Source organism: Pinus tabuliformis, chromosome 7 (genome assembly GCF_031772625.1).
Source record: "Pinus tabuliformis cultivar Carrire ecotype Pingquan chromosome 7, CPIR1, whole genome shotgun sequence".
NCBI classification, from domain to species: domain Eukaryota; kingdom Viridiplantae; phylum Streptophyta; class Pinopsida; order Pinales; family Pinaceae; genus Pinus; species Pinus tabuliformis.
In genome coordinates this window covers 1,864,948,148-1,865,020,236 of record NC_142293.1, presented here as the reverse complement: position 1 = coordinate 1,865,020,236, position 72,089 = coordinate 1,864,948,148, and positions in this window count along the sequence as shown.

Genomic DNA, 72,089 nt, shown 5'->3' with positions numbered 1-72,089 from the left:
ATCAGGTGAGTTTCCCCTCTGGTGGTAAGAGGGCGAAACAAATATTAGAGTTTGTGCACAGTGATGTGTTTGGACCTATGAAGGTTCCATCACTTGGTAAGTCTGTGTACTTTGTATCATTTATAGATGACTTCTCAAGGAATACATGGATATATTTCCTTAAGAAGAAATCTGAAGTCTTTGACAGGTTTAAAGAGTTTAAGGCTCTCGTGGAAAATCAGACAGAGAAGAAGATAAAGGTGCTGAGGACAGATAATATTAGAGAGTTTTGCAGCAAGGAATTTGAAGAATTCTGTAAGAAGTGTGGTATAGCACGGCAGAAGACTACTCCATATACACCTCAGCAAAATGGAGTTGTAGAAAGAATGAACAAGACATTGATGGAAAGGGTAAGAAGCATGATCAATGGTGCCGGGTTAGGACAGGAATTCTGGGCAGAGGTGGTGGATACTGCATGTTACCTGATCAATAGGTCACCTTCATCAGCGTTGGAGGATAAGACTCCACAAGAGGTATGGACTGGTAAGAAACCCTCTCTTTCACGTCTGAGGGTATTTGGATGTGATGCATATGTACATGTTCCAAAGGAGAAACGAACCAAGTTGGATAGTAAATCTGAAAAGTGCATCTTTATTGGGTATAAGGATGGTTTAAATGGTTATAAGCTTTGGAACCCAGTAACAAGGAAGGTTGTGTATAGCCGAGATGTGGTGTTCAGAGAGGTGAAAGATGTTATTAAACATGAAGTCCAACCAAATGAACCTGAGAAGATAGAGTTTGAGCTAAAGGAGGAAGAATCAGACTCTACAATAGAGGAGGAATCAGAAGACGAAGAGCCACAAACTCCAGTTGTGAGAAGATCAGTTCGAGAAAGAAGGCAGCCAGAAAGGTATAGTCCATCTACTTTCTGTTCAAATTTTGATTTATCTATTACAGATGATGATCCCAGAACTGTGAAGGAAGCAGTGGATTCAGAGGATGGAAAACTCTAGAAAGAGGCCATGGTTGATGAAATGGCATCTTTGCACAAAAATGAGGTTTGGGATTTGGTGGAGTTGTCGGTTGGAAGGAAACCCATTGGTAGCAAATGGGTGTTCAAAAAGAAGACAAATGCAGAAGGAAAAGTGGAGAAATACAAAGCTCGGTTGGTAGCAAAAGGCTATTCTAGGTGTCGGGAATTGATTTTGGTGATATTTTTTCTCCTGTTGCCAAGGTAACTTCTATTAGATTACTTTTATCTGTTGTTGCTACTTTTGATTTTGAGGTAGAAGAGATGGATGTGAAGACAACATTTCTTCACGGGGATTTGGAAGATGAAATCTACATGAAGCAACCTGAAGGCTTTGCGGTGAAGGGTAAAAAAGAACTGATATGCAAGTTAAAGAAGTCTCTGTATGGGTTAAAATAGTCACCAAGGATGTGGTATTAGAAATTTGATACATTTATATGGGGACTTGGCTTCACCAGAAGAAAAGCAAATCACTGTGTGTATTTTAAATTAATTGGTGACCCTGTTATTTATCTGGTCTTGTATGTGGATGATATGTTGCTGGTTGGAAATGACAAAGAAATTATCCAGGATTTGAAGACCCAATTGTCCTCCAAATTCGACATGAAAGATCTTGGTGTTGCAAACTATATTTTGGGCATGGAAATTAAAAGAGATTAGGCAAAGAGGAAGCTCTGGTTAAACCAGAGGAAGTATTTCAAGACAATACTTCAGAGGTTTAATATGCAGGATAGTGAACCGATGAAGGTTCCTATTCCTGTAGGTGTGAGGTTATCTGTTGAACAGTGTCCCAAGACACAAGAAGAGGAAGAGGACATGTCCTGTGTTCCATATGCAAGTGCAGTCGGTAGCCTGATGTATGAAATGGTCTGTACTATACCAGACATTGCACATGCAATGGGAGTATTGAGCAGGTTTATGTCAAAACCAGGGAAGGAGCACTGGATAGAAGTGAAGCGGGTTTTCAGGTATTTGCGTGGCACTAGTGATTATGGTTTGTGCTACCAAGGAAGACCAGGATTGGTTAAAGTGTTGGATATCCGTGGCTTTGTTGATGTAGACTGGGCTGGAGATCTGGATCAGAGAAGATCTACAAGTGGGTATGTGTTTAACCTATTTGGAGGTGCAGTCAGTTGGATGAGTAAGAAACAATCTGAAGTGGAACTATCAACTACAGAGGCATAATACATGGCAGCCACTCATGGAAGCAAGGAAGCAGTTTGGTTGCAGAGATTGTGTTCAAGTATGGGGTTAGTACAGGGAGCTATAAGGATAGACTGTGACAGCCAAAGTGCAGTTTTCTTGGGAAAGAACCCCACATATCATTCAAAGACAGAGCACATTGACGTTCAATATCACTTTTTGAGGGATGTGATAGAAGAAAAAAAGGTGTTGTTGGTAAAGGTGGACACTTTGAAGAATACTGCAGATGCATTGACAAAATTTGTGAGCTCTGAGAAGTTCTCTTGGTGTAGACAAACAATGGGCATTGCAGGGCTGGATAAATGACTAAGCTCTCTTGTGGCCCCCTGTGGAAAGAAAACAACAAGTGGGAGAATGTTGGGTTGTGTTATGTTCTTTCCACAACTAGCCCACGTAGTTAACCGGGGGTTGGGGGGAGGGGGGGGGTCACAGGGGGTTTGAGGCATACCCGTAACCCCACTTTATGGGTTTCGGGGCAGCGCCCCGGAAAATTTTGGTTTTGGACCCTATGTTAGGTTGGGCATACCCACCTATGGTTTTGTGCATGATTTTCCCACATGTTTTTTGGACGCGATGGTTTTTGGTCCATGGTTTTGGACGCAATGGTTTTCGGTCCATGGTATTGGATGCTTCGGCATGTATAAATATGTATTGTAACATTGAAAGGAACATAATGAAAAATCAAGCTGGCAGTCCCGGTTTTGGGATCCAGGGGAAAATCTCTGTGTATATGTGCTTTAGAATTCGAATGCAGGTACTTTCTGTACGGGGTTAAAACCTACAATGTGGCTATAAATAATCAACAATTTATTTTCTGTACGCAGATCTTATGAAAGACAACTGCATGTATATGAGGTTCATGATCTAGATAGTCACATATTCTTCTCTATAATGAAAAATAAGTGGCACAGGTTTAGGGGGAGCATCTACTATGATTATAATAGTTCATTGTTTTCATTATGGTTTCTTGAGAACTATTGTTGACAATGATGAGTACATATCATTGCTGGTAATATCGACGTATGACTGGGTTGAAGCCTTAAAAATTGCTGCAACAACATGGGGGAAAACCACCTGGTCAGGGACTTGAATATCGTCCCTTTTCTGTTTGGATTAGTGGCTCTGACTGGATATAATGGGACCAGTTTCCCAATCAAAATGTGATAGGATGGTTATGGTGTTTTCTTGTTAAAACTAAGCGATAGATGGGGTGGTTTTTCAACTAAAACACACACACACACGCACACACACATATATGTAACTTATCTATATGTATTACCTGAGAATTTTTACTTATATTTATGTGATCTAAAATGATGATCCTTAGTACTTGATAATGAAGATTAACGAAAAACTAATAGAAATGAAAAACCTTTGAAATAATGGTTTTGATTAAATAATTAATCAAAATAATTTATAAAACATATATCGCATCAAATATCGTTTGACCAATTTCTCATCAATGTATTAAAGAAATAATAGTCCTAGTATGTTCAAAAGTGAATGGATACAACAATATATGTAAAAATATACATGTGATAAACCGTATAATAAAAAAGGTTGTTAATTCATTAACAAATAAATACACAAATATAGAAGTACCCGATGCATATCAGTCTGCTCATAAAATAAGTAGCTCTAGTCCAACTTGTCTTATTAAGATGGTTTGTAAAAGTACAAAAGTGAAAGCTTTTGTAAGCCTTCTCCAACAAAGGTTCAGGACTCCGATCCAAGGATTCTAACAAGAGAAACTTTAAATTACAAGAGTAAAAGCAAATAAGGAGTTTCTTTATAAAATTCTGGACCCTTCCTTAAAAGACATGAAAGGGCTTAAATAATAAATCATAAGTACAAAAATAGGCATTGCATGAAGTTCTTAGGAGGGTTAAACAACTCTCCTTAAAATAAGTGACAGAATTACATAAAAGACAAATTATTAAAATTGCTAATTCCAGCATGCAACGATATCTACTCTTTCATTTGTTCTTTGAGCTGATATATATACATCATTGACTTGAGTTCAGGAGGTTGTTTCATCCTTGTGCACATTTGGCTGGTGTAAACTACATCTGAAAAGGAAGGCAACATGTGCATGGCTGAGTCAACTAGGCAGCGTAGTGCTAGCCACTGACTGTGTGGCTTTACCATATACCTCCAATACGCTCTTGTGACTTCCCTTTCTACCTATTTTAGCTGAATATCCCAATCAGTGAAGAGGATATCTTTGTGAGATTCTTCTATCCTGGGGAGATCTACTACCCTTCCTTCTGGGGTGTCTTGCCATGAAATGTATCTTGAAAATTTCTCATCAATCTTGTTGAAATTGACCCTCATATCGGATACTCAATTCATCGGTGAATCACTTTCCTTGCACATCGGATTTATGATTGATATCCTCTAACAATTTATTTATTTATTTATTTATTTTATTTTATTTATTTATTTATTTATTTATTTTTATTTTTTATTTTTTTTGCTTGTTTCTTTGACAACAAGGAGTTTAGTTGTAGTGTTTATTTGTCAAAATCCTCGATTTTGGGATTATCTTTCAGTTGTCCCACAAAGAATTGCAGTTGTTGTATCTGAGCATATTGGACACTTATCTTTGCTTGATATTGGAGCTTTAACGGATCAAAGCTCTGTTGTAGTTGTGTCATTTGTGCTTCCATTTGATGATTCACATCCTGCTTTTCTTTAGCCAATTGTTGTTCTAATTGTTGTATCCTCTCATCTTTCTCCCTTATTAGTTGTTTGACCTCCACTACTTTATCAATAGTGGCAGATGAATAAGCACCTAAAACTGTGACAGTTTGCTTAAGTTCTCTGAAATATCCATAGGAGTGTCCTTCCAAACGATGTTCGTTGGCTCATTATTAGGACTTAGCACTGAGGACTTTTCTATTTTCCTTTTCTTCCTCTGTCGTTTTACCAAAGCCCGTTGCATTGGATTGTAAAATACATCAAGAGGAGGAATTTCGTCTACTCAGAGAACAGTTTCTGTTGAGGGGAAGGCCAGGATGATTTCAATCTCTTCAGTGGCAACAACTTTGTCAGTAGCTCTATCAGTGTGTGATCTTTGTTCAGTATTCTGGGGTGTGTTGAGTATTTTCTCTCTCTCAATACTTTCCTCCCCTTGTTGTCCTCTAAGTTGTCTATCAAACTGTTGCCATGCCTCATCCGATTGGTTTCTCAAGGGGGTCTCCTCTGTGTGTATTTTAGTGGAAGCATCTTCCACTTATTTCTTTGTTGAGGCCTTTTCAGATTCCTTTTCAGTGTCCTTTTCAGGACCCTTTTTTGGTTTTTTTTGTGAAAAATTCTCTGAGTCATGCTCTAAGTCATGTTCTGAATCATGCTATGAGACTTGTTCTGAATTATGGGACGATCTCCGCTCTGAAGTCTATTCTTAATCCTATTCTGATTTCTCTTCTGAATCATGCTCAAAATCGTGTTCTGAGACCTTCTCTGAATCATGCTCAAAATCATGTTCTGAGCCTTTTTCCAAGCTATGGCTTGATGTTTGTTCCTTTTGAGTACCTGGATTAGGTATTTCTAATAGGTCCAAAGGCACCTTTAGTAACCTTTTCCTCCTGTACTGGTGGAAACAGGACAAATCTGGTGGATTGAGTCTTAGAGTAGCCAGATGTTGGACTTGTGAAAATAGCTTGACTGACTCAAATAGATAATCAAAATCATCCTCCTCATGGTTGAATTGCCTTATTTTGACTGAAGCAGTGAAGTCGTGTGTGACTTTGTTGGGGTCATACTACCTGCCAGGAATGGTAGCGAGCTTCAAACTTAAAATGTCTTCGATTTCAAGGGCAACATGCCTGAAATCGTACAACACATAGACACCACATTGAAGGGGAGAAGAAGGCCAAAGGGATTTTTTGGATTCTTTCAAGGTTTTGGTTATCCCATCCCCTACAGTCTTGTAAGAAATTTCCCTGGCAAGAAGCTTATCTGGTACATACCAAGGGAGGACATGAGGGGCTGCTATACTTCCAAAAACCCAGACATAAGTAAACAACTCTTCCCCAAACCACCTACCTATTGGAAAAATATCAATCTTGGCCTCATCAGATAACCTTGGGGCCTTCTGGTAAAAAACTGCTTAGTGGATGGGTAACATGATTCCTTGACAGCTTTTGTAGAAATGGGCTTGGTAATTGGACTTCCCACAGAGTTTTGTGATATATGTGAATGGGGGTAGGGTTTTGAATTGACCAGGTGCTCAAAATTATGCTCAAAAATCAAAAATGTCAAAATTTTGTTAAACTTAGCTTCAGATCGAAGAGCTCATCATCTGGAATCCAATGGTGTGAACATAACTCAAATCCGAGCTCATATGCAGAAGCTAGAGCAAGTCAAAGTTCAAGTTTGACTTGTCCACATGGCAGGATTGGATGATGTGGCAAGGACATTCATCAAATGAGGAGAAACCAAGTGGCAGGCTGCCATTGGCCCCCGCATATCGCAAATTAGAATCGCAGCCATAAAGGTGATACATAATCGGCCCCGAGCAGAGAAATGATGTAATGCGATAAATTGCAATCGCAGATTAGCTAGGGGAGGAAAGTTACAGTAATTGCCCCCCAGCGGGTTCGGGTTGCGATGCAATATTGCAATTGCATATCGCAACAGGTCAAGTCCCGCATATTTACGACCGTCGATACTCCGCCAATTGCAATAAACTTTCGAATGGGATATATTTATTGGTTCCATTTTATAGTGTTGTCATGTCTACTGATATCACAATCGCACATCACCCGCAATGTTTATAGACCTTAAGCATGCCAAACTTTGCTGATTTTAATTTGCGATTTTTCCGACAAAATATGGCCAGCCATGCGATGAAATATTCACCTAGTTAGCACGTTTTTGGGGCTAATTTGTAGGATCATACCGGATGTGGAGCAAATTGTGGAACGAATAGTGGGAAAACTTCTTCAGTTCTCATCCAAATTAAGTGCAAAAAATGTCTATTCTTTTTGGCTATTCTAAACTCATTGAGGCAGGTGTTAGAGGCATTTGAGCATTGTAAACACACTTTTGTTGTAATTTTGAGCATAATAGAGAGGCCCAAGCATTGGAAGTTGGACCAAGGAGACGTAGCCCAGGAGGGGTGAACTTCTCATCAAATATTTGTGTTGTGTGTTGTATTTTGATGTTCTTTGTTGTTATTTTGTTGTTGTTCAACATATGTTTTTATGTTAAGTAGTTTATAACATTTACATAAGAAACTCTCATGGGAATTAGTTAATTAAGCAAAAATGGTGAATCCTGAAGCACTTGATGAGAAAATTATAAGCATCTTGGGTTTTATTCTCAATTGGGAATTAGCACAACATTACTAATCTACTCCATTTCAGATCAAGTTGGTATCAGAGCACTAGTTTTTGCTTATTAGATTTGCTTGTGCAAAGAAGGAGTATTGTTTACTAGTTTGTGTCATGCTAACAATGTTAAAACTCAAAAGAGGTGAAGGAAAGCTGGTTGGAAGCCCTTAAGTTGGGTCAAGTGGAAGAAGAGCAAGGTTGCCAAAGTCTTCTACACCAGTTCAACCTCTAGTTGTAGTTTATACTCCAAAGATCATGTCTCATGAAGGAGAACCTACAAACATGACAGAAGATGAGAAAACCTTCATAAACGATTTCTTTGATATGAGCGAGATGGTGAAGGTCCTATATGAAGAGTGGAATAGCAGGTTGCAAGGAGAAAGTTCCAAACCTCCCAAAGGAGAAAGCTCTTTAGGGGGAGGTGTTGTCATTATGAGACAAGTGTTGTCCTTGATGGCAAATCACACAGATAACAGATCATAGTGCAGCAGGTCAGCAGCAAGGATTTGATGATCAAACTACAAGAATGAAGAGAAAATATATATACGCAGGTTCATCGTGACCGAGCCGCGTATACACGTGGGTTAGTCGTTGAAAAGACGCGTATGCATATACACGCACTTTCATGCAAGAGAAGGCGCATACATTGGGTTTTGGTCCATGGTAGTTAGTCCTTGGTATTTGAACCTATGGTTTTGGACCATAATATCTCGTCCGATGTGTTGATCCCAAGTATTTGGTCCATGGTATTGGTTTGTTATGGTTTTGGACCATGGTATTGAGAAAGGCCTAAGACTATAAAAGAAGAAGAAGATCATTAGGCAAGTGCATGGAAAAAGTCTTGAATATCTAATGAAGTATGAGATCCAGTATGCAGGTTATGGGTTGATGATGCATTGCTTGATCTGAGCTAAGGAGGGATCTCACCGGTTGATGGAGAACAAGATCTAAGGATAGATCGGGATCAAATGGTTTGAAATGAACTATCTCTATATGATTGATTATGTTTATTCTAGATCTGTATACTGACACATGTAATGATCTGAACTGGGTATAACGTAAGTTTGAAATCGCTGCAAGTCATGATTGAATATTTATATATCTGTACACGGGTTGGATTTGGTGTAAGCGCGTATGTACGCCAGTTTGGTTCATGGTAGTAGCGTATACCATTTGAGCTTTGATGTTTGAAGTTACAGGTGGTTCTGGTTGTTGATGAGTTCTGATGACAATTTAATGGTGTCAGTATTCTGCATATCCTGTTTGGTTGATTGTGTTTAGCTTCAGTATTGATGGATGAGAACTAATATTGGATCAGGATCATAATGACTCATATTTATGTGATCTGATGGACTAGATCTGGGTGCTAGCACACATATTATCCTTGTATATGTAATAATCTGGATATGTCTGAAGTCAGGAAGTGCATCAAGTTATAAGTAAGTAATTGATGACATATACGCTGGTTCACCTTGGTGAAGTTGCGTATACACGTTGGTTCAACACTTCCAAGTAGCGTATGCACTCTGATGCATGATTTTGATGATACAGTTGGTTCTGAATATTGTTGCAGAGTTCAGTGTTCTGCTCTGTGTTCTGGTGACTGTGTTGTTGACAGGGTTTCAGTGTTTCAGTGATTCAGAAATTGATGATGCTAGTATTGATTGTTTTGTGCTTCAATGTTATTTATGGGTCCAGTATGACAATTTGATGAAACGTGGCCTTCAGATTATAGTGTTGTGCTTCAGGAGTATCCAGTATGAAAATGTATGAAATGTGGTCCCTGGAGGATGAAAGGAGATTGTAGGCCGGTGCCTACATACTAGTACATCAGCTAGTACAAGAGCAAAGGGGGTGGTAGCTCCCTTCCAGTAGCAGCTAGAGAACAAGTGAAGATTGGAGCATTCAGTAGGTATGCACCTACGTACTAGTAAATGGATCAACTAGTACAAGAGCTAAGGGGGTTTTAGCTCCCATCCAGGAGAGTCTCGAGAATGAGAGAAGGTTGTAGCCTTCTGCAGGTAGAAGCCTGTGTACTGGTATAAGACTGTACCAGTACAGAAATATTGTAAAATGAAGTTTCTTATTAAAGGAAGATAGAGATTACTTGCAGCAGGTGGTTTTCACCCACATTGGGTTTCCACCTTATATCATGGTGTTCCTGTGTGATTCTTGTGTGTGATGATCTGTTCTGTTTTACTGCACCTGCTTACTGTTCATATGGTTAATGAAGTTCTGATGCACTAACTAAAGATCAACATTGAATGGATTAACTGAATCATAAGTATTCTGGATATATGCTAGTTGCATTAGACACAGTTGCATATACACGTGGGTTCAATTAACTGAAGTAGCGTATATGTATCTAAGTATGGAAATGAAAAAGTTTTATTGATTTGATAATATTGATTCACCCACCCCCCAGTATTATTTCCAACAATTGGTATCAGAGTAGGTCCTTTGGTAGAAGCTTGATCGCTTGAAGGAGATCCGTGGAACTATGGGAAAGAAGATTAAGAAGAAAGCACCTAAGAAGAAGAAGACATCTCAGAAGATCTATGATAGTGGGTGTATTGATTGGGGAATATGTGGAAGGAGCACATCAGATTCAGAATCACTTCAGAATGAAGATGAACAAGATCTATCAGGTATGAATTTGTTATCCTCTGGTGATACATCTATTTATCCTCTTAAAGATGATGAATGTGATAGCGAAACAACTGAATTTTCACTTATGGGTGAGCAAGAAAGATATCAAATAGAGGCAGAATTTAAAACGCTTACAGACAAAATTAGAGATCAACAATATCTATTGAAAACAAAGGAATGTGCTTTCAAAGAAGAAGCTACCAAACTAAAAGCTCAACTAGAGGAAGGAAACAAGGTAAGGAAGTTATTCAAGAACAAGGAAGATCAATGTCAAAAGTTGCAGGATGAAGTGACATCATTAAGAAATGAAGTCAATGAAAGGAGCACAATCATCAAGAAACTCAGAGATAGATCCAGTTATTATGAAAGACTTGAAGCTACGATCCGCTCGCTAAAGGAAGATCTTGAAGAATCAAAGAAGCAGAATGAAGATCTACTCCAAGCTCTTGAAAAACAAGACAACGAAGTTCTTGAATTAAGGCATTAGTTGGAAGAAGGAAGGAAAGCTAAAGAAGACATGAAGAAGCACTATCGTGAAAATGAAGAGCATATTCAGGTTGAGGTAAATATTCTAAATGATAAATTAGAAGAAAAGGATAAGCTCTTACGATTTCAAGATAGTACTAAAATCTTGGATGATATTCTTAGTAGTCAAAGGTCTCTTGCTATCAAAACTGGTCTTGGTTTTTATGAATCCACTGAAAGTGAATCTAGCTCACAAGGAGAGGCAAGAAACTCTAATGAGAAATCTGAAATGCACAACGAAGAGATGAGAAGAAAACCCCATCAACAGCCAAGGAAAGAAATTCTTCAAAGGAAATCTTTTACTCCTCCAATGCATAATGTTGAATGTTATGTATGTCATAATCTTGGACATGTTGCAGCTAGATGTAGAAGAAGAATGGTTCAAGATCATCACACAGAAATATCATCACATTCCAAGTACTTTCAGGGATATTTTTTTTCTTGCAATATGTTTGGTCACAAAGCTGTTGATTGCTACAAGAGGAATATGAAACATATGAGATGTTATGCATGTAACAAGCTTGGACATATAGCAAAGGAATGCAGGAAGAAGGTTTGGGCACCACACCAATAGGAGAAACATCATCACACTTGAAGATATGGAAGAAGAAGGAAGTACAATCAGAAAGATGTGGCACAGCACAATATACTCAGACATAGCACAGCACGGACATAACAGACTCAGAGGGAGCTGAAAGTGTAAAACTTCAGTGTCCTAAATCTCATACGCAAGTTTCATAAGGGGAATCACGTATATACGTGATTTAGACACTGCACAGTCGCGTATATGTCATTTTGAGGAAAAGCAGTAGGGACAGGCTCAGAAAAAGGGTCTGACATGATTCAGTCCATTATTTGCTCTATTGGTTAATAGTTACAGTCTGTTGAGGATGTGTGGAAATGTCTTGATACTTGTAAGATTTTTAGAAGTGTTTTGATCCTAACTTGATGATGATGATGTCTTGATGCTTATTGCTGATATATGCATGATCAAATCTAACAATAAACAGATGGCACAGGTTGAGGGGGAGCATATGCCTTTAATAATGCATTGTTGGCATTATGGTTAATAGTCCTTGGTGATGATGCTTATATGGCTAAATGATATATCTTGCTATGATGTGGTTATGAGTTGTCCATGATAAAATTTCATATGATTCTTGGGGTTACATAGTTGATGTTCAGATCATATTTGTGGATTGATTCTTAGATGGTGCATATATGATGCTTACATGGTGATCTTCATAAGGATAAGGAGAAGTAAAAAGCTTGAATACACAACTTCATTACTTGATGATAAGTCTCTCATATGATGTTGTCGTCATATGCATAAAGATCATATAATACAGTTATGATGCAGGATTCCTATAGTTCTTGGTGTTCATATAAAGCCTTGACAAAAGATCTTGAGCTCAAGATACATAGTGCTGGATACATGAATGGTTACTCAAAGTTGCATTGTTGGAGACATGATGATGATGAGTTCTTACTTATATAGGTTGATACTTACATATGTTGATTGATGCAGATATTCTCAAGTGATGATACATGGATGATATATAAGATCATCTTGTTGATGAGATGGCTATGGTGTCTTACACATATGATATAATGTGAATGATTTTATGATGATGTTCAAAAGGATGAGTTGATATCTACAAGTTGCCGATCTGGAAGTGGTTGTACGCGAGTTTCATGAGGAGGATCTGCATATATACGCCTATTTCTGTGGATACAGTCGCGTATATGTTTATTTGAAGGAAATCAGTGGGCCAAACTCAGGATGAGAAGAGTCTGATATGGGCCTAACAGAGACCATCTAGCACAGATGGAACAGGTACAGAGGGAAAACATGATTGTTGGTCTAGATGTTGTTGACAGATGCTTAAGGCGCAGATCATACATTATGATAGTTGCTGATGATTATCATGGTCTTATTTAGATGTTTGGTCTCATGCAAAGGTCATATCAAGACTCATGATGTAATAACGTGTCTCTATCTATTGTACTCACATGATGTAATTTATAACCCCTTTATGCATAAGAAGGATGATGAAATATTTCAGTCATATCAAGGTCATGTAACGACCTATATCGGTTTCCCCACTATGCCTGGGATGGATGATGTAATGTTCTTGTTTTATCATGTATCCCCACTTGGTTGGGTGGATGAATTAATATTGGTATATCCCCACTAGGATGGGAGATGGATGTATGTATGAGTCTTTGATGATAGGAAGGTCATTTATGATAGAGTCATGTTCTTTCCTGTAGAACATCTTTTTGCAGACCTTGCTTACAGTCAGGGGGAGCATGAACAACACACTTCAACAGAGCAGAGACTTCAGCATGTACTCAAAGGGAGCATGGACAGATTAGTACACCTTGGCATATACAAAGGGGGAGCTCATTCAGAAATTTCAGCAGGTACTCAGGGGGAATATGGTCAGCGGGATGTTTATCAAAGAAAGTGAATATCTTGGTCCGCCCTTTGCCCTTGATGTCAAAGGGGGAGAGTGATTTGGTGTTGTTGCCATCAAGTCCAAAGGGGGAGATTGTTGGCATTATGATGCATGTGTTGTACTTGATGGCAACCCACTCATAGAAGAACATCTCACTTAGTTATAACTAGATGAATCTTCAGAAGAGATATCAGATGTGACTGAATGCATGGGATGCAGGACAGCTCAAAGGAATCAGATGATAGTTCTAAGTGTGACAAGTTAGCTTTGCCATCAAGTCCAAAGGGGGAGATTGTTGGAATTATGAGACAAGTGTTGTCCTTGATGGCAAATCACACAGATGACAAATCATAGTGCAGCAGGTCAGCAGCAAGGATTTGATGATCAAACTACAAGAATGAAGAGAAAATATATATACGCAGGTTCATTGTGACCAAGCTGCGTATACATGCGGGTTAGTCGTTGAAAAGACGCGTATGCATATACACGCACTTTCATGCAAGAGAAGGCGTGTACATTGGGTTTTGGTCCATGGTAGTTAGTCCTTGGTATTTGAACCTATGGTTTTGGACCATAATATCTCATCCGATGTGTTGATCCCAAGTATTTGGTCCATGGTATTGGTTTGTTATGGTTTTGGACCATGGTATTGAGAAAGGCCTAAGACTATAAAAGGAGAAGAAGATCATTAGGCAAGTGCATGGAAAAAGTCTTGAATATCTGATGAAGTATGAGATCCAGTATGCAGGTTATGGGTTGATGATGCATTGCTTGATCTGAGCTAAGGAGGGATCTCACTGGTTGATGGAGAACAAGATCTAAGGATAGATCAGGATCAAATGGTTTGAAATGAACTATCTCTATATGATTGATTATGTTTATTCTAGATATGTATACTGACACATGTAATGATCTGAACTAGGTATAACGTAAGTTTGAAATTGCTGCAAGTCATGATTGAATATTTATAGATCTGTACGCGTGTTGGATTTGGTGTAAGAGCATATGTACGCAGGTTTGGTTCATGGTAGTAGTGTATACCATTTGAGCTTTGATGTTTGAAGTTACAGGTGGTTCTAGTTGTTGATGAGTTCTGATGACAATTTAATGGTGTCAGTATTCTGCATATCATATTTAGTTGATTGTGTTTAGCTTCAGTATTGATGGATGAGAACTAATATTGGATCAAGATCATAATGACTCATATTTATGTGATCTGATGGACTAGATCTGGGTGCTAGCACACATATTATCATTGTATATGTAACAATCTAGATATGTCTGAAGTCAAGAAGTGCATCAAGTTATAAGTAAGTAATTGATGACATATACGCTGGTTCAGCACTTCCAAGTAGCGTATGCACTCTGATGCATGATTTTGATAATACAGTTGGTTCTGAATATTGTTGCAGAGTTCAGTGTTCTGCTCTGTGTTCTGGTGACTGTGCTGTTGACAGGGTTTCAGTGTTTCAGCGATTCAGAAATTGATGATGCTAGTATTGATTGTTTTGTGCTTCAATGTTATTTATGGGTCCAGTATGAAAATTTGATGAAACGTGGCCTTCAGATTATAGTGTTGTGCTTCAGGAGTATCCAGTATGAAAATGTATGAAATGTGGTCCCTGGAGGATGAAAGGAGATTGTAGGTTGGTGCCTACATACTAGTACATCAGCTAGTACAAGAGCAAAGGGGGTGGTAGCTCCCTTCCAGTAGCAGCTAGAGAACAAGTGAAGATTGGAGCATTCAGTAGGCAGGCACCTACGTACTAGTAAATGGATCAACTAGTACAAGAGCTAAGGGGGTTGTAGCTCCCATCCAGGAGAGTCTCGAGAACGAGAGAAGGTTGTAGCCTTCTGCAGGTAGAAGCCTGTGTACTAGTATAAGACTGTACTAGTACAGAAATATTGTAAAATGAAGTTTCTTATTAAAGGAAGATAGAGATGACTTGCAACAGGTGGTTTTCACCCACATTGGGTTTCCACCTTATATCATGGTGTTCCTGTGTGCTTCTTGTGTGTGATGATCTGTTCTGTTTTACTGCACCTGCTTACTGTTCATATGGTTAATGAAGTTCTGATGCACTAACTAAAGATCAACATTGAATGGATTAACTGTATCATAAGTATTCTGGATATACGCTAGTTGCATTAGACACAGTTGCGTATACACGCGGGTTCCATTAACTGAAGTAGTGTATATGTATCTAAGTATGGAAATGAAAAAGTTTTATTGATTTGATAATACTGATTCACCCCCCCCCCCCCCCCCCCCCCCCCTTAGTATTATTTCCAACAGGAGGTAATGGAAAAGGAGTTAATGGGAATGGAGATAAACCTCCACTCTCTCCACCATCTTCTTCATCCTCTTCTTCACAAGCATCTTTACACTCTTCCACTAATACAACCCTTACTCATAATCATCATCATTCTTCAAAAGGAACAGGTAAATCACCTTTTCTAAAACTTGATGTTAAATTCGAGTTGCCAATGTATAATGGTGAAATTCAGAACCTTAAAGAGGATGCTATCAAAATTCAGTTGGCTTCATTGAGAATGGAGGGTGCAGCACTCATTTGGTGGGAAGCAAGGACTCAAGACGAGATCAAAAAACATGGTAAGATCTCTATTACTTGGTATGATTTAATTGTTTCTATAAAAAGAAAATTCTACCCTTTAGCTCATATGCAAAAAGCTATCATGAATTGACAAAATTTCAGACAGTTAAAAGGTAAAAATGTGCAAGAGTATACTCGAGAGTTTAGGAGAAGATAGCTTATGCTAGGAGTAGACTTACAATCACAAGATACTTTACTGAATTACATAGGAGGTTTCCATAGCTATCTTCGACACACCATTCTTATGTTTAATCCCACGAATATTGATGAGATCTGTGTTCAAGCTACATACCTCGAAGCAAGAGGGAAAAATGTTCAAGAAGAAGGTAATAAGAATCCATTCCAAAGTGGTGAAAAATGAAATAAATCTAAAGGAAAGTAGAAGAACAATGCCTCTGTTAAGAAATAAGGGGAGAAACCCATGTACAAGAATTGTTCCAAAGAGGGCCATGATGAAGCGCATTGCTAGAAGATTCATCCTGAATTAAGACTTAAGAAATTTAACAATAAAGGGAAACAGAAGACAAACACTGCTATACAACAAGACTTGGGTTTCAACTTAGGTAATGAAACAAAGATTGTAGCCACAGTCACTAAAGGGAAAGTCGTGGAAAAAAAACCAAAGAGGAAGCCATGGCAATCACCAGAGTAGGAAATAATTCCAACAACGCGTCAAATGAAGAAAATAGAATTGAGTTGTTCCATATCAAAGTTATTTCCAAACACACCAAGATTGATACGTTGTTTGATAGTGGATCCCAGGAAAATTTAATTTCTACAAACTTGGTCAAGAAGTTGAATCTGGAAATCATGCCTCATCATAAACTGTATCCGTTGGGTTGGATAACCAAGGATGCAAATCTTCCGGTCACAAGGAAATGCATTTCCAGGTTTCTTAATACTGCCAATTTCATTGATGAAGTCGAATTAGATGTAGTTCCGTTGGATACTTATGGAATTGTGTTGGGAAGCCCTTATCTGTATGACCGAAAAATCATTTTCCATAGATTTGAGAACAAATATCATTTGTTCAAAGATGGAGTGGAGTATATTGTGAGAGCCCATTGTAGAAAGCTTAATCTGTCTTTAGCAAGCGCATGGTAAATGAAGTGACTGGTCAATTCTAGCAAGAATATTGTGCTCCTTATGATCAAGCAAAAGAATGACACGGAGCATGAATCCTTTGCAAGCCGTGACGTGAAACTGAAAGCCGAATTGGTTGATGTTTTCAATCAATATGGAGATGTGTTTCAAGAACCAAATGGATTTCCACCAAAAAGGGGAATTCAACACAAAATTTAGCAACAACAAGACTATCCACCCAAATATCGGTATGTATCGAATGTCAATTCTGGAAAGTTTAGAAATTAAGAAACAAGTCTAGGAATTGTTAGATAAAGGTGTAATTCATCCCTCTACTTTGCCATGTGGTTCACCAATTGTTTTGGTACCCAGGAAAGATGGGACCTGGTGCATGTGTGTAGATTATTGAGCTTTGAATAAAATTACCATAAAGAACCGATACCCACTACCCATAATAGATGATTTGCTACATCAGTTGAAGAATGAAAAATATTTCACTAAATTAAACTTGAGAAGTGGATATCATCAATTTAGAATAGCTGAGGAGGATATTTGGAAGACCTCTTTTAAAACCAAACATGGATTGTTTGAGTGGTTGGTTATGCCTTTCAGTCTTTGCAACACTCCAGCTACATTTATGAGAGTTATGAATGATTGTTTAAGATCCTTTCTTGATGAGTTTGTAATTGTATATTTATACGATATTTTGATATTAAAGAAATCACGAGAAGAGCATGTCAATCATGTGAGGAAAGTGTTGGATTTCTTGAAAAAAGAACAGTTATTTCTAAAGATGTCTAAATGTGAATTCGAGAAAACTCCCTTAGTGTATTTGGGCCACATTTGAGGAGGTGAGATGAAGAATGACCCCTCTAAAGTTTCAGTCATTGTGAATTGGCCAATACCCAAATCAGTCACAGAAGTAAGGAGTTTTCTGGGAGCAACGCAGTACTGGAGGAAGTTCATTGCCAATTTCTCTTCCATAATAGCTCCACTACATGCTTTGACCAACTGAAGGTTGTCCTCCATTGGGAAGGCAAACAACAAAAATCATTCGATGCTTTAAAACAAAAGATCAGTTCAGTCCCGGTTTTAACATTTCCGGATTTGAAACAACCATTTGAAATATAAATGGCTGAAAGTGACTATGCCATGGGTGCAATTATTTTATAGCATGCAATTAAGGCACTTACATTGGATAGGATTCTTACAACAATTCCACTTGGTAATTAGGTACAAGAAAGGTATTTATAACAAAGTTGTTGATATGCTTTCTAGACCAGTTGTTAATGTAGCCATTTTACTCAAGAATCATTTTGTTTTTCCTGAAAGTTATGTTGAACAATACGCACATGATGCTGACTTTCAAGAGGTATATTCAAACTTGAGTCAAGGCCACCAAGTTGAGGAATTAGACTACCATGTACATGATAATATGTGTATCATTTGGGGAAAATTTGTGTTCCACATGGAGAGAGACTAAATGTCACAAGGGAAGCGTACACTTCTCTTATTGCTAGACGTTTTTGTGTAAGTAAAACAATGGAAAATATTCAGAGGTATTTTTACTGGCCTCATATGCTTGAAAGTGCGTCATGTTTTATCGGAGGTTGTTCATTGTGTGCAGTCAGTAAGCCTAGTAATAGGAAACTAGGATTGTACACACCACTTCCAGTGCCTTCACGTCCATGGGAGAGTGTTTCTATCGATTTTGTAGGAGGTCTTATTTTATCAAGAAAAGGTCATGATTATTTTTACGTAGTTGTGGATAGGTTTGGAAAGATGTGCATATTAATGCCTTGTAGAAAAAAATACAGCTGAACAAATAGCTCAACTTTTCTTTCAATATGTATGGGTTCATTTTGGATTACCTACTTCTATTGTAAGTGATCGTGATTCCCGATTTGTTGGGAAGTTTTGATCAAATTTATGGAACTTGATGGACACCAAGTTCAAGAAAAGTACAACCTTCCATCAACAAAAATATGGTCAAACTGAAGTGGTTAGAAAGACAGTTATTCATTTGCTAAGAGAATATTACAACAAACATCCTAATTTGTGGGATGAACAGTTGCATTATATTCAACATGCTTACAACCGAGCAAAACACTCTTCTACTCTAACTTCGCCTTTTCAGGCATGTATTGGTTATTTGCCTAAATCGCTTTTGGATTTCATCTTTGAGAAAGATGTAGCTGCAGATGGACATAGCGACGTAGATAGAGCAAAGAAATTCATTGAGAAAAGTCAGTTGATTCACCAAACAATTCAAGAATAACTAGAAAAGTGTCGAGGAAAGTATAAGGCAAGGCATGATAAGAATAATGTGGATCATCAGTTTCAAGTAGATGATGAAGTTTGGATTTACATTAGCAAGGAAAGGCTTCAAGGTGAAGGTAAAAAACTAAAACCAATCCGTTATGGTCCATTTAAAATTCTGGAAAAGATTGGTAATAATGCTTTCAAGCTTGATTTTACTTCATATATGAAAATTTATTCCATTGTTAATGTTGAAAATTTGAGATTGTATGAGCCTCCTTTGGTTGAATATCAAGGAGAAAGTGTACAGATTCCATCAATTGAATATTTTTCGCTAGAATTTCTTAATGAGCTTTGACAAGACACCATACTTGATAGAATAATGAGGTCATCAAAGAGGGGAAATGTTGATTATCTTCGAGTGGGTCTCAAAGGTACAAATCAATCTAAGGAAAAATAGATTGAAGAGGGGAAGGTGAGGGAACAATACCCTCATTTATTCAGCAACTAAATATAATCTTTTGGGGTCCAAAAGACTTCCAGTGGGGAGGAGTGATCAGGTGCTCAAAATTATATTCAAAAATTAAAGTGTCATAATTTTGTTAAACTTAGCTTCAGATCAAAGAGCTCATCATTCTAAATCCAATGGTGTGAACGACACTCAAATCCAAGCTTGTATGTAGAAGTTATAGCAAGTCAAAGTTCAAGTTTAACTTGTCCACATGGTAGGATTGGATGATGTGGCAAGGCCCTTCAGCAAATGAGGATGCACCAAATGGAAAGCCACCATTGGCCCCCACATATCACAAATCACAATTGTAGGCAGAAAAGTGATACAAAATTAGCCTCGAGTAGAGAAGAGATGCGATGTGATAAATCACAATTACATATCAGTAAGGGGAGGACAGTTACAGTAATCGACCCTCGACGAGTTCGGGTTGTGATGCGATATCACAATCGCATATCGAAACATGGCAGGTCTCGCATATTTATGACCATCGGTACTCCGTCAATTGCAATAAGTTCCCGGATGCGATATATTTATCAATTCCATTTTATAGTGTCATGGGGTCCGCTGATACCGCAATCACATATCACCTGCTATTTTTACAGACCTTAAGCCTACCAAACTTCACCGATTGCAATTTTTGACTCAACTGAAATAATATGGCCCATTGTGTGGCAAAATATTTTCCCAGTTAGCGCATTTTTGGGGATAATTTGTAGGATCATGCCGGATGTGGTGAAAATTGTGGAACGAATAGTGGGAAAACTAGGAGAAGTCATAACTTCTTCAGTCCTTATCCAAATTAGGTGCAAAAAAAGTCTATTCTAACAGTTTTGGCTATTCTGAACTCATTGAGACAATTTTTGGAGGCATTTGAGCATTGTAAACACACTTTTGTTGTAATTTTGAGCAAAATAGAGAGGGCTAAGCATTGGAAGCTGGACCAAGGAGATGTATCCTAGGACGGGTGAACTCCTCATCAAATATCTGTGTTGTGTGTTGTATTTTGATGTTCTTTATTGTTATTTTTCTGTTGTTCAGCATATGTTTTTATGTTAAACTATTTATAACATTTACATAAGAAACTCTCGTGGGAATCATTTAATTCAGCAAAAATGGTGAATCCTTAAACACTTGATAAGAAAATCATAAGCATCTTGGATTTTATTCTGAATCAGGAATTAGCTCAACATTACTTATCTGCTCCATTTTAGATCATGAATAGTCCATTTCCACCCCATAAGTGGAAAACTAGTGGTGAAACATACTGCATCCATAATATAGGCACTCATAAAAAATGGAGGGACTGTTTGAGTAGAGACAAATCACTTTTGCCTATATTCTTGAATTTGCATAGCCAGGTTATTAGACAAAATAGTACCCCAATCCATTACAAAAGAGTTCACTGTTGCATCTATTAGGGGAACCCATTCAACAAAAAACTTGGTTGTATCGGCATGCCCAAATAATCTACACATCATAGCTCCGACACAACAGTAGAGAGAAGCAAGAGATGCTATAGGATACATACCTGATTTCTCTTGTTTGAATTTGCTTGAACTAGACTTCCATTGTTGAATTGGGTCTAATGATTCTTCATTCTCCTTCGTGAAATGCTCGAGAAAGGCTTTATCATATACCTTCTGTGTGTATGATATATGATACATTCTCTTCAGGTATTGTGCTATGAAGGAACCAATAACTTCTTGTCTTGAAGTCTAGAATGCACGGTCTGAAATGTTGATGTTGTTTATAATCCATTTTACCATATCAGTGTATGGTAAAATCTTCAGTCTGGCAGCAATTCTGTGTAGGAAAGAACTTGCAACTTCAAAGTAAGAAGTTTTAGAAGAAGTGGTAACATCTGTTGTTGCTTTGGTTTCAATTATTCTTGGACCCTCATTTTCCAGCAGATTGTATATAGCTTCCCATGAGGAAGTCCTGCTATCTTTAGTGCATATTGTGTCAGAAAATAATGGAGTCATTTAAGTTACATCAGACATAGATGATCGAGTGGCTTCACCAGACTTATTTCCCTTCTTAGACTTAGTCATTTTGCTACACAATTCTCTTTCAGGAGAAATCCTGCAATACAAAGAATACAGAGAAACTGAAGAGAAAATATGAGTTAAATGTAAAATTATGAGAACACATAAAGCTTCTGAAATAGAAAGAGAATTTTTAATGAAAATCAATCTAAACAAGTCACCAAATCTCCTTGGGCCCTAAAACCATTAATACTGTTAGAACCCATTTATTAACTGAAATCATGGCTCCACGTGTTTTATTTATTATTCATTAATATATCACATCACAAGATTTCTTCAGATGGTGGACCAAGTTCATTCTTTAAGTGCTACATCAATATGCGATATCACCGTATCGGTGTGTTAAGCATGGGAAATTTGTGATTGTGATAACCACATTATCACAATATCACAATAGGCGATTCAGGACAACGGAGAATATACATTACCCAAAAAGCTTTTAACAATTTGTGATTGTGATAAGTGACGTGGCAGTGTAGTGGGCCCTTAGGTTTATATTTAAGCGGAGCTTTCGTTTAAGCTTAATAATTTCTTTGGGCACTTTCCTTTAATGAATAACTTCATCGCAATCAAAACTGTTAGATTATTAGCATTCTTGTGATACATTGGACGTGATTGTATTTTTAATGGTATGGTTTAATGTTTCATCAGGTCCGATGATTATCGCATTTCACAAGAGGGAGGCCTTTCAGATACATGAATTGCGATGCGGGGTTCTTCTGCCATAAGGCATTCTCATTAATCTTTTTAAGATTTTATAAAGAATGAATATGTTTGGGTTCCCTGGGGGCTATCCTTTATCGCAATTGCAAGTCTTGACTCGGTAGATGAACTATTATACTCTTAAGACTGCGATATGTGATATGGTCGGATTTGCCTTTAAAGTGGCCTTCTTTGGTCATTCAAGCTTTAGTGAGGTTTTATTAAAAGTAAAATCAAATTTATTCCTAAGAAAATCTTTAAATTAAACTTATATTCTTATGTTTTTTAATTTTTTAAGGGTCCCCATTTATTTGTACAATAATTACCTAAGGATTAAAAAAAATAAATGGGGTGTTGTTGCATGGCACAACAAACTGATGTTACTAAAGTCACATATGTTGTTGCCATTATGTTATGTCATTGATGCATGAATTACATATATTGAAGTTGTGGATGATGCCTATATGTTGCTTGAGCTGTTGAAAAATGCAGCAAGAAATTCTCAATTTGTTTTTTCCTTTATTAAATTGAGAAAATTGGAATTTCCACATCAGCATACAACTTGGATGAAGTTAACTTGTGTGACAGGTCTTGTGTCACCCAGTTTAATTAGTAAATTAAAGTTGAAGGAGTTAGAGTTCAATTAAGCATGTGTGATTGATAATTTGTAGCAATAGAAGTTAACTATCTCAAGTTTTTTTCAGTTAAACTAGTTCCAACTATTGGAGGAACTAGTGGAAGTCATTTGTGCAGTGGAACTTCAATCAAACTCAGTGATCATCCAGTTAACTAATCAATCTACCCAAATAGCTAGTGCATGCAGAGAATTCAAGTTCCCCAGCTGTGGTGGAGATTCCAAGGCCGTGTAACATCATTTGTAGACTAGTCTTGAGTGTAAAAGTGTTGCATGCAATCAAATGATCAACCTTGGGAATTGCACAATCCATTTTTGGTCAATTCCTAAATAATAAGGACCTAATTTATCAAGGAATTGCACAAGGAAATAGGGGCTCAAGTAGAGGCAGAAATTGACTAGGTCTGGGTTAGATCTTCTCAGTTAGATGAGAGAGGGGTTATTCACTTGTAGGTTGTTCTTAGTTAAGCAAATTAATTGTAATACATCTCTATTCATCATATTAATGCAAGCAAGCATTAGGGTTTTTAGTAGATTTCTTTCCCTAGAAAAATATTGAGTGCACGTGTGTTATTTCTTATTGCATGTCTAATTTTTTTCTTCTTCTAAATTGTGAATTAAATTTCATAGAGCAATAGAATAGTTTTATGTGTTCTGATTTTGATTAAATATTAATGAGAAGTTTCAAATCTACACCATAATTTCTACATGGTATCATATCAGGATTCACATTAGAGAAGGAAATTAAAAGTTGTTTCTCAAAAGAATTGAATTTGAAGTTAAGTGCAACAAGATCTCTTCAAGGCTGAGAAGATGGCCTTCAATGGACTGAGGCTAGAGTATGCCTTGGAAGGAAACTATAATTTTATCGCATGGAAGGATTGGATGGAGGTGGTATTGGATGGAAATGGATTGCTAGAATACATCAAGACAGATGTTGCAAAACCACTAGAATTTGATGCCTAGAACCTTGCCCAGTAGAAGAAAGATGTAGCTAAGGCGAGGAGAATAATCTTGGAGGGAGTATAGAATCACATTGTCTCAAATATCCATGGAAAAGAAACTTTGTTTGCAATGTGGAAAGCACGTACAGAATTGTTAGAGAAAAATAGTGACCACAGACGCTGGAACTCAAGGATAAAATTCGAAGTATCAAGATACAAAAAAATAACACTATTCTGCAATATCTTACTAGGTTCATACAATTTCATGATGAACCCAAAAGGGCTAGTGTTAATGTTCCAAAAGATGACTTGGTAGGCCTAGCCTTTCTAGGCCTTCCCAAGAGTTGGCATAACTAAAAAGTTTTAGTGAATGCGAGGGAGAAACTACTGAATTGGGAACGCTTATGGTCTTATTTGGTACAAGAGGAAATAAAATGGAATACCAGAGATGGGACTTCATCCAAGGGCGAGGATGAAGAAAAATTTACATTGGTTGGAAAGGGAAAGAAGGGAAAAGGGAAGAAATGGGAAGAAATCTCATTCCAAACCAAATTCCAACCATGGGGGCAAGACTAAAGATTTTTCCAAAATAAATGCTTCCATTTTCATGAATTTGGGCACTATTCCATGAAGTGTCCACAGAAAAAGGCAAGAAAGAATACCTTAGGAGGAGCAGTAGGTAAAGCCTTGGCTTCATAGTTCGAGCTTGAATTTACCCTTATCACATGCATGGCCAACACAGTGATGGGGAGCGTGTGGTACTTGGACTTAGGTGCATTGTTCCACATGATAGGGTGTAGATATTTTTTAGTGAGCTGGAGGAGAAAGAATTGCAGATGCACATTGATCTGAAAGATGAAAAAAGATACAACATGAATGAGGTTGGTACAATCGCCTTTTAGAGGGAGTCGAGTTGCCCTCCTAGGCTCAAGGATGTCATGTTCATTCCAGACCTAAAGAAAAATCTCATCTCTATTGTAGTTTTGGAAGACAGTGGTTATGATGTGATCTTTAGCAAAGGAAAGGCATTCCTGAGACAGATAACCACAGGATAGGTGAAGCAGATCGGGGTTCGTGTGAAGAACCTATATAAGGTAGATGTGGAATTTTTGTGTTGCATTAAGCACAAAGGCGGAGAAGTTGCGGAGCCGTGATGTCGGTGAACTTTGGCACATATTACTTGGCCATTTTCATCATGGCGCCTTGAAAATTATGCAGAAAAAAACCACAGGCCTCCCTAAAGGAGCACTTGAGTAGCAAGAGGTTTGCAAAGGATGTAATTTGGAAAAGTACACAAAATCCACATTCCATGATCGAGATAGGAAAGCACATGAATTTTTGGCAAGGATCCACTCTAATGTCTATGGACCTTTCTTGATAAGCTCCCGTGGTAGTGTTTTTGTGGCAATGGTGTACCAAAAGACACCTCCTTAATAGTTGTTTGTTCCCTACAAAGGATCATAGGTATAATTTGTGTTGTTAGCGAACAAACTTAAATAAACAAAGCATTGCCAATAATGAAAACAATGCATAAAAAAACATAAACTAAAACAAAGAGATGGATACATAAATGATGCTCAATGAAGCAAACAAGTCAAGAAAATAATGTAAAAGGCTCCCTTTATTGACTGTTGGTAGTAGAGGTTGAATACAATAAATGAATCTTAGACACTTGAAGAGAATTCTTTGAGCTATGGTGCTAAAAAATCCTCAGCAAGGGGGGGTCTTTTCCTCAATCTCTTTGAAATCTTCTCCTCTCTCTTAAAGATGTATGAAGACTTTCCAATGGTGGACTCTTCTTCTCTCACTAAGATGATGGATTTCTTAGAAGAAATATGGCCAACATGCTAGTGATCTTACTTTCTTTGGATTCAACAATGGAATGTTGGTTTGCTTTGATAGAAATTTGGCCAACATTGATAGAAATTTGGCCAACATAACAATGTCTCATATTTTGGTTCTCCCATGGCCTATTTATATAGAATTTTTTGAATCCATATTCCCTCTCTTTGTTCATGCATGAAAATTACTCATGAGTAGGACAAGATGATCCATTGAGGGTTGCATATCTTCAGGGTGACTCGAATTCGGTTGTCCTGGATTGAGATCCTGTTAGACAATCACCTCCAAGTGTGTGAAGTGGTCCCAAATTTGTTGATTCATCCATTTCTTCGATTGCATGACTTTCGAAGGAAATTCCGTGTGCAAACGACTATCGAATAAATAGCCACAACTTCCTCAATTTTTTAACCTTATAAACATTGGACCTTAGGGGAAATTAATTTTTTTTAAATTCATGATGTCTTCAGCTGGAAAATCTTCACTTGTGCTTTCTGGTGGAGGTCTTTTAGTGTCTTCTGGATTGTGAAAATACATGTACAATTTTCTGGTGTTAACAATTTCCCCTTTATGTATGAGGTTAGAGCAAACGTATAGTCGGAATACATCATGTTTTCTATTTTGACGGAGAATCTGATCAACTTTTTGAGAGAGAGGATAACTTATTGTGGAGATGAATAGGGAAGCCCATTGAATGAGTATAATGAATAACCATGGTCTAAAGAAAACCTAAAGAGTAAAGAAAAATAAATTGCCTATACGAGGCGGGCATGTCCCATGCTCCTTATGATGACTAGTGACGAATTATTACAATCAAACAGGAAATGTTTCTGTCCATTCAATGCTATGGTGGTTGACATGCTGATGGTTGATAATGACAATTGCTGACACCCTAAAGGGCGCTTCTTGGATAAATAGACTGAATTTGGTTCCCCCATGCATAACAAAGGTGAAGGACTAATGAATGAGGTGTTGCAGTATGCATGGGTCTTCAACTTTGGGTACGCCCCCTATATCATGATGTAAGAAATTTTGAATGGGGTGCTTAGTGATGTGGGGGTCTTCGACTAAATGAAATAACTACAATGGTCATTAAGTACGGTACCACCTTGACATGAAAACTTGTGTTGGTGTCGAATTTCAAGGGGACCGATGACATTAATGGGTAATAGTGATTCCCATTATGCCACCCGAGGATATCCCTTCAAGGGGGGAGTATCCAAGGTACTGCCTCCATCCTGGAATACAAGTGTTGAAGTCGACAGGAAAGAGGCATCAACAGCTCGACATGCTATGTCGGGGAATCAGTATAAGATGTAAACATATTGTAATAGCATGGGTTAGATAAGGCATGATAATGAGAGCTGATGATATGAGTGGATGTGGACAACTGGCCCAAGGTTAAGCTGTTATGCAAAGAATGGCAAAAGTCAAAACATGTTTGCTGATAGGGATGGACCTGGAGTCAGTAGGATTTCTAGGGTGGGTGTGAGTATGTTTTGACTAGAATGAAGATGGTAAATGACTATGGGTGATGTGCGAGCTCCGACCAAGGGTGACTAGAAACTTCCACCAGGTAAAAGACATGAAAATATGGGTGGGAGTATTTTTCCTAAAAAAATCTTTGTACAGTTTCCAAAAGAATATGAAGATGATTTGTATGTAAATACATTGAGACGGGTGCCCCATGATGATGGTGACTTGGATGGAGGTGTGGTGCTTTTGCTGAAGGTAGTGGCCCCATTGGTTGGTCTCTGTGTTGGGTTGGTGAGGCGAATGAAGTAACATAGATGGTCCATGTAATATGGGTGAATGATAGGCCAAATGTAGGACACAATGTGTTATACAGTATTTTGTCACACTCCCTGTCTCGTATCCTGAAGTGTCAAAATGATGAAAGTTGTCAGTGTATTCACCATGAAACAGGTTTAGACACATCCCTGAAAAAAAATAAAGAAAACTTGCCTAGAAATAATTCTGAAGAAACTTGTCAAAAAACCTTGTTTTCAGGATCAACGCTCTTTGCATCAATAGTGACCCATACTAGTACCTTGTTGCACTATACTTTCCTAGCACTGCCAACACGGATTTTATCAGGAAAACCTGTGCTGAACCTCTTCAGGTAGTTTTTCTTAAAGTTAAGGAGAAATTTCTCTTACTAGAAGTCTCGAGAATGACGAGCTGGTTGTAGGTGAATAACGATTGGAACAAGATCTCCCATTCTTAGTCCTTTATCCTACTTTCATGGATCTTTCCCTTAAGATGTGGAACCTATCCCTCCTTTTATGGATCATTAACTCCCTCTCCTTCCCTATAAATGAGATCCATACTATCCACAACTAGTTGGCTATTTCTTGGTTGCCTTCCTAGTGCTGAACTATGCCCAAATGTTGCCCATTTTGTTAAGGAGAAAGGAGTGCTTGAAGGTTAAGGCTAGGACTTGGAAACTCACCTAAAGGAGGCTTTCAACATCAAGGCTTAAGTGGTTGTAATGCTCCCTTTACCATCTATTAATAATACATTATGTGTTTTCTTTCCATAAATGTGTCAATCATTGCTCATTTAGAATAATACTCCTTGATATGTATTATGATTTATATCAAAATTGTTTGTTCTATGTATGCGTTTGTTGTCTCCACGTGATTTTCCTTGCAAGTATTCATAAATAACAGTGAAGAGGATATTGAGCTTAGAAGCGGAAGAATCAAGTATGACACTAATGGATGTTAGCATCAGAGTGAGGTAAGTCATCTATCCTCCTTTGTGTTTTCTGGTATAAACTAGGAAAGTTTGCACATATTTGTCTTTGTTTGTTTCTAGATCCTCCCAGAGGAATAGAGGGATCATTTTTTTCTGGAGAAAGGATTGCCTACACAACAAAATGGTGTCTCCGTTGGGGAGCTTATAACGCTTCAAATCTCCTTTGTATCTTTGGTATTTTTTATTAGTTTGGTGTCCCTCCTAGTAATCTGTAATTCATGTTCATTATGGGTCTGCATTCTGAGTAGTGTATTCTTTAGAGTGTCAAGTTTGAGTTTATTTTTTATTTTCCTAAATCTTTCTCACCCAATGTGTTTTATCTAGAAACAGTCACGTTGCCAACGTGATTTTTTCCTTTACAATCATGATGAAAGCCCTATCAGCATGGGTTTTGACTGTTATAGACACACTGATCCTTGCAAATTGAGAATTTTTAGGGTTTATACCAAAAAGGTCTAGTGTTTCTTGATCGTTGAAGTGTCCTCTTGCTCTATGTGCATTTAATTTTCCATTATTTTGGTTGGTTTCTTATTGGCTTGCAAAAGTCCATCCCATTGTTTGAAGTAGTGAAAATGAATTCTGGTTGAGTCTTTAGTTCTTTAGGTCAATTGAATTTACCGTTTGCTACTTGTGCATGTGGAAGGACTATTGATTTGTTGTTGATTAGAGAATTATTATTTCTTTTGGAAATCATAAAAGAAATGACATTTGCATATGCTTAGCTTTCATCTCAAAGTTTACTTTTCGAATTGCATTAGATTACATTTTTTGGCTTCGGGGGCTTAGACCCAGGTTCGAAGTTAGGTTGTGCTAACCAACAAAACCATATATTACTGGCCCTTTCGGAAATGACCTGCGCAGGGAAGATTGCAGTCTCACCCGAGGTAATATGGGGGGATGCTAGAACCAGGTTTTTGCATCCAAAGGGGTATGAAGTGTGGCTATAGGGTTTCTTCTAATCTAGGGCTCAATCCGACCTTCGTGAACCATTAACTTCATAAACACAGTCATAGAACAGTTTCCTTACTTAACATATTCATAAGCTGCATGTAACTACTTCTATATGTATTATTCAGCATAAATAACAATATCCAGGTCTTCACGATGCAATTATATGGAAAATATGCTACAACGAACAATATTCAAACATAAGTACAGAAACTTTAAAACAGATAAAAAAACACAAATATGTGTTAAAATATTCTTTTATTACTTCAATTCTTCGATAATACAGACTTCTGACCCTGCGCACTCAGTTGCAGGGGCCTGCGCACACAACTGCAGACTTACCAAGATCTTCGTGCACACAGCAGCAAGAGTGTTATGAACATAAATTATGTAAAAATAAATAAAAATAGATAATAAATAATAATCATAATAATATAAAAAATAATAAATAATAAGTAAATTAATTAATGATTATGTTATCACTGAAAATGATGTTGTCAAAATTTTTCTAGATTAGCTTAAAGATCGAGCAGTTTCGCAGCGCTACCTGTTTGAGTGGTTTCGTAGCGTGCTACAAAACTGGGGATTTGTTTGAGTTTTCAGTGAAGGTCCAAATCCTAGCATGCTTATTGTACAGAGTTCTACTTCCCTCCAGGAATGTTGATGAGATCAGTGGCAGTGTGTTCGAGGAGACACCCTATGATGATGCAGCTATTGTGGGATTGCCATCAAATACATTAAGGGAGTTATCTCTGAATTCTGGCTCATGGGTGATTGTGAAAGATGTGCATACTAATGTGGGAGACTTGCAGGAGTTTTTGTGTTGAATCCTTCAAACAAAAAAATCTATTAAAATTCCACAAAACATAGAGAGTATTATGTTCTCAGCTGGCATGCTTGAAGCATCTGGGTCTTCTGTCAGCGTTCTGTTTGTCTGAAGATTATGCTTTAGTCATTGATCCACTGGTGGTGTATCTATCACTTAAATTGGTCTTTGATATTGGGTTACATTTAGCATGCCTGAAAACATATAGGGCACAACATCAGGTGTTATAAAAATGTTTCAGGGGTCCTTTAATAGACTACTTAACAATGTTACCAAGTTCAGCTATGCCCAAAACAATGTCTTCAACACCTCTTTGAATGTTCAAGAACTGCTTCTCAGTAGTGACTTCAAGTCTGCTATTAATCTGTGATCTACAAGAGGAAGTCTGGTTTACAAATTCAAGGTCTTACTTCACCAAAGGAGGACTTGCTTCTAAATATGAGGATAGTTCCAAAATTCTGAACAAATCCGAAGCTGATCTCTCCACAGATTTAATTTGTTGTCCAAACAATGATCCACCTGTTCTTCGTCCTCTTTAGCTTTAAGTTCCTTCAAATCCAAGTTTTGTGCCGTTGCTTTACTAAATTATCCTTAGTAGAGTGCCTTTAAAAGTTTACCACAGGGTCGAGGCAGAATATCATCTCAGGTGCAAGGATGATGTGTTATCGCAGGTTTGAAGTTGATGTGGGTTTGCACAGAAAAAGAGGGATTATAAAAAAAGAACCAATTTCAGATCTTCACTTTTGTTCTATCTTCTCTGCACTTCCTCGCTTCTGTTCTGTTTCAGAACCGAGCTCATTATCTTGACCGAAAGTTCTGGGCTGAAATGGACAACCTCAATTGGATATATATACTTGTTAGAGTCTATGAAGAGACACGTCTCTTGGTATAATGGGCCGACATAACTATTTGAAAGCCAACCTGTGCTGTATTAATTTTTCTTTTTAAATTAATTTATGGCATGTAGGTTCACCACCTCTGGGTGACATTTGATTTTTCTGAGGGAGAATTGTCATTGGCGGACCAAACAGCAGGGTTAAAGGTTTTTCGAAAGGATATGAAGATGCACACCTGCGCCATCCGAACAGGGTTCTTTCGTTTAGACTTCCGTCCTATCCACGTATACTATCTGAGCAATCTTAGGATAAAGGATAATGTAATTTAAAGTGGACATAATGCGCTTTTAAACAAGAATCGAAATTTCAGGTCGTTGGTTTGGCACCGACATGAGTCATGATACAGATGGCGCAAATGGCTGAGTTCGAAATAGATGAATTTCCTTTGTCAAGGTGGATGCGATGTTGTCTTCTACAAACGCGGTAACGTGCCGGTTACATGCTCCAGCTGGCGACCAAGAAACTTCTCAAGCTCCACAGAAGTTTTGGAGTTTAAAGAATTACCAAAGCACAAGTTATGAAAACAAATGTAAACTAATCTCATACTGACAGTGCGATCAATGGAACATGTTGAAGTTTCTCAGATTTTGTACTGATGTGCCAGTAATTGAGTCATAGTGAGAAAGTATGCATTTAAAAAAAGTGTGACTTGATAACAGAGATCAATATATGTTGTACATTGCAGCGAGTGGAGCTCCCTCATAAACCTGTAATATGGTGCATCTTCTCTGCAGGGAATGAGTCTATGCACATAGATAAGAGCGATTAGACTGAAGACTGAGCTCTGAGCTATCAAGGGCCGAGTTTATTACAGATTTGAGTGGCTGGGGTATCATCTTTGTGTGGCTACCGGGAGGAGATGATCTTCACTCTGACCCTGAGTCTACACATTGTTGGTGTTGCGGCCATTTTCTGGGCTGAATGCAGCTCTGAAATCAAGCTCTGTAACCAAGAACTGAAAATATAGTTGTGTTCCCTTGGAAAAATATTAATATTTAGAGAGTAAGAGCTACCAATTTTGGAGTCAAGCTGATGAGAATGGGTTTTTCTCTATAGAAAATGTTTGCCCTGGTACCTACAATCTCTATGGTTGGATGCCAGGTGTTCTTGGTGATTATATGAAAGAAGGCTTGATTAACATATATTCAGGTTGTAGGATAGATGTTGGGATTTTGATCTATGAGCCCCCAAGAGATGGCCCTACTATATGAGAGATAGGTTTACCAGATCGCACTGCTGCAGAATTTTTCATTTCAGATCCCAAGCCTGGCCACATCAACAAACTATTTCTCAATCATCCTGAAAGGTTCCGGCAATATGGCCTTTGGGAAAGATAATGCCATTGCTCGTCATGGCAACCATGGTTTGTACCATCTGTTTAATATTGATGTTTCTGACAACAATGGATTACATCCTTTGATTGATGGGTTTCAGATACCTCCTCATCACACTTATGCAGATAGCATATTTCTAACAAACTTGCTCTGTTTTGGCTTATATGACGCTGTGTTGAGTCAGTGGGATGGTAAAATCATGATGGTCTCATAAATTGCAGTTGGTTCATCTATTGGAGGTTTATGTTATAGGGACTGTGATTCTGAATCTCAGTATAGAATAGGTGAAACTGAAGATTGGCAACATCAGCTATTCAAGTCTGTGAGAAGTTTAAAGGAAGACTGTGGTTTATTTAAATCACACAGCAGTTTCGTAGCGCGCTACGAAACTGCTGTAGGTGATGAGTTTAAAGTGCAGCGCAGCTAGTGTGATACTGTGAGCGGGAGTTAAGGAAGAGAAGCACCTGTCTATTAATATTACTTACAGCACATCTAAAACATGGCAGCATTCCATGCATGGGGTGATTAAAAGATTTGAGAACATGCTGCTATATTTTGGGAAAATGTGGGAGACAAAGACCGTGAAAACAGAGCATTCCTCTTGATCAATTAATAAGCATACACGTAACTAGAATCCAAAGCTAGTTCGTTCTATGTACTTTCCTTCAAAGATACTTCAACCTAAACAGCCAAAGGACATGTGTCAAAAGCCAGAAAAGCATCATGCGACAAGGAGCAAAGATTTAGGATTTTGATTAAATGAAAACTATTTGTGATTTCAGTTTAGCCATTATGTAATTAATAGATTAGTTATGCAATAGATAGGGATAATGAATAGCCACCTTCGAGGCTCCCCTCATGCTGGAGGAGGAAGCTCGAGGTGGGGGAGTTTGCTTGCCTATATAGGGATCAGATTAGAATGTAAAAAGGGTTGGATTGTATATACAAAAACAGAGTTTTCTAGAGCTTATGAAAAGACTGTTACAGTAATAGCAAACAGAGTTTTTTCTTCCCAAGATTCTCAATGCATCTTTTTGTTCAAATGTGGTGGTGGTTTTAGTTTCTTAATGTTCTTTTTACAGCCTTGTTATGGTACAATCCCTCAGAATTCATATTATATGCTATGACTTCCTGTGTGCTTGACAGGCTGTGGGTTTTGGTGAAGCATGTTTGAACATCACTCAGAATTCATTTTTTAATGCTCTGACTTCCTGTATGTTCAGCAGGCTTTGATTTAGGTAAATTATGTTTGAACCTTTGATGATGCAAAGAGCCTTGGCTTCTATGAGATGACTGTGATTTGATTTATTAACTGTGAGAGACTCCATAGCCCAATGAAGACTAATTTGATGTATGTCCAGCCAGCTATATTTTTATAAGTGTGTGAAGAGTTAGCCCTCTAGTGTTTGAAGGATTTTGTCAAGAGTCGTGAGAGAGCCCTCTCTGATTAGGAAGGCTAATTCCTAATCTAAAGTATGGTCTGAAACAGTTACATGAGACCTTGCTTGGTTGCAGTCCCTAGTACTGGTTTTGTGATAACATTTTGGTGCGTCTGCCGGGAGCTTAAGTTTGGATTTCTGAAGGTAGCAGGAGTTCAAAATGATTTTCATGGCTGCAAAACTACCTTGGCGACTCCATTGTTGAAAAATTCAAAGTTCATACATTCAGGGTGATTCCACTGGAGCTATGAAAGACCCAGAAGCTGCCATTATTTGTTCAAGGTATGCATGCATAGATTTCTCAGGACTACATGGTTTCCCAAACCATTTTCCCAAGGATGTTTATTTTCTAAAGAATGGTCCAAAATTTAACGGAGAAGATTTGAGTTTAACCTTGGATCATATCTCAGATTTTTGTCATTTTGCTGAGGTTCTTAGAGTTAAATATGAAGATGTTTGCATAAGGTTATTTTATGATTCTTTCCAAGGGAAATGCAAACAGTGGGTTGAATGCTTGCCTGCCAAGTCCATTAAGTCATTGCCAGACTTTTGGCTTTTGTTCTTGGAGGAATGGATAGATAGGCCAGAGGTGGAAGTAAAATCTCCTTCAGTTGAAGGTTTTAAACAGTGGAATGATGATCATAATAAAGAAGAAACAAATGAATCTTTTTCTTTGTCCTTATCTTCATATCTGAAATCTTTTGACTGCAAGTCAGAGGATAAAATGAAATTTTTTGATGAAATTGCCAAAGATATTGAGAAAGAAATTGAAGGTTTAGAAGGACAGATTCAGACATACAATTTTCATGATCATGATTATTATTCTCAAAAGTTTCCTGTGACAGAGCGCAAGGAGACTATGCTGCTTCCATTCTCTTTCATGATTGAGGAACTGAACACTGTGATTGAAGATCAGTTTGCACAGCTGGAAAGTGTCGTGGAAAGACAAGCTGATCATGTGTTTTGGGATCCTATAGCTGATTACATGGAAGAGTTTTACTCTCCAGTGTTTCCGTTTTCTTATGAAGATCAGAGACTATGTCAGTGGCAGCGGTCATTACATTATCACATTGGCTCTGAAATCCGATGCAGTCAAAGACATTTTCAGTGGCAGCTGTCATTTCTCTATCACATTGGCGCTGAACTTCGGGATAGGCAAAGAAGTCAAATGTCAGATAAAGCAAATGATTGGCTGCATTGGAAGTTTCATATTGATTGAGCTGAGGAAAGTTTAAATGGTTAGGGTAGGTAGGTAGGTAAATTGCAAATAAGCTCAAGGTTGGCTGAGCATTTATTTTTCAGTAGCATTAGTTTCTTTCTCCTACAGTCAGGCTTATCAAGCAAATTTCTGTTTGATTACAAATGGGTAAGGCACTGGAGCTGCGTGTTCTTAGCGCACCACAAGGGCACACTATCCCTAGTGGAGCCACTGTTATCACTGAAAATGATGTTGTCAAAATTTTTCTAGATTAGCTTAAAGATCGAGCAGTTTCGCAGCGCCAGAATTCTTTTTAGCAGTTTCGCAGCGCTACCTGTTTGAGTGGTTTCGTAGCGTGCTACGAAACTGGGGATTTGTTTGAGTTTTCAGTGAAGGTCCAAATCCTAGCATGCTTATTGTACAGAGTTCTACTTCCCTCCAGGAATGTTGATGAGATCAGTGGCAGTGTGTTCGAGGAGACACCCTATGATGATGCAGCTATTGTGGGATTGCCATCAAATACATTAAGGGAGTTATCTCTGAATTCTGGCTCATGGGTGATTGTGAAAGATGTGCATACTAATGTGGGAGACTTGCAGGAGTTTTTGTGTTGAATCCTTCAAACAAAAAAATCTATTAAAATTCCACAAAACATAGAGAGTATTATGTTCTCAGCTGGCATGCTTGAAGCATCTGGGTCTTCTGTCAGCGTTCTGTTTGTCTGAAGATTATGCTTTAGTCATTGATCCACTGGTGGTGTATCTATCACTTAAATTGGTCTTTGATATTGGGTTACATTTAGCATGCCTGAAAACATATAGGGCGCAACATCAGGTGTTATAAAAATGTTTCAGGGGTCCTTTAATAGACTACTTAACAATGTTACCAAGTTCAGCTATGCCCAAAACAATGTCTTCAACACCTCTTTGAATGTTCAAGAACTGCTTCTCAGTGGTGACTTCAAGTCTGCTATTAATCTGTGATCTACAAGAGGAAGTCTGGTTTACAAATTCAAGGTCTTACTTCACCAAAGGAGGACTTGCTTCTAAATATGAGGATAGTTCCAAAATTCTGAACAAATCCGAAGCTGATCTCTCCACAGATTTAATTTGTTGTCCAAACAATGATCCACCTGTTCTTCGTCCTCTTTAGCTTTAAGTTCCTTCAAATCCAAGTTTTGTGCCGTTGCTTTACTAAATTATCCTTAGTAGAGTGCCTTTAAAAGTTTACCACAGGGTCGAGGCAGAATATCATCTCAGGTGCAAGGATGATGTGTTATCGCAGGTTTGAAGTTGATGTGGGTTTGCACAGAAAAAGAGGGATTATAAAAAAAGAACCAATTTCAGATCTTCACTTTTGTTCTATCTTCTCTGCACTTCCTCGCTTCTGTTCTGTTTCAGAACCGAGCTCATTATCTTGACCGAAAGTTCTGGGCTGAAATGGACAACCTCAGTTGGATATATATACTTGTTAGAGTCTATGAAGAGACACGTCTCTTGGTATAATGGGCCGACATAACTATTTGAAAGCCAACCTGTGCTGTATTAATTTTTCTTTTTAAATTAATTTATGGCATGTAGGTTCACCACCTCTGGGTGACATTTGATTTTTCTGAGGGAGAATTGTCATTGGCGGACCAAACAGCAGGGTTAAAGGTTTTTCGAAAGGATATGAAGATGCACACCTGCGCCATCCGAACAGGGTTCTTTCGTTTAGACTTCCGTCCTATCCACGTATACTATCTGAGCAATCTTAGGATAAAGGATAATGTAATTTAAAGTGGACATAATGCGCTTTTAAACAAGAATCGAAATTTCAGGTCGTTGGTTTGGCACCGACATGAGTCATGATACAGATGGCGCAAATGGCTGAGTTCGAAATAGATGAATTTCCTTTGTCAAGGTGGATGCGATGTTGTCTTCTACAAACGCGGTAACGTGCCGGTTACATGCTCCAGCTGGCGACCAAGAAACTTCTCAAGCTCCACAGAAGTTTTGGAGTTTAAAGAATTACCAAAGCACAAGTTATGAAAACAAATGTAAACTAATCTCATACTGACAGTGCGATCAATGGAACATGTTGAAGTTTCTCAGATTTTGTACTGATGTGCCAGTAATTGAGTCATAGTGAGAAAGTATGCATTTAAAAAAAGTGTGACTTGATAACAGAGATCAATATATGTTGTACATTGCAGCGAGTGGAGCTCCCTCATAAACCTGTAATATGGTGCATCTTCTCTGCAGGGAATGAGTCTATGCACATAGATAAGAGCGATTAGACTGAAGACTGAGCTCTGAGCTATCAAGGGCCGAGTTTATTACAGATTTGAGTGGCTGGGGTATCATCTTTGTGTGGCTACCGGGAGGAGATGATCTTCACTCTGACCCTGAGTCTACACATTGTTGGTGTTGCGGCCATTTTCTGGGCTGAATGCAGCTCTGAAATCAAGCTCTGTAACCAAGAACTGAAAATATAGTTGTGTTCCCTTGGAAAAATATTGATATTTAGAGAGTAAGAGCTACCAATTTTGGAGTCAAGCTGATGAGAATGGGTTTTTCTCTATAGAAAATGTTTGCCCTGGTACCTACAATCTCTATGGTTGGATGCCGGGTGTTCTTGGTGATTATATGAAAGAAGGCTTGATTAACATATATTCAGGTTGTAGGATAGATGTTGGGATTTTGATCTATGAGCCCCCAAGAGATGGCCCTACTATATGAGAGATAGGTTTACCAGATCGCACTGCTGCAGAATTTTTCATTTCAGATCCCAAGCCTGGCCACATCAACAAACTATTTCTCAATCATCCTGAAAGGTTCCGGCAATATGGCCTTTGGGAAAGATAATGCCATTGCTCGTCATGGCAACCATGGTTTGTACCATCTGTTTAATATTGATGTTTCTGACAACAATGGATTACATCCTTTGATTGATGGGTTTCAGATACCTCCTCATCACACTTATGCAGATAGCATATTTCTAACAAACTTGCTCTGTTTTGGCTTATATGACGCTGTGTTGAGTCAGTGGGATGGTAAAATCATGATGGTCTCATAAATTGCAGTTGGTTCATCTATTGGAGGTTTATGTTATAGGGACTATGATTCTGAATCTCAGTATAGAATAGGTGAAACTGAAGATTGGCAACATCAGCTATTCAAGTCTGTGAGAAGTTTAAAGGAAGACTGTGGTTTATTTAAATCACACAGCAGTTTCGTAGCGCGCTACGAAACTGCTGTAGGTGATGAGTTTAAAGTGCAGCGCAGCTAGTGTGATACTGTGAGCGGGAGTTAAGGAAGAGAAGCACCTGTCTATTAATATTACTTACAGCACATCTAAAACATGGCAGCATTCCATGCATGGGGTGATTAAAAGATTTGAGAACATGCTGCTATATTTTGGGAAAATGTGGGAGACAAAGACCGTGAAAACAGAGCATTCCTCTTGATCAATTAATAAGCATACACGTAACTAGAATCCAAAGCTAGTTCGTTCTATGTACTTTCCTTCAAAGATACTTCAACCTAAACAGCCAAAGGACATGTGTCAAAAGCCAGAAAAGCATCATGCGACAAGGAGCAAAGATTTAGGATTTTGATTAAATGAAAACTATTTGTGATTTCAGTTTAGCCATTATGTAATTAATAGATTAGTTATGCAATAGATAGGGATAATGAATAGCCACCTTCGAGGCTCCCCTCATGCTGGAGGAGGAAGCTCGAGGTGGGGGAGTTTGCTTGCCTATATAGGGATCAGATTAGAATGTAAAAAGGGTTGGATTGTATATACAAAAACAGAGTTTTCTAGAGCTTATGAAAAGACTATTACAGTAATAGCAAACAGAGTTTTTTCTTCCCAAGATTCTCAATGCATCTTTTTGTTCAAATGTGGTGGTGGTTTTAGTTTCTTAATGTTCTTTTTACAGCCTTGTTATGGTACAATCCCTCAGAATTCATATTATATGCTATGACTTCCTGTGTGCTTGACAGGCTGTGGGTTTTGGTGAAGCATGTTTGAACATCACTCAGAATTCATTTTTTAATGCTCTGACTTCCTGTATGTTCAGCAGGCTTTGATTTAGGTAAATTATGTTTGAACCTTTGATGATGCAAAGAGCCTTGGCTTCTATGAGATGACTGTGATTTGATTTATTAACTGTGAGAGACTCCATAGCCCAATAATGACTAATTTGATGTATGTCCAGCCAGCTATATTTTTATAAGTGTGTGAAGAGTTAGCCCTCTAGTGTTTGAAGGATTTTGTCAAGAGTCGTGAGAGAGCCCTCTCTGATTAGGAAGGCTAATTCCTAATCTAAAGTATGGTCTGAAACAGTTACATGAGACCTTGCTTGGTTGCAGTCCCTAGTACTGGTTTTGTGATAACATTTTGGTGCGTCTGCCGGGAGCTTAAGTTTGGATTTCTGAAGGTAGCAGGAGTTCAAAATGATTTTCATGGCTGCAAAACTACCTTGGCGACTCCATTGTTGAAAAATTCAAAGTTCATACATTCAGGGTGATTCCACTGGAGCTATGAAAGACCCAGAAGCTGCCATTATTTGTTCAAGGTATGCATGCATAGATTTCTCAGGACTACATGGTTTCCCAAACCATTTTCCCAAGGATGTTTATTTTCTAAAGAATGGTCCAAAATTTAACGGAGAAGATTTGAGTTTAACCTTGGATCATATCTCAGATTTTTGTCATTTTGCTGAGGTTCTTAGAGTTAAATATGAAGATGTTTGCATAAGGTTATTTTATGATTCTTTCCAAGGGAAATGCAAACAGTGGGTTGAATGCTTGCCTGCCAAGTCCATTAAGTCATTGCCAGACTTTTGGCTTTTGTTCTTGGAGGAATGGATAGATAGGCCAGAGGTGGAAGTAAAATCTCCTTCAGTTGAAGGTTTTAAACAGTGGAATGATGATCATAATAAAGAAGAAACAAATGAATCTTTTTCTTTGTCCTTATCTTCATATCTGAAATCTTTTGACTGCAAGTCAGAGGATAAAATGAAATTTTTTGATGAAATTGCCAAAGATATTGAGAAAGAAATTGAAGGTTTAGAAGGACAGATTCAGACATACAATTTTCATGATCATGATTATTATTCTCAAAAGTTTCCTGTGACAGAGCGCAAGGAGACTATGCTGCTTCCATTCTCTTTCATGATTGAGGAACTGAACACTGTGATTGAAGATCAGTTTGCACAACTGGAAAGTGTCGTGGAAAGACAAGCTGATCATGTGTTTTGGGATCCTATAGCTGATTACATGGAAGAGTTTTACTCTCCAGTGTTTCCGTTTTCTTATGAAGATCAGAGACTATGTCAGTGGCAGCGGTCATTACATTATCACATTGGCTCTGAAATCCGATGCAGTCAAAGACATTTTCAGTGGCAGCTGTCATTTCTCTATCACATTGGCGCTGAACTTCGGGATAGGCAAAGAAGTCAAATGTCAGATAAAGCAAATGATTGGCTGCATTGGAAGTTTCATATTGATTGAGCTGAGGAAAGTTTAAATGGTTAGGGTAGGTAGGTAGGTAAATTGCAAATAAGCTCAAGGTTGGCTGAGCATTTATTTTTCAGTAGCATTAGTTTCTTTCTCCTACAGTCAGGCTTATCAAGCAAATTTCTGTTTGATTACAAATGGGTAAGGCACTGGAGCTGCGTGTTCTTAGCGCACCACAAGGGCACACTATCCCTAGTGGAGCCACTGTTATCACTGAAAATGATGTTGTCAAAATTTTTCTAGATTAGCTTAAAGATCGAGCAGTTTCACAGCGCCAGAATTCTTTTTAGCAGTTTCGCAGCGCTACCTGTTTGAGTGGTTTCGTAGCGTGCTACGAAACTGGGGATTTGTTTGAGTTTTCAGTGAAGGTCCAAATCCTAGCATGCTTATTGTACAGAGTTCTACTTCCCTCCAGGAATGTTGATGAGATCAGTGGCAGTGTGTTCGAGGAGACACCCTATGATGATGCAGCTATTGTGGGATTGCCATCAAATACATTAAGGGAGTTATCTCTGAATTCTGGCTCATGGGTGATTGTGAAAGATGTGCATACTAATGTGGGAGACTTGCAGGAGTTTTTGTGTTGAATCCTTCAAACAAAAAAATCTATTAAAATTCCACAAAACATAGAGAGTATTATGTTCTCAGCTGGCATGCTTGAAGCATCTGGGTCTTCTGTCAGCGTTCTGTTTGTCTGAAGATTATGCTTTAGTCATTGATCCACTGGTGGTGTATCTATCACTTAAATTGGTCTTTGATATTGGGTTACATTTAGCATGCCTGAAAACATATAGGGCGCAACATCAGGTGTTATAAAAATGTTTCAGGGGTCCTTTAATAGACTACTTAACAATGTTACCAAGTTCAGCTATGCCCAAAACAATGTCTTCAACACCTCTTTGAATGTTCAAGAACTGCTTCTCAGTGGTGACTTCAAGTCTGCTATTAATCTGTGATCTACAAGAGGAAGTCTGGTTTACAAATTCAAGGTCTTACTTCACCAAAGGAGGACTTGCTTCTAAATATGAGGATAGTTCCAAAATTCTGAACAAATCCGAAGCTGATCTCTCCACAGATTTAATTTGTTGTCCAAACAATGATCCACCTGTTCTTCGTCCTCTTTAGCTTTAAGTTCCTTCAAATCCAAGTTTTGTGCCGTTGCTTTACTAAATTATCCTTAGTAGAGTGCCTTTAAAAGTTTACCACAGGGTCGAGGCAGAATATCATCTCAGGTGCAAGGATGATGTGTTATCGCAGGTTTGAAGTTGATGTGGGTTTGCACAGAAAAAGAGGGATTATAAAAAAAGAACCAATTTCAGATCTTCACTTTTGTTCTATCTTCTCTGCACTTCCTCGCTTCTGTTCTGTTTCAGAACCGAGCTCATTATCTTGACCGAAAGTTCTGGGCTGAAATGGACAACCTCAGTTGGATATATATACTTGTTAGAGTCTATGAAGAGACACGTCTCTTGGTATAATGGGCCGACATAACTATTTGAAAGCCAACCTGTGCTGTATTAATTTTTCTTTTTAAATTAATTTATGGCATGTAGGTTCACCACCTCTGGGTGACATTTGATTTTTCTGAGGGAGAATTGTCATTGGCGGACCAAACAGCAGGGTTAAAGGTTTTTCGAAAGGATATGAAGATGCACACCTGCGCCATCCGAACAGGGTTCTTTCGTTTAGACTTCCGTCCTATCCACGTATACTATCTGAGCAATCTTAGGATAAAGGATAATGTAATTTAAAGTGGACATAATGCGCTTTTAAACAAGAATCGAAATTTCAGGTCGTTGGTTTGGCACCGACATGAGTCATGATACAGATGGCGCAAATGGCTGAGTTCGAAATAGATGAATTTCCTTTGTCAAGGTGGATGCGATGTTGTCTTCTACAAACGCGGTAACGTGCCGGTTACATGCTCCAGCTGGCGACCAAGAAACTTCTCAAGCTCCACAGAAGTTTTGGAGTTTAAAGAATTACCAAAGCACAAGTTATGAAAACAAATGTAAACTAATCTCATACTGACAGTGCGATCAATGGAACATGTTGAAGTTTCTCAGATTTTGTACTGATGTGCCAGTAATTGAGTCATAGTGAGAAAGTATGCATTTAAAAAAAGTGTGACTTGATAACAGAGATCAATATATGTTGTACATTGCAGCGAGTGGAGCTCCCTCATAAACCTGTAATATGGTGCATCTTCTCTGCAGGGAATGAGTCTATGCACATAGATAAGAGCGATTAGACTGAAGACTGAGCTCTGAGCTATCAAGGGCCGAGTTTATTACAGATTTGAGTGGCTGGGGTATCATCTTTGTGTGGCTACCGGGAGGAGATGATCTTCACTCTGACCCTGAGTCTACACATTGTTGGTGTTGCGGCCATTTTCTGGGCTGAATGCAGCTCTGAAATCAAGCTCTGTAACCAAGAACTGAAAATATAGTTGTGTTCCCTTGGAAAAATATTAATATTTAGAGAGTAAGAGCTACCAATTTTGGAGTCAAGCTGATGAGAATGGGTTTTTCTCTATAGAAAATGTTTGCCCTGGTACCTACAATCTCTATGGTTGGATGCCGGGTGTTCTTGGTGATTATATGAAAGAAGGCTTGATTAACATATATTCAGGTTGTAGGATAGATGTTGGGATTTTGATCTATGAGCCCCCAAGAGATGGCCCTACTATATGAGAGATAGGTTTACCAGATCACACTGCTGCAGAATTTTTCATTTCAGATCCCAAGCCTGGCCACATCAACAAACTATTTCTCAATCATCCTGAAAGGTTCCGGCAATATGGCATTTGGGAAAGATAATGCCATTGCTCGTCATGGCAACCATGGTTTGTACCATCTGTTTAATATTGATGTTTCTGACAACAATGGATTACATCCTTTGATTGATGGGTTTCAGATACCTCCTCATCACACTTATGCAGATAGCATATTTCTAACAAACTTGCTCTGTTTTGGCTTATATGACGCTGTGTTGAGTCAGTGGGATGGTAAAATCATGATGGTCTCATAAATTGCAGTTGGTTCATCTATTGGAGGTTTATGTTATAGGGACTGTGATTCTGAATCTCAGTATAGAATAGGTGAAACTGAAGATTGGCAACATCAGCTATTCAAGTCTGTGAGAAGTTTAAAGGAAGACTGTGGTTTATTTAAATCACACAGCAGTTTCGTAGCGCGCTACGAAACTGCTGTAGGTGATGAGTTTAAAGTGCAGCGCAGCTAGTGTGATACTGTGAGCGGGAGTTAAGGAAGAGAAGCACCTGTCTATTAATATTACTTACAGCACATCTAAAACATGGCAGCATTCCATGCATGGGGTGATTAAAAGATTTGAGAACATGCTGCTATATTTTGGGAAAATGTGGGAGACAAAGACCGTGAAAACAGAGCATTCCTCTTGATCAATTAATAAGCATACACGTAACTAGAATCCAAAGCTAGTTCGTTCTATGTACTTTCCTTCAAAGATACTTCAACCTAAACAGCCAAAGGACATGTGTCAAAAGCCAGAAAAGCATCATGCGACAAGGAGCAAAGATTTAGGATTTTGATTAAATGAAAACTATTTGTGATTTCAGTTTAGCCATTATGTAATTAATAGATTAGTTATGCAATAGATAGGGATAATGAATAGCCACCTTCGAGGCTCCCCTCATGCTGGAGGAGGAAGCTCGAGGTGGGGGAGTTTGCTTGCCTATATAGGGATCAGATTAGAATGTAAAAAGGGTTGGATTGTATATACAAAAACAGAGTTTTCTAGAGCTTATGAAAAGACTGTTACAGTAATAGCAAACAGAGTTTTTTCTTCCCAAGATTCTCAATGCATCTTTTTGTTCAAATGTGGTGGTGGTTTTAGTTTCTTAATGTTCTTTTTACAGCCTTGTTATGGTACAATCCCTCAGAATTCATATTATATGCTCTGACTTCCTGTGTGCTTGACAGGCTGTGGGTTTTGGTGAAGCATGTTTGAACATCACTCAGAATTCATTTTTTAATGCTCTGACTTCCTGTATGTTCAGCAGGCTTTGATTTAGGTAAATTATGTTTGAACCTTTGATGATGCAAAGAGCCTTGGCTTCTATGAGATGACTGTGATTTGATTTATTAACTGTGAGAGACTCCATAGCCCAATGAAGACTAATTTGATGTATGTCCAGCCAGCTATATTTTTATAAGTGTGTGAAGAGTTAGCCCTCTAGTGTTTGAAGGATTTTGTCAAGAGTCGTGAGAGAGCCCTCTCTGATTAGGAAGGCTAATTCCTAATCTAAAGTATGGTCTGAAACAGTTACATGAGACCTTGCTTGGTTGCAGTCCCTAGTACTGGTTTTGTGATAACAGATTAGTTAGTTAATTATGAAAAGGCATGTCTTAGAGACATGCCTGTTCGTGAAAGGGTACTTACCTGACTATATATACAGGACCCTCATTCTCATTTGTAATCATCCTATATCAATTCTTTATACAATATACAATTTACAATAATTGTTCTATCATGGATGTCTTTGTCTACGGAGTATTTTAAATATTTCTGCTGCGTATACGACTTTTGGTTGTTACATTACAATCAAAGCCATGTCTAATCCTGGCCTTTGGCCTTCAACTCATCGTCAATTTTGTTGTCGTCAGTCAAGAATTCACTACAAAGAAGGAGATTCTCCATTCTAGTGGTTTTGTTATTTAAGCCTTTAGCCATTATTAGAAAAAAGAAATTATTAAAAAAAATTGAATATATATATATATATATATATATATATATATGTATGTATGTATGTATGTAGATATATATATAGGATAAAAAAAGGAAGAAAAAAAAAATCATATAAAAAAAAGATATAATATACATTTATAGGAAGAAAATAATATATTCTGGAATTCAAAAAAAGAAAAATTAAAACAAAGCATTATAGAAAAATAAATAAACAAATAAATTATGGAAAATTTAATTATAAAATAAAAAAAACAACATACCTGACCACCACCGTATTAACTCAATTGCAACACACACTATCTTCCTTGCCCGACTGTCTTGCCTACTCACTGAATGCTGCAAATTTACCACACCACACATCCACATTGCCTCTGATAGACCACTTCCTCAAACCTTCTTTTCGGCTTCGATCATTGCCTCAGCCGACTTCAAAAAACCAATTGCCAACCCTTGGCTGAACTATTGCTACGTTTTCCACAACCTCACATGTTTCCTGTAACCCTTCCACGATTGATCCCTGCTCTAACAGCCCCGTGTTCCTGACTGCCACGATCCATGTGCCCTCCACAGCAACCCGAGACCCCTACTACGTTGACCCTTGGTTATGGGAAGACGTCATTCTGTGGGAGCCATCAAGCGAGAAGACCTTCGTCGATCCAATGTATTTGACAACACAAACAACCAACATGTATCGTTTTCTAAGGACGAAAGGACGGGGCCAAACAACGTACTCCACCATTCATTTTCAACTATATATTTAAATAATCACATAATTAATAAATCATAAATTAATTTAATATTTATTAATATATATATATATATATATATATATAGATATAGATATAATGTGATTATATAATACCTTAAGTCATCTCGACAAAACAAATGGGATCAATTATTGAAAAAAATGATGGAGCTCAATTCTAAAATGACGAAGGAAGAAAGGTTTTCCTATAATGGTCTTTCAGTTATAGATCACAAAGTAATTACATTAAAAGGAAGTATCCAAGGCAGAGAATTTAATGTTGCCATCAACCCAAGCAACAATAAAAAATATATCAACATCAACTTAGCAAATCAGCTATTAATTCCAAAGCTAAGAATTGGTGTAAGGAAAAATAATTTTGACCAAAAAAAGTATAAAATTAGTGATCTAGAAGTGACAATAGGTTATTATGAATACATATCTCAATTTCATGTTGTAAAGATGGATAAAAAGATTGACATCATACTCAGTCAACCTTGGTTTAAGGATTTGGGTACATTCATGTTAAACATAGAGAAACAAGTTTTGACGTTTCCTTATAAAGGGAAGATGGTCACGTTTCGAGACATAAAAAGTAAATCAAAATCAATAAAATATTCATTAGAATACCTTAAGGATATCTCATACTCATTATTTCTAGATAACAAAAAACCTATATCAAAGAAGTAAAAAGAGCTTGAAGAAGTCATCTGCAGCAAAGACAAAAATTTCGTGCCTCAAAGATCACCAAGAAAAATTACTCGAACAAGTCAAGAAAGCTAAAGCATCAAAGAAGGAACTTAAGGAGCATTTATTAGAATAAGAAGAAGAAAATTTACATTTAAACAACCTTAACCAAACATTAGTAGAACAAATCATGTGTTTAAAAGACGAAAAGAGTGAAGGCCAAAATAAATGTTAGGTCCCTATACTACTACTGTAACCACTATTGTTATTATTACAACCCCCTTATTATATTGTTGTGCCCATGCAATCCCCATATTGTTATTATTGTGCTCCATAGAATCCCACAATTGTTATTATTATGCCCTTACCTTATTATTGTTATGTCAGCTCTGATTATATTATGACCCCTTAAACTCCTATATATAGAAGGGGGTCTTGTCATTTGTATCATCCAAGAATTGTTGATTTGTGTAATGTAAAGGAGGTTGCCCCCTCGAAGAGGTTGATTTATAAGGCGTTCATCTATCTTTTCTATCTTTTTGTGAGCTGGTTTCATAACATTTGGTATCAGAGCTTTGGATTCTAGGGTTTCGCTGCTCCAAACAGGTCATCGTAGAATTTTTGCTAAAAAATTTTGTTTGCAACGTTTCAGAAGATAACAAAAAGACCCATTTGATTTGAAATCATTTTGAACCTCAGGTCCGAATTTCAAATCTTGTCTCACTATATTTTCGAATATATGATCTGAGGAAGTTAGGGTTTTTTCAAGCTCCACAATTTCATCTAAAACAGGTCATCGTGGAAGTTTCGCTATAATGTGTTCGCTGCGAAGTTTCAGAAGATAAAAAAAACCCATTTGAGAATAAAGTGGTCTGAACCTCGAGTCCAAATTTCATATCTTGTCTCACTATATTTTCGAATATATGATCTAAGGAAGTTAGGGTTTTTGCAGATTCCCAAATTACATCTTAAACAGGTGACCTTGGGAAAATCGTCATAACTTTCTCTCTGAGTATCAGATTGGAATTCCTTAAGAAGTTATAGAAAGAGGATGGACTTTAGTTTCCTTTTTATATTTTTCAGATCCGAAGGTCAAAACAGTGACACGTGGCACTTCATAGAAGTTCGCTCTTCTTAAAAGGTATATAATCAGATCATCTTGGGAGATTATGCATAACTCTTTCTTGGAGAATCCAATTTCGATCAGACTGGTGGCATTGGAAAGAGGATGCAGAGGGCTACTACAGGGTGCAATTTTAGAACTGGAAAATTCGAAATTACAGAGTTACAGTCGTTTCAAGATCAAGCTCCTAAAATCAAGAAAAGGAAAAATGAGGAAGTTTGATGGCAAGGATTCGGTAAATTGGATACTACAGATGGAGCAATATTTTGATCTACATGAGGTGCAACTGTTACAAAAGGTACGTATTGCATCTTCATATTTAGAACCGGATCATTTTTTATGGTATAAAGGTCTATGTTCTCGTAAAGCACTTGTCACTTGGTCAATTTTCACGGAAGGAATGATAGCACATTATGAGGATACAAAGAGTAACACCTTCTTTAGCCAATTGATAAATCTCAAACAAAAGGGTTCAATGGTAAAACACATTGAGGATTTCAAAAAATTGAATATAAGGGTAAATGATAGTCTAGGGAAGAAAAGGATTGATGTCTTCATAGGGACTTTAAAGGATAACATTCAACATGAGGTTCGTCTTTGGGAACCTGATTCATTGGAGAAGGCATTCGGGTTGGAAAGAAAAATTGAAAGCGGAATTATGGAAACAAGGAATACTACCACTCACAACTATAAATATGGAAGTGTTTTTTCTTCTAGCCTTCCACAACCTACAAGGTTTACATGACAACAATTGGAAGAAAAAGGAGAAAAAGGGCTTTGTTACATTTGTGATAAAAAATACACTAAAAGTCATAAGTGTGCTGAGAAGAAATTATTTTACATAGATTGTGAATAGGAGGAAGAAAAGGATCAAGAAACATCAAAAGAAGAGGATATACACCAGGAACCAACCCCAGAGAAATAAGAAATGAATCTGAACATATCTTGTAAAGCATTGGAAAGAATTACCACTCCTCAAACTCTCAAGATAGAAGGACATATCAAGAAGAAAAAGGTTCAAGAAGTGAAAGATCACATCAAGAAAGAAGAAATGAATCCAACCATATCTTGTAATGCATTGGCTAGAATTACCACTTCTCAAACTATCAATATAGAAGGACATATTAAGAAGAAAAAGGTAATAGTGTTGATTGATTCAAGCAGTACGCATAATTTTATTCATTGTAAGATAGCCAAGGAATTGAATTGCTTCCTATATCCAACACCAGAGTGTCAAGTGATGGTTGCAAGTGGAGGAACCATAAATTGCTTTGGAAAGTTCCATAATATCAAGTTATCCATGGGGAAATATGTATTGAATAGCCCAATGCTTTCCATTCCAATGGGTGGTGCTGATGTTGTACTAGGAGTCCAATGGCTACAATCCCTGGGTACAGTAGCGTTTAATTTTCAAGAACTTTTAATGAAATTTTCTTCGGAAGGAAAGGAAGTTGAATTAAGGGGTATCACAGGGAAACCAGGAAATATAATCAGCTCTAACATACTGACAAAGCTTCTAGAGAAAGGAAAACGAGGCGTAATTGCACAGTTATGTTCGCTAGAGGTTCCCATAACGAAATCATCTATTTCTCCACATCTCCAAAAAGTCTTGGACAATAATTCCAAGGTATTGGAAACTCCCAAAGGTCTCCCACCTATTCGCGATCATGATCATTCTATTCATTTCATTCCAGGAAGTGTTCCTCCACACATCAGGGCTTATAGATATCCCTATGCCCAAAAGAGTGAAATTGAACATATGGTTGCAGAAATGCTAGAGGCTGGTATAATTCAACCTAATCAAAGTTCTTTCTCTACTCCAGTAGTATTGATGCACAAGAAGGATGGGTCATGGCGCATGTGTCCAGATTATAGGGAGCTCAACAAGCTCACTATTAAAGATAAATTTCCCATTCCTATCATTGATGAATTATTGGATGAATTGCATGGATCAATTTACTTCACCAAGTTGGATCTTCATTCAGGATATCATCAAATCAGAATGAAGACTGAAGACATTCTGAAAACAACATTTAGAACTCATGAGGGTCATTATGAATTTTTGGTCATGCCTTTTGGCCTTACCAATGTACCTTCTACATTTCAAGGTTTGATGAATTCCATTTTCAAACCCTTCCTTAGAAAATTTGTGATAGTATTTTTTGATGATATACTAATCTACAGCAAGTCTTGGAATGATCATTTCAACATGTTGACAGGGTGCTCAAACTATTGGAGGAGAAACAATTATATGCAAAAAGCTCCAAATGTTTCTTTTGAGTACAAGAGGTGGAATATATGGGTCATATTGTATCTCATGAAGGTATAGACCCTAGAAAAGTTAAAGCCATTAAGGAATGGAAAATCCCCACATCCATAAAGCATCTGCAAGGATTTCTCGGGTTGACAGGGTACTATCACAAGTTTGTTGACCACTCATTCAAAAGTTGTAGAAGATCCCAGTTCAAACAAAATTGTTAGAACTTGACGAGGAAGTAAAAACCATATTGGAGAAGTCACAGAAACAAGAACCTGACAGTTATGAAATCGATCAATTTCAGAGTATCTCATCAAGTGGAAGAACTTACCCGCTAAGGATTCCACATGGGAGGACAAGAATTTTATATAGAAGCATCAAGAACTACTCAAGCATTGAAGACAACACTTTTTGAAGGAGAGGGGCATGTTAGGTCCCTATACTACTAGCGTAACCCCTATTGTTATTAGTACAACCCCCTTATTATATTATTGTGCCCATGTAGTCCCCATATTGCTTTTATTGTGCCCCATAGAAGCCCACTATTGTTATTATTGTGCCCTTACATTATTATTGTTATGTCGGCTCTGATTATATTATGACCCCTTAGACTCCTATATACAGAAGGAGGTCTTGTCATTTGTATCATCCAAGAATTGTTCATTTGTGTAAGGTAAAGGAGGTTTCCCCCTTGAAGAGGTTGATTTCTAAGGCGTTCATCTATCTTTTCTATCTTTTTGTGAGCTAGTTTCATAACAATAAAGTTGACTTAGAGAATGAGGAATGCTTACGTCTCAAAAATCATAATCAAAATATGATCAAATAGATTAAAAAACTTAAGGATGAAATGAAATCATTGACAAATAGGTTCAAAGAACTTATCACAAAGTGTTGGCTTGAGGGGTCCTGACCCAGGTTCAGAGTTAGTTGTGCCAACCAACAAAACCCTAACTGCTAGCCCTTTCAGCAACAACCCACGTAGCACAGGCTGCAGTCTCACCCGAAGTAGTATTGGGGGATGGCAGAACCAGGTTTTTGCATCCAGAGGTCGGTGTGATGGGTTCCTGCGGCTTCTAAGGCTTCCTTCAGTCTTCGCGAACCCTAACCCTTAAAATATAACTAATTGAAGTAACTCACAGAAACAAAATCTAACCCTTCACGAAATGCTGTAGACATTCATAACAATAAGTAAATAAGAAGATCTATTACTTTCACGCATCAATTAAGCATTACTTCTTACAAATCTAGAAAAACAGAGCAAATGTACATAAACTGCATAAGTAAAGATAAATTCACAGATACACAAGTAGAGCTTCAAACAGTATTTTATTGATATAATCGATCAGTTACAGACTTTTCTTCCTTGCACACTCAACTGCAATGCCCTCGCACTCAAGCTTTTGACTTACCAAGGTCTCAGCACACTCAGTTGCAGGAGCCTTCCCCTTCACCTAAGTACAGGAAATAGAATTTCATGCCTTAGCTTACTTGCTCATACAATGATCTTCTATTATCGAATTTCTTACTAGACTCGCTATGGCTCGTCTATATATAGTCTTCACTTTTACAATACCATGGTCTGCAGACCATGGGCGGGTCACAAAGCTCCCTATATTCTAGAAAATTAAGGGACTAAAGCCCCTTTTGACTCCTATTACCTTCACGCTCCACTCCCTCAAAACGCGGAGACTTTACAAGCATACCAAAATTTATTACAAAACCTTACCCTAGGGGACCCTATCCCAATGCAAAGAAAGCATCAAAATCTCTAGACATAGCAGTCCAAACTAAAGAAACAAACATCAAGACCACTAATATCACAGTTCAGGAAAATCCAAACCCTATTGAAGTAAAAACATACTCAAAGGTTGTCGTTCAAACATAGGACACCCCAAATAAAGATTCAGTAGTTAAGTCAATAACAACAATGCCTGATGGAAATCAGGAAACTACCATAAAAACATTTAAGGAAGTTCAAACAAGAAAAAATCCTTATCTACATCTGAATCACAAGAGTAGATGCCTTAATAAATCTATAAATCTATATCACACAGAACATAAACAACAAACTTATGTTCCGAAGAATACTAAAGTGAGCTCAATCCAGTCATACGATAACTATTCACCACATAGCTCCAAGGGTCAGAAGATTTCCCAGAAGATTAATCTAGGATGGTATGATCCATTCTCATCATGATAATTTTATGCATCACTCCAAGGATCACATCAACTTGTATCGACAAAGATGACTGTTCCAAAACAAGAAGACATTCGTAGAAGAAAAAGAGATCAAGTAGAAGATATTTGTAGCAGAAAAAGAGTTCAAGTCCTTTCATCAACAAGCTTTGAGGACAAAGATTTTTGAAGGGGAAGGCAATGTTATGAACATAAATTATGTAAAAATTAATAATAAATAATAATCATAATAATATAAAAATAATAATAAATAATAATCATAATAATATAAAAATAAATATAAATAATAAGTAAATTAACTAATGATTAGTTAGTTAATTATGAAAAGGCATGCCTTAGAGACATGCTTGTTCGTGAAAGGGTACTTACTTGGCTATATGTACAGGACCTTCATTCTCATTTGTAATCATCCTATATCAATTCTTTATACAATTTACAATTACTGTCCTATCATGGATGTCTTTGTCTGTGAAGTATTTTAAATATTTCCACTGCGTATACGACTTTTGGCCGTTACATTTACCACAATAATTGTAAATTGTATATTGTATAAAGAATTGATGTAGGATGATTACAAATGATAATGAGGGTCGTGTATATATAGCCAAGTAAGTACCCTTTCATGAACATGCATGTCTCTAAGACATGCCTTTTCATAATTAAATAACTAATCATTAGTTAATTTACTTATTATTAATTATTATTTTTATATTATTATGATTATTATTTATTATCTATTTTTATTTATTTTTACATAATTTATGTTCATAACACATGGTTTCTTATTATATTTCATTTGAAAGACAAGCATGTACACACCTTCGAACTTGAAATACGAGCAAACATAAAGAAAGAAGAAAACTTATGTTTCGAAACAGTGCTTGCTATGTATGAATCCTCTAATGCATGAGCAATAGGATCCTGTGATTATGGTGGAGGATGTGAAAACTATGAAATAGATTTATCTTCAATGTGAACAACATTGTGATGAGGATCTTGGACAAATTCAACAACTTTCTGATGAGAAGTGGAACTAACCTTAAGGCTATGATACCCTGACATAACCATCAGCTCGGGCTAAAGTGCCTCGACAACTTGAGGAGTTTTCACTTCATCAGAAGATGGATCATAAAATATCGGTGGCTTAGAAATATCAATAGCAGGAAAATCATAATCGTAATCGGATGAATGAATGAAGAGATCATGTCAACCGTGAAAAAAAAGTTCAAGATGAGGGAAAATGACATCCTCATGATCTGACAAATCATAAAGAGGGGACAATGAAAAATGAGAATTTTCACCCCCTATGTTTTCAGAAAGGTGAGATGAGATATTGGGTGGATCAACGAATATAGATTTGTCCTTTCCACAATCAAATGAAATACTGACATCTCACGTGTTTTGTGAGTGATCAGAAGTTGAAAAAGTCAGAAATGAATTTTCACAAGATGGAATAGAAATGGCATAATCGTGGAAGAGTCAGGATAAAGTGGACGAGGTGCAGACAAAAGGAGGTCATCCTTCACCGTTAATTCTTGTTCAAACTCCCACACTTATTCATAAAAAAGTGCAGGTTCGTTTTTCAACACCAACTCCATCCAGAACTTGATCCTCATGAACATCACATGTGAGATCCGAGATGGATGCATGCAACACACCAAAATCTGGAGGATCAATGAAACCAAAGGACAGAGGTTGAGGAGATGATACCACATGAAAACCATCGGGCTTACAATCTAGATCTACGCATAAATCCTGAGCAGGTGGGGTAGGAGGAGATGGTGACAAATCAACAGGCAGATTCTCAACTTCTCCCACCTCAACCTACGGAGCTAGAGTTGTTTGATGAGAAGGGTAAAGAGGGTCACATGGGACAACAACCTTGTCCATCTCATATTTAGAAACTCTAAAACTGAGGTATGTTGGGAGAGGTTCAAAAGATTCTAATTCAAGTGGATTCTAAAAAATGTGGACAAGATATTGAAATATTTCCTCCAAAAATTTCCATTCAACTTCATATTCAGGAAATTCATAACAGTAATGAAGAAAACACTCATGAAAATTCTCAAGAGATTCGTCAAGTGATTTTCACAAAAAAATTTTGATTAAGTGCTTTACAGTCATAAAGAACAAAAGCACAACATAATTCTCTGAACATGTGATCAAAAGAGTGTATAGAGGCTGCGGGAAATGTGTGACACCATTTCTTTGCACACCCTTCGAACGTGAAAGTGAACAACCCATAGGAAATGTCATCCAAGGGGACATCATGCCTGTCACAGAAGCCAACAAAGGAAACTGTGTGCCTAAAAAAGGGTGTTCCATTATCGCCATTGAACTTATATTTGGACAAGTCATCTATAATGTTGGTCGGTACATTGAAATCAACAAAGTTAGAGAAACATGTTGGGGTTGTGCTTTGGACAGAAGTCATGAAATATGTGCACAAATTCAAACAAGACTTCAAGGTCTCAGCTTGTCATCTATCCCTCCTTCTAGCACCAACAATGTTGACAGTATTGGACTCACCAACATTCAAGGGATCCCCTCAATATGAAGTCCCAACTATACCTCACATTGTTTGGAGTAGGAGTCCCAACAATGGGGTGTTTAATGATATGCCCTAGATTGCAAAATACATAGAGTGGTGTATGGTGTCTTTGGTTAAAGCAAGTGTGTGACCCTGTGGAAAGTCAATATGATGCATGAGAGGTTCTAACAGCAAAGGGGGAAGGAAATGTGCCCCTTGGAAGCCTGTAATAGTGCGCAACATGAAAGGAACACACAAGCTGGAAAGACATCACACAAACTAACAAGCAAAGTAGTCCACAAGTTAAAAATGATGGATTATAACATGAGCACGCATTCAACAAGATTCGTACAAATACAAATGAAATATTTCATAATCATATGCTTAAGTTAAACAACATGCATCACAAACATAACCAGAATAGTCCAACTACATTTACAATATATGCATGAAGATGTGTCGACTCTGATTATATGATAAGTGAAAGTTCCATTCATACATACAACATGAAGAACCACTTACCCCAATAGTGGAACACGTATTCAACAACACGTTCTCCTCCCAAAGAAGTATACTCCCTCTACACTATGGAGAAGCCAAGCCTGACACAAAACTCCCAAGCCTTCTCTAAGCCTAAACCTAGCCAAAAGCTTGGCTCCCAAAATCTTGTTCTATGAGTTATGAAGTTCTATTTATAACGAAGTGTGGGGTGACACTCGACATTCCCCCTTTATGACTCTTTGACTTTCCTCATGACTCTTCAACTTCTTTACAAATAACTCATTACATAGCATGATGACCTTTCACATTCCACTAATGAAACTTGGGATTTCACTTACAACATATTTACAAATAATATTACATTTTCCACATGTACCCATGTGAGACAAAATAGGCTAGAGACTAACTCCAAAGTTTAGGGAAAGACCAACTCGGCAACCTCCACTTGGTGCTTCTTGGTCACATATTGATGCCAAGCTTGGTTCTACATGATGATGTTGCCAAATTGCTTTATGGTGTCTTTCTGATAGCAGACTCTTGCCTCCATAACATCCGAGTATATGGTCTTGGAACCTATGTCCAACTCATTCTGAAGCATGTGCAACATGGCGTTGACCATGACAGGACCACCAATGTACTTTTGCATGTTATGTGTGCTTAGCTCCAAGTCTTCCCTGGTGACCTCTCGCCTTAGTTGTTCCATGTACTCATCGATCTCTAGTCGGACTTGGTTCTTTGGTTTAGCCTCGGTGAGGGAACCGATTGATGGGATCATGTGCGTTCTCACCATGACATCCAAACTATTGTACAAGCATGCATATGAGGCTTGTATGTTGTTGATGAATGGAGCGAGGTTCTCATAGTTCTGGATCAACATCTAGAATTTTGCTTTCTCTAGCTCTACCTATGGCTTCATCTTCTTGGCTAAGTGAAGCGGGGCCCCCTTGTACCGCATTGTCCACTCTTGCACATGGGTGATGAAACATGTACATTCTTGATATTTTGAACAAACTCTTTGCTCCACTGTTGTAGGCCATACACATGGACAATTTCTTTATGCACAGTGACAAATCTGTCATAGAGCTTCCACGTGGTAGTCTCAATTGTTTATACTTCAACAAATATCGCTTTCCTAATCTCCCTCATTGTAGAAACTGTACTCTACTCTCTGATTTATTCTCCCTCTTTCTCGGCAGCTGGAAGTTCTTTTCCAATTGTTCATTCTCGGTCAATAGGAACTTAACATTTGAGCTTGTTGCTCCTACATAGGCCAAGCTGGCATCTACAAGGGCAGTTGGATGCTTCCTTGTGTATGACACTATCACCATTTCCTTCATGAATGTAGGTGATGCATGATCATCCAGAAATTTCTTCCTCTATGCATGTATAATATTCTTCTGCAACTCGTCAAATGATAGATTGTACACATCCATGACCGAATCATCATCAAGGAGAAAAACCTCTCCTTTCTCGCTCAGGATTGGTTCTAACACTAGAGGTGCTGGAGACTGATAGATCACCTCTGGAACTCTCGACATAAGGTCAGTGTCTTCATTCTATGGCTCTTGCTCCAATTCCATGTCTGTCACTTCAATTAGTTTCTCAATTTTCTCAACAAGCTCTCGATCATACATTTGTTCACCGTCTTCCTCAGTTGTTGGTTGTTCCGACTCCGCAACTTGTATGGGAATTATTTGCTCCGTCATTATGCCTTACCTTTCCTCTTCCTGTTGTTTATCCTTCTTTTCTCTCTCTCTCCTCCTTAGCTCCTACTCTTCCTTCAACTTCTTCTCCGTCTCCTGCACCTTTAGTTCCGCTTCTTGCAACCTTTGATTTTCTCTCTTCCTTCGCTCTGCTCTCTTTATACGTTGCTCCCTCTTTGCTTCAGCTGCCAAATCTTCTTTCTCCAAGAGAGGATCTACCTTCATCTTGTAGCTTTCTTCTGCCTCTAGATCCTCAGTAACCTTCCTCTTTCCCATGTCCTACACTAGTTTGTTATTTATTACTACTATTGTTGTTGCTTCCTGTGTTGTTGCTACCTACAGAGAAGCCTTGCAAGTTGTTTCCATACTGACTGGCTCATGGAGTTTGGAGGCATTGTAGTAGTACCTCCAAGGGTCCTCCTCGTGTGCTAGTGAAATGCCTCGTGGATCCACGAATAGTACACCTTTGCACATTAGTTCTTATAAATATCGTGGGGATCATACAAATTAAAGTATTTGGTGTCGAACTTGAATTTCAATATATCCTTAGCTTCAACATCTGCATCTTTCAAGCTATTAATCTCGTACCATCTGATCTACAAACGAAGAGTGGACCATGGCACTTTATTCTTCCCATGTAGTCCTGCTGATAACCCTTTGGAGAGGTGATATGAGACTTCTTGCATGACCAGCTTGACCTTGGCATACCTTGGTAGAACATGCAGACACTTCTCTCCTCCAAACACTCTACTGAAGGTGCCATCGAGTGAGGCATACTGTAGAGCCTCATGAATGCTTCATCTTGACACTCTTCTTTACTCATTTTCCTTCTCCTTGACCATTAATTTTGACTTGATAGGAATCAAATTGTAGGTTTTTGAATTAGGAAGGTACTAATTATCCTATTTTTCATATTTAAAAAATGTTCCTTATTATTAAGTTAAAATTTGCATTGGCTACCAGATTTGTGCAATTATGCAACTAACATTCATTTCTACAACCAACTCCATTGTTCAACAGGATCTGAGGTGCCATTCAAGGAAAAAAATAAATGGGTATAAAGAGATTGATCCCCTCAACAATCTCCTCCTATTTATAGGCACCAAATCATTAGAAGAAAGCTTCAATCGTGTGGTCAAAGGAAAAATCCAACACGTAGCTCGAGCAAGAGAGTGAGAGTTCGATATGAAAATGCCCACGATTTTCTTTGTCAAATAACGAATCGTGAGCGAATTGCTATCTATTAGAAGCTAAAATTAGGAATCTCAGTATAATAGTTTGAATTAGAACTCTGTTAGCCGAAAGTAGGCATGAAAGGCTCAAACATTTATTGAGTGGCTTTTATAAATACCGTAAGGCAGGACAGAAAAACGACGACAGTGAATGAATATTTTGTGACTGTAATCATTTTAAAACTTTGTGATTTTATTTAATGGAATCCCCTTTGAAGACTTTATGCATAGTTAATTATTCATTGAAGCTTGAGACCACCTATTTGTGGAGGGCTCCTGCAAACGGTGAGGGTTTTTAACTTGTACATTTTCTGTTTTGTTATTATTTTTTGTAGCACTTTCACGTATGTTCATTATCTTCTTATAGTTTTTGAAGCTGATTTGAATCATCAAAATACTAGTGTTTTCCTTGTGATTTATTTGGAATTTCATTAAAAAAAGCATTTCAACTTCATAGCATAAGATGTTTCTCTCTATAGATTTGGGTATATAGATTTCTTTCCGCTTTTGTTTAGATCATTTTTATTCAAAAGTTTTCTTAGTTTAATTTCAAAAGAAGAGTGGTTTGTTTGTAGTTACTTTCTTGAACTTTCAATTTTGAAGCAATAGTGAGTTAATATAGTTTTTATTTTTGCAAGTGTGAGTTAATATATTTTTCATTCTCCAAGTGTGAGTTTATTTTTACAAGTGTGATTTCTTTATGGTTTCATTTTTCAAGTAAGAAATATTGCTTTAAATTCACAATCATTTTATTTTCACTAGATAGCAGTGTTAAATTTCATTTTGAAATAGGAATAAAAACTTAAAGACACATTTTCAATAACTCAATCAATTAATAAATCCAACCTCATAAAAAGGATTCTAGCATATATTGTGCACTTTCACTTCACAAGTTTACCAACTCTGATCGATAATTTATGTAATCAATTTAAGAAAACTAAGTTGGCAAACATTTTGGCGCAGTTGCCGGGGAAGTGTAATTATAAGTATTTATTTCTTTTAGATAAAAAAACAAACAAACAAACAACAAAAACAAAAACATGATATTCATAGGGAAAGATACTCTAGGGGTAGATTTGTAGGTAGAGGAAAGATTTTAATTCCAACAACATCACTTACCCCACCACGACCTCGTAGTGCCACACCACCCACATAAACTCAAATTCCATCCATAACAGGCAAACACAAACTCCCTGATGTATTAATATCTGAAATCCAACCTAGAGATTCACCAAATTCATCAACAAAAGCCATAATAGAAGAATAATATCCCATATCCCCAACAACATGAGTAATTTTCCTATCTTCAACTGGAGAACAACTTCTAGCTCAAGAGTTGGAAGTTCCTACTGAAGAAAAGGAAGAAGAAGTCTATTTTAACAAACCATTGATAGAAGAACCAAGGGAACTAGAAGAAGTTAAAAACCCAATCTTGGAACCAGAACCCTATATTAGTTTTGAAGAATCTACAATGGCTGGAGAAGGGGAAGGAGAGGTACATAATTTGAATGGTGAAAAACCTAAGATTGGAGGAGGAAGAGGAGGAAACAGGGGAGGTCGAAGAGGTGGAGGAAGAGGAAGAGGAGGAGGAGAAGATATAAATCCAGAACCCTTTGGATTTCCTATCATCGATGAAGATACAACTGTGACAATGAAAAATAGCTCACCCTCTATCCTTCCAAACTTTCATGGACTAAGGAGTGAATATCATGAAACATTTCTCTTTGAATTTGAAGTATTGTGTAGATCATATGATTATCTGCATGATGCTCAAAAGTTGAAATTATTACTTGAAACCCTTAAAGATGCAACATTAAAATGTTTTATGAGTTTAGGAATAAACTCCATAATAACATGGGAACAAATGAAAACTACATTCTTAGATAAATATAAGGACTACTGTATGCCCCATAATATTAAGGATGAAGTCTTTAAAATGGTACAGAAAGAAGATGAAAATCTTGAAGACTTCATTGAAATATTTTCTTATAATGTTAAAAGGGAAAAAATGAATAATCTAGATGAGGAAATTTTGAAAGGTCTCTTATTGAAATCCATTAGAGATGAGTGGATTGATATTCTCAATCTAATGGGTAAGGGAGACATTTCTCAGTTATCACTAGGATAAAGTTGTGAGTTATGCATACACATTTCAAGAGGCAAAGCAATAACCAGGAAAAATCCAAGAGATCCTCTTTTATCAAGGATTAATAAATTTGTAGCTGGGACAATAAGTAGAGAAGAATTATCAAATTTGCTTGATAATTTTAAAACAAATATTTTATGGAGTCTTAATGAACAAATTAACACCCTTAAAATAAAAAAACCAAGCAAAAATATAAAAATGTTGCATTGTCCATTTTTTGCCCTAAGTGCAGAAAGAAACATGCCTCGAGAGAATGTCCTCTTGATTTAAAGAGTGTTGAAACTTGTGCTATATTTGTAGAAAATCATGATACAAAAGAATGTCCCTCAATACCAAGTCTTAAAGTTGTCTATCAAGAAGAAGGAGTACCAAATCAAGTAGATCCTCTTTGTTTTATTGCTAAAATACCTTGGCAGAATCCACAACCAAATACATCTCAAGGCTTTAACACTCAACCATTTGCACAATCATCACAAAGTAATTTGACCGCACCAATGCCTTGGAAATATTGGCCACAACCTTGGTCACAAGGATGGAAAAATACTTATGGAAAATACCCTCAATATCCTCAATTTCCACAATTTCAACAATCATATCCTACTTTTCCTCCACAATATTATCCTTAGCTCGTTCAACAAACTCAACCTCACAATTTGAATCCACAACTTTCATTACCATTTCCTCAAAGACCAAACCAATTTCTTGCCCAACCACTCCCAAATCCGAACAATAATAAAAACTCACAACCTGTTTACAATATGGAAGGACAAAATTTTCAAACTTACATGATAACTCCACTAGATCTAAACAATGTTCAACTTAGATCTGGTAGAATATTAGAAAAAACGTCCCCATCAATTGTTATTCAAGAAAGTGAAAAAGAAAAGATCTCTGAAGTAGAGAAGTCTCTTAATGGAAAAGAAGAAAATAAAAAACAAGTTACTCCAACACATTCAAATAAATCAAATCCTATTATGGAACAAACTTCAGTATCTGTTTCAAAGCCACCTTTTCCTAAGAGATTAAAAATTGATGAAGGGGTAGAAAAACATATTTTATTGCCTGATTATGATATGTTAGATGAACTAAAGAATTTTTGCATAAATATTCCATTGCTACAAGCCATTAACGAAATACCAAGAAGAAAAAGAAAAGAAATCAAAAGAATCCAACTTGTTGGAAAAATTGCAAATATCATGATGGGTAGGACAACAATTTAGAAATATCTTGATCCAGGAAGTTCCATTGTGAAAACACACATCAATGGTGTAGATATCCCAAATACATTGATTGATCTAGGAGCAGCTATAAACATCATGAGTAAACAAACTATGAATCAATTAAAACTTTCTAATCTTCAATATACACCTACACTATTACAATTGGCAGATAGATCTGTAATAAAACCTGATGGTGTATTAGAGGATATATATGTATCCTTAGATTCTTGGGAATACCCTGTCGATTTTATGATTTTAACACCCAATAATAACTTAGGAGGACATCCATTGATTCTAGGAAGACCATGGCTAGCTACAACTAATGCTTTTATATGTTATAGATCTGGTGGTATGTTCATTTTTTATGGGAGCTCAACAAAGAAATTCACACTGTATCCACCTGAAAAAACAACAATATAGGTTGAAAATGAAGAATGGATAGATGATGACATTGATATAAGACCAATCTTTGCTACTTCACAAATAGATGAGGAAGATCAAATTTTGAATTTAATAGAAAATAATGAATCTTCATCATATTGTGAATCTAGTCGGAGTTTTTAAGAACAATACAATATTGAATATTTATCATCTCGTCAACTATCCTTGCATTCTATGGAAAAAATTTACAACTCTACAATTGGAATCTTTCAAGGAAAATTTTTGAATATCAACAACAATTTAGGAGAATTTCAAAAGAAAGAATTAATAAATATGTTACAAGAACATTCCTTTGCCTATGCATGGGAATATACTGACATGAAGGGAATTGATCCTAATACTTGTATACATCATATCTGCATTGAAAAAAACGCCAAATCAATTCGACAACCTCAAAGAAGAATGAATCCAAATCTAAGGAAATTGTTAAGGAGGAACTACAAAAACTGTTGAATGTCAATTTCTTCTATCCAATATCAGACAGTCAGTGGGTTTCACCCTTAGTAATTGTTCCTAAAAAGATTGGAAAATGGAGAGTGTGTATTGACTATAGGGAATTGAATAAATCCATACACTTTAAAAGATCACTTTTCACTTCCTTTCATAGATCGGGTTTTAGATACATTGGTAGGAAATAAATATTTTTCATTCGTAGATGGTTTTAGTGGGTATAATCAAATCCAAGTAGCCCCAAAAGACCAAGATAAAACTACCTTTACCTGCCCATGGGGAACTTATGCTTACTGAGTACTTCCTTTTGGATTATGTAATGCACCTACAACATTCCAAAGAGCAATATTAGGCATTTTTTCTTATCTAATTCATGATTGTGTGGAAGTGTATATGGACGATTTTACAGTATATGGAAATTATTTTGAAGAAGCTCTTAAAAATTTGGAAAAAGTTCTCATTAGATGTAAAGATGAAAATCTCTCATTAAGCCATGAAAAATGTTTTATGATATTTACTAAGGGAATTGTTTTAGGACACTATATCTCAGGAAATGGAATTAGAGTGGACACATCTAAAGTAGAAGTTATTTCTAAATTATCAATTCCAACTTGTCAACTAGATGTTAGAAGATTTCTTGCTTTCGCTGGTTATTATAGAAGCTTCATAGAAAAATTTACAAAAATTGCATCTCCACCTTTCAAACTACTCACAAAAGACTATGAATTCAATGGGAATTTTGATTGCCAAAAGGCCTTTGAAACATTAAAAAAGAAAATCTCTGAAGAACCCATTCTTAAAGGACCAAAATGGAAATTACCTTTTCACTTTTCAACTGATGCTTCAGACACAACTTTAGGATTTGTACTAGGACAAAAGGATTTAACTCCTTATGCCATTTATTACACTAGTAAAATTTTGACTCCTGCAGAGTTAAATTATATTTTAACATAAAATGAGTTTTTAGTTATTGTCCATGCTATCAATAAATTCAGACATTACATTACTGGTTACGAAAATTTTGTACATACAAATCATTCTACAATAAGGTACCTAATGAATAACCCTGTCACTAATGGCATAATTGCAAGATGGTTGTTGTTGTTGCAAGACTTTAACATCACTATTTTGGATTGACCTGGGAAACAAAATACAGTTACTGACTTTTTGTCTAGAATTCAAAATGATAATAATGATGTACCTGTAGAAGACAATTTCCCTGATGAATATATTTTTTCAGTATCTACTAAATCACCTTGGTTTGCAGATATTGCTAATTATTTGGCTACAAGGAAGTTATCATCATATTTATCTCCTCAAGAAAAAAGGAAGGTAATTCAAATTAGTGCATCTTATTCATGGATAAATGAAGAATTATATAAAACAGGACCAAATCTGATCATCCGAAGGTGTGTTAGAGAAGATGAAGTACCAGAGATATTGAAAGCTTGTCATGATGATCCATGTGAAGGACACTTCGCTGAAAAACGAAATTCTTAGAAAGTCCTTCTCTTAGGATACTATTGGCCTTCCCTTTTTAAGGATGCCATGGAGTATGTCAAGAGATGTGATAGTTGTCAAAGGATGGGGAAACCTGTTCCCTATAATGAAATGCCTCTATAGCCTCAGGTACTTATTGAGCCTTTTGAAAAATGGGCTCTGGATTTTGTTGGTCCAATTAATCCATCATCAAGATAGAAAAGGGAAATAACAAATCAAGGTACTCAATTCACATCCAAGTTGGTACATAATATAATGGAGGAGTACAAAATCAAACATCGGAATTCCACTCCATACCATCCATAAGCAAATGGACAAGTGGAGTCCACCAATAAATTAATTGAAGCAATTCTCACCAAAATTGTGCATCTGCATAGAAGAGACTGGGCAAAAAAGCTTCCAGAAGCTTTATGGGCATACCGTACCACATGGAGAAACACTACAGGGCACACTCCCTATGAGCTTGTTTATGGGAAGCAAGTCTTGTTTCCTATTGAGTTTTAGGTCAAAACTTTCAAGACAACAATTAAATTGGGTCTTGACCTTTCAAAAGCACAAAGACAAAGGATGGAGCAGTTAAATGAACTTGATGAAATAAGACAAGATGCAATCCAAAGAACCAGTCTAGTTCAACAACAAAGATCTAGATGGCATGACAAATATATCAAAGAAAGAAAGTTCCAGCTAGGAGATTGGGCATTAATTTTTTATTCAAAGTTCAAATATTTCCAAGGGAAATTTCAAACTCATTGGCTTGGGCCCTATGAGATTGAAACAATCTTTGATAATGGTGCAGTTAGGATCAAAACTATTGATGAAGAAAGAACCACTTTTCTTGTGAATGGTCATCGATTAAGAATCTATCATAAGCCATTGACAAAGGAAGCGTTTATCAAATATTTGCAAGACAACACTGATTTCTAGTTGGTTAAAAAGGATTTTCCTTCTCCTCCGTCATGACTTATATGTTTTTTATATCTAAAAATATATATATATATATAAAATAAAAATAAAAATAAAAATTATAAAAATATATAATAAAATTTGTGTAAACATGAAAACCAACACTGTTGGCATGTTTATACAGAAAATTTATGGTGAAAACTAAGTAATTTTGGCATTCTAAATTTTCTTTCCCATTCCCATTTTCTTTTTGTCCCTCTTTTTATTTTCATAAATAAAATAGCTACATAATAGAAAGAAATCTGCAACTTTCACATAATTCTGCAACTGATGTTTAACGGCAACCACCAATTGGAGCAATTGAAGTAATGATCAAATTCATTCTTGAAAGCACTTGAAGACAATGAAGAAAGGAGCAAACAAAGGTCAGAAATATCAATGCAAAAGTATGCAAACATTTAATTTAGTAATAAGGATAAACAAACATTAAGTATATGAATTTTATGATGATTGTACCACTGGTTAAAAACCATCATTGCCTTTTTTTTAAAGGAGCAGGATGGAGATGATTCGCTCGTGCAGCAGCAGCCCCTGGTACAGCACTCCCTCCAATGCCAGGCCCCGGGAGGGGGCCCTGAGGCCCCTCCTCCATCGCCTCCTCCACCAGAGATCTTTGCATTCAGGAAGCTGATTGGCGACAGTAGTAAATGCCCAGCAAAGGAAACTCAGTGAAAGTTTATAAAGAAACTTGATAGCATCCCCATAGTCGCCTTGCCCGTTGAAGATTCTTGCAGATCTGCTTTGAAATTAATTGAAAGAGGGCTCATTGGTCAATTTATAGGGCTATGGCCTTCCCCCAAGGTTGTTGAGGCATGGGTATAGAGGAATTGGCAACCACTAGTAAAGGAAGGCATCGAAAGCTTCCTGGTTGGTAAGGGCTTTTTTGTCTTTGTTTTTGATTCAGTATAAGACATAAATCTCATCTTTAGGAATGGACCATATTTCATGGGATCTCAGGGTTTATATCTAAACTCATGGACACTAGACTTCAATCCGACAAAAGATGTGCCATCAGCAGTTCCAGTGTGTGTGCGCCTCCCTCATCTTCCACTGCACCGCTCGAACCCGAAGTCACTAGAAATGATTGGTAACACCCTGGGAAAATACATAGACAGAGTAGAGAGAAGGGATCAGTATTCATGTGCAAGAATATGCGTCGAAGTCGACTTGGAAAGAGGGTTACCTGAAGCCATAAAGTTAACACTAGTAGACTGGTCTTATATCCAAGAGTTAGAGTATGAGCAACTACCATTCAAATGAAGAAATTGCCATGAATATGGGCACTTCGCAAGATACTGCAAAAAAAAAGGAGGAAGATCTAGAGAAATTGAAAGGAGAAAAATGGATCTAGGTGCATAAAACAGTCCAGGCCAAGGTGAGTAGCAGGAATAAAGGGAAAGAGGTACCGATGGAGTCTGGAACCCCCTTAACAGGAATGGTCCAAATAGAAGGAAGAGGAGAACAACCAAAGACAACGGCCTCAATAAACCCTTTCAAAACCCTCAGCACTTTAATCGAAATTCCAGAAACAGAGACAGAGGAGATTGAATGACAAGTCCCCTCACTTGAAGCAGAAAAGAAGAACATAGAAGTAACCCAACTTGACTCCCTAGCAGGAACCTCCTCCTCACCCACATATGCAGAAATGACAAGGAAAAAACCTCTGGAAACCTATGGGTCGTCGGAAGACGAGACATTCGAGAGACCCTCTAAAAGAGTTGGAAGGAAATCCCTTAAGGAACCATGGAAGAAGAGGCGGAGAGGAAAAAAATGCAAGGCAGCGAATCCAACATTGAAATGCCTATCGGGAGAAACACTGGAACAAGGCCCTCTAAGGGGGGATCAACTCACTCCAATTCCGTTAAATAATGAAACTAGTCTTTTGGAATTGCAGAGGCTTGGGGAACCCTTCGAAAGCTGAAGCAGTCAAAGATCTTTTGAAAATAGAAAATCCCAAGATCTTAATGCTCCAAGAGACTAAGATTGAAGGGTAAACCCTTCTTGAGATCAGCAAATTAAAATGGGAAAAAATGCAGGAAAGGCCATTAGTACAAGAGGTACCTCTGGTGGCCTAGTAACTTTGTGGTCGGAGGACAAGTATCAACTAGAAAGCTCTTTTGAGACCCAACATTGGATATTCACCGAACTTTTGCACCTCTCTAGTAAGCTCTCCATCTTGCTCTTCAACATTTATGTTCCATTCCAGCTTACAGAGAAGAAAGAAAGCTGGCATACCTTGTCTGATTTCTTAGACATTTACTCCCCTCATAATATAATAGTGGCTGGAGATCTCAACCTCGTCATTGATCCAAAAGAAAAGAGAGGTGGCAATAGTGGCAGGGACCAAATGCTTCCATTAGTAGATGATTTGATACTTCATTTGGATCTTCTGGACTTCAAACCGAAGAAATCTCTTTACACATGGACAAAAAATAGAGTTGGGGCATAACACATCTCTACTCACCTAGATCGCTTCCTAGCGTAGAGCTCTTTTTTGCTAGGAAAAATACTGATCTTTTCAAAAATTCTCCCAAAGCTAGCCTCAGACCACAAAATTTTTCTCTTACAACTGGAAGAGGAAGAAAATTTGGGCCCTATCCCCTTTAGATTCAACCCGCTTTGGTCAGGGAAAGAATGGTTCATGGAAACTATTCTGGAGGCATGGTCCATACCTATGACAGGATCTCCCAGCTTCGTGTGGGAGAAAAAACTAAAAATAACCAAGAGAGCCCTGAAAAAATGGATTAAAGAGCCCTCAAATTCTCCCACCAGCAATAGAAAGGAAACAATTCAGTTTTTATCAGATCTGCAAATGGATTTGGAAAGTAAGGAGATCTATGCTTCAGATTTAGAAAAAGAACAAGCTACCCAAATCAAATCGTTTCGCGCTTTCCGCCATGAAGAAGAGACTTGGAGGCTCAAGTCTCGTAGCCTGTGGCTTAAAGCTAGAGATCGAAATACCTCTTTCTTCCACAGGAAATATAGAGCCCGGCTCTCTCGAAACCATATCTCTGAAATCACTTGCTCAAATGGGACTGTTCTCAAAGGACAAGAACAACTAAAAAGGCGGTAGAAGATCATTTCCAGAATCTGTATAAAGAGGAAAGGAATGGGAGTGAAGAAGTCATCTCCGAATTTCTCTCCCACATTCCATCTTTGGTAAGAAAGGAGGAAAGCACTAGTCTTACGAAACCTTTCTCCGAGGAAGAAATCTATAAATTAATATGGTCCACGAAACCAGAAAAGGCACCAGGACCTGACGGATTCTCAATTCATTTTTACAGAATCTGTTGGGAAATAATAAAAACTTATCTTCTAAGGATGATCAAAGCTTTTCATCAAAAATCCAAAGTGGGAGGTAGTACTAACTCTACCTTCCTTGCATTAATTCCAAAAGAAGTGAATCTGGGCACTTTTGATAGGTTTAGGCCAATCTCGCTCTGCAATGCATCATACAAAATCCTGACAAAACTGTTGGAAAACAGAATCAAGCCACTGCTTGGGAAACTCATTTCTCCCACCCAAGGTGGCTTTGTCAAAGGGAGACATATATTGGACAATGTAATATAGGTACAAGAAGTCATACATTCCAGTTATCTTCAGCAGGAGCAAGGTATGCTCATAAAGTTAGACATGGCAAACACATTCAACCGGGTAAATCTTTCTTTCCTGTACAAAGTCCTCCTTTCCTTTGGTTTCAGCTCTAACTTTGTCAATTTGATTAAAGCTTGTACTGAAAATCCATGGATAGCTCCTTTAGTTAATGGAAGGCCAACAAACTATTTCCAAGCCTTGAGGGGAATAAGGAAAGGTTGGACCCTCTCCCCTTTCTTGTTCATTCTGATGGCAGACTCGCTAAGTAGAAAACTAACAGCTGAAAAAAAAGTTGGGACAACTCCAGGAGTTAGGTTGACGAAAGGGATAGAGCCTCTCAATCACGCACTATTTGCATATGATAATCTTCTTTTGGGTGGAGCCTCCATCAAGATAGCCAAAGTTTACAGTGGAATTCTTCAAAAATTCTGCAGCATATCAGGAGCTCTTATAAATAAAAGGAAAAGTGCAATATACAGGTCGAATGTGGATCAACAAGCAATTCAAAGAATAGCCCTCTCCTTAGGCCTTTTGGGATTCGCTTCTTGGGATAAAATCAAATATCTCGGGTTACAAATAACCCTAGGCCCTAACAAATTATCGATGTGGAAAGAGGTAATAAGCAAAATTAAGTCCAAGATTACAGCTTGGGGAGGTCAATGGCTAACCAATGCTAGCAAACTCATCCTTATAAAATTTGTATTGTCCTCCCTGCCTATTTATCAGGCTTCCTTTCTTCTGGCTTCAAAGAAGATCACGGAACAGATCTCCAAACTTATCAGGGATTTTCTGTGGAGAGGAGGAAGAGGAAACGAAAGAAAATTCCATCTAGTGAATTGGGATACAGTTAAATGCCCCATCTCTGAAGGAGGCCTGCAAATAAGAGACTCAGGCCTTGCCAATCTAGCTCTTGGAGGTAAAATACTTTAGACCCTCTTCTCAAACAACAAACACCTTGTCAGTTAGGTCATAATGAAAAAATATCTAAAAGACTCATTGCTAAGGAACATACAGATAGATAACAGCATCAAAGGGACGTCTATATGGCATCTCTGCCACCGTGGGATAGAGTTCTTCCAAAAGCACTTGTATCACATTCCTGGCAATGGAAAAAACATGATGCTCTAGCAAGACAACATAATGGGATAGTCGCCTTTGAGAAAAAATGAAGCAATCAAAGAAATCAGGAACTGGCTCATTCAGTAATGATTCCTCACCCTAGCAGATATCTCGACATGGGATGACTCCGGAAAATGGTGAACTTGGAAAATCCCTCGAGTTCCAGATCAAATGCGCAGTGAAAAGACCCTCTTGGAAGAAGCGTTAACGGGACTGGCACCGGTTCACATGCATTTGATGGACAAATAGGGATGGGGAAAGACTGGAATCTACAACGCAAGGTATGGATTTGCCTCTCTTCAACCACAACAAGCTTCGAGCCATACTGCATCTATGTGGAACCAAGTCTGGGACCCTCTCGGTCTCCCCAAAATAAATTTCTTCACATGGGTATTAATGCATGGGAAAATTCTAACTAGTGACAATCTGACTAAAAGAGGTATTCACGGGACACATCGGTGTTCTCTCTGCTACAAAGCCCAAGAAACCATGGAGCATGTGTTTGTGGAGTGCTCTTTTTCTCAAGAAGTCTAGGATTGCATCCTTCAAGGCCTTAATGTCTCAGCCCCATCACAAGTCAAAGTAGATAACCTTTTTAGCACCTCGAAAATGCATTATCCCCACATGACCCAAATAAAGACAGTATGGAACAGAATCTGGAAAGCAATACCTAAATATGTCTACTAGAAAATATGACTCGCTAGAAACGACCAAATCTTCAACAGCATTCTAAACTCCCCTTTGAAGGTGGCAACAAAAGGAAAAGCATTACTCCTTCAGACTATGGCCAATCGTCCCCTTAAAAACGATAACATGCTTCTCCTGGAAGAAAAAAAATGGAAGGGAACTTATATATTTCGAGACAGGATAAACAACACCACTTGCCCCAGTAAACCTCTTGTATGGAGACTACAAGAAAAGGACGCAGATTTTCCAGCGTGGTGGAGGAAATAGGGTAAAACAACAATATTTTTTTATGGTGCCTCCAAAGGCAATCCAGGGACAGCAGGAGCAGGTGGAGTGATCTACTCCCCGGAGGGTATTTGTTAAGATAGCTTTAGTTGGGGACTTGGACAGAGAACCAAAAACCAGACAGAAATTCTTGCGTTGCTAAAAGCCTGTCAGATAGCACGTGAAAAAGGCATTAAGGAAATACAAGTCTTCGGGGACTTAGAAAATTTGATAAAGATATTAAATTCGAAGGACCACTTCAGCAATCTGGCGCTCAACAAGACACTTCAAAGGTTGAGATACATGCTCCAAGACTTCTCTTCCTATATCCTTTTCCATATTCTACATGGCTCAAATAAGGAAGTAGATGCAAAAGAAAACCTGGCATGCCTCCTGCCACAAGGAACCTTAAGAAAGAATGACAAAGAACCAACATGGAACTCGATCCCGTAATCTAGTGTAAAACTACATCTATGTAAGGAAAAGGAGAGCTGCAACAAAAAGGAATCCTGAATATTGTATTGATGGTTGTTTTGGTTTCAGCCCAAATGGTTTTAAACAATTAATATAACCATTATAGTTTTAAAAATAAAAAAAAAAACCCATCAATGCCTAAGGTTGAATTATATTTGGTCATATAACCATAAAACCACCATTTGTCTCCAATCATTTCACAACACTCCCAACTCAAATTCGAATTCATTAAAGAGATCGCCGAAATCACCAACTCACATTCATTAAATACTCTAGAGCGGTCACTTCACTCATTCATCTCTCGTCCTCATTTTCATTTATACCCTTACTGAAACCCTTCATTCTAAAACCTTGATCCATTTTCTGTCAAGAAGCAAGTCAGAGGAAAACAAATTTGATCATGGGGGTCATTGTGAGGTCTGAACCGAATGGAATAAATTTCATGGAAGGTTACCCACAAGTGAAAGAGATGTTGCAGAAAGCGTAGTGGCTACATTTTGTCGAGAAATTTGATGGTTTCAACAAAAAGGTGACCAAATCGTTCACCAAATATTTTGATGGATTAGAAGTTGATATTGGATATATTAAATTCGCAGTGACAGAGTCCCTATTGCTCAAGCTATTGGCCTATCCAGAGGAGGAGAGTGATGGTTTAAAAACAAAGGCACAGAAAGTGAAAAATGGAAAATTTTCTTAAAAAATCCAGGTATGGACATATCCATTTTTAAGAAAGGAATCCCAAGCACTGCAATTAAAAATAAATGGAGAAATCTATTACTGGTTATTCAAAAATTCATCTCTTGTG